The sequence below is a fragment of the Leucoraja erinacea genome, unplaced genomic scaffold, assembly GCF_028641065.1.
Source record: "Leucoraja erinacea ecotype New England unplaced genomic scaffold, Leri_hhj_1 Leri_216S, whole genome shotgun sequence".
NCBI classification, from domain to species: Eukaryota; Metazoa; Chordata; class Chondrichthyes; order Rajiformes; family Rajidae; genus Leucoraja; species Leucoraja erinaceus.
Genome location: NW_026576117.1, coordinates 69239 through 141327, shown reverse-complemented (window position 1 = coordinate 141327; position 72089 = coordinate 69239). Strand labels below are relative to the sequence as shown.

Genomic DNA, 72089 nt, shown 5'->3' with positions numbered 1-72089 from the left:
ATAGTCACAACATGCTTGAGTAACTCAGCGAGTCAGGCAGCATCTGCGCAGAAGATCAATAGGTGACGTTTCACAGAGTGCTGGAGTAGCTCAGCGGGTCACGCAGCATCTGTGGAGAACATGGATAGGTGACGTTACATATTGCTGGAGTAACTCAGTGAGTCAGGCAGCATATCTGGAGAAAAGGTATAGATTATATTTCGGGTCAAGACCGTTCTTCAGTAATATTCATGATGTGACATGCATAGACATTCCTGAATGTTACCCATACCATCGTGAGCTACTTTCTTACGGTGCTTCCCCTTTCCTATAACGTCTATGCTGCCTTGGGTGATGCAGGACAGGACATAAGGTTTGGGACACGGTCTGAAGCTGTTGCCGTCTGTCCCAGCCTGGTAAATCATGGATGGGTGGATTTGGAGAGGATGTTTCCACTAGTGGGAGAGCCTAGGACCAGTGACCACAGCCTCATAATTAAAATACATTCCTTTAGGAAGGAGATGAGCAGGAATTTCTTAAGTCAGACGGTGGTGAACTGTGGAATTCATTGTCACAGACAGCTGTGGAGGTCAAGTCAATGGACATTTTCAGGAGGAGATTGATTGATTCTTGATTGATACGGGTGTCAGAGGTAATTGGGAGAAGGCAGGAGAATGTAGTTTGAGAGGGAAAGACAGAGTCATAGAGTGACACAGTGTGGAAACAGGCCCTTCGGCCCAGCATGTCCCATCTGCACCAGTCCTAACCTGCCCACATATCCCTCCGAACCTGTCCTATCCATGTACCTGTCCACCTGTTTCTTAAATGTTGCGATAGTCCCTGCATCAATTACCTTCTCTGGCAGCTTGTTCCATACACCTACCACCCATTGTGTGAAAAACATACACCACAGATTCCTGTTAAATCTTTTGCCCTTCACCTTAACCTTCTGTCCTCTGCTCATCGATTCACTTACTCTGGGCAAAAGACTCAACCATAGCTAATCAAATCATGATTTTATAATAATAATAATCGTTATTGTCATTGTACAAAACAACGAAATTGTGTTGGAGCAGTCCTCCAGCTGGACAGGAATATGAGTATAAAATACGTTTAAAAAAGAACTATAAAAAATTAGACTATAAACATATAGGAGTAGGGCGGGTGTATGAGAGAGAGGGGGGGATCAGTGTGGGAGGGGGATATAGTTCAGTAGTGTCACAGCTCTATGGTAGAAGCCGTTTTTTAGTATTGTCGTGCGGGCGCTCAGTGTCCTGTATCGTCTTCCTGAGGGCAGGGGGGGCGAAGAGGCAGTGTCCAGGGTGTGTGCTGTCTCTAATGATGCCCTTGACCCTCCGGATGCAGCGGGTCCGGTAGATGTCCTCCAGTCTGGGGAGCTGGGTGCCAGTGGTCCTCTCAGCTGTCTTAGTGACGCGTTGGAGAGCTTTCCTGTTCTCTGCGGTGCAGCCAGTGTACCATACTGTGATGCAATATGTGAGAACTGACTCGATGGCTGACCTGTAGAAGCTCACCAGCAGCTGTTGTGGGAGACGTGCCCTCTTCAAGCACCTCAGGAAGTGAAGCATTTGAAGTCCTTTCTTGACGGTCCAGGTCAGGTCGTACGGCCGATGTTGACCCCGAGGTACCTGATGTTCTGCACAGCCTCCACTGTCTCGCCGTTAATGGTGATCGGCTGATGGACGAAGGTCTTCGGTCTCCTCCTGAAGTCCAGGATCATCTCCTTTGTTTTTGCTGCGTTGAGGATCAGGTTGTTCTCACGGCTCCAGATCACCAGGTTCTCTACCTCTGTCCTGTAGGCGGCCTCGTTGTTACTCGTGATCGTGCCTACCACGATGGTGTCATCTGCAAACTTTAATATGGTGTTGTCCTCGTGAGTGGGTTTGCAGTCGAGAGTGTAGAGGGAGAAGAGGAAGGGGCTCAACACACAGCCCTGTGGTGCACCGATGTTCAGGGTGATGCTGGAGGAGACCTGCCTCCCCATGCGCAGTCTGTGGTTGGCCGGTGAGAAAGTCCAGGATCCAGCTGCTCAGGTGTGTATTGAGGCTCAGGTGGTCCAGCTTGGTGACTAGTTTATGGGGGGGATGGTGTTAAAGGCGGAGCTATAATCTATGAATAGCATCCGCACATAACTGCCCCGCTGGTCAAGGTGTGTCAAGGTGAATGTAGGGGGCCAGTGACATTGCGTCCTCCGTCGACCTGTTTGCCCTATAGGCAAATTGGTGGTGGTCTAAGGAGGGGGGGGGGGTGGGATGCTGTTCTTCAAGTGTCCCAGTACCAGAGGTTCGAAGCACTTCATCACCACCGCCACTGGCCATAGTCGTTGAGGGATTTGATGGCTGATTGTTTTGGCACAGGGATGATTGTGGCTGTCTTGAGGCATATTGGGACGGAGGCCTGCAGTAGGGAGGTATTAAACAGGTCCGTGAGCACCGCAGTCAGCTCCCCTGCGCAGTGCTTCAGAACCCGCCCTGGTACTCCGTCAGGTCCGGTGGCCTTGTTGGGGTTGATGTGCTGCAGGGTCTGTCTGACGTCGTGGGGGCTCAGAGTCAGCACCGGTGGTCGGGGTCCCTGCTGTGCCCGTATGTTGTCACTGCAGTCGGCGCAATCAAACCTGGCAAAAAAAACAGTTCAGGTCGTCAGGGAGGGATGAGCTTTTTACACATCTTTTTACACTTTTGTAACCTCTATTAGATCATCCTTCATCCTCCTGTGCTCCATGAAATAGAGTCCCAGCCTACTCAACCTCTCCCTATAGCTCTGGCCCTCTAGCCCTGGCAACATCCTCGCAAATCTTCACTGTACCCTTTCCAGTTTAATAATAATAATAATAATAATAATAATAATAATAATAATAATAATAATAATAATAATAATAATAATAATAATAATTTTATGTATAGAACACTTTAAAAACAAACATAGCTGCAACAAAGTGCTGTACATCACTAATCATTGACAAAAAAGTTAATACACACCAAAAATAACAATCAAAAGAAATAGTAGGAAAAGACATGTAAAATAAAGAAACATCAAAAACACCGCAAACAGAAGCAAAGTCTCAGGCATGGTCAAAAGCCAAGGAGTACAAATGTGTTTTAACACTGGATTTGAAGATGGACAGAGAGGGGGCCTGTCTGATGTGCAACGGCAGGGTGTTCCAGAGTGCCGGAGCAGCAACAGAGAAGGCTCTATCCCCTCTGAGCCTCCGACTAGACCTCGGTACCTCCAGGAGCAGCTGACCAGCTGACCTGAGGGACCGGGCAGGAGCGTATGGGTGGAGCAGCTCAGAGAGGTAAGGCGGGGCGAGCCCATTCAGAGATTTAAAAACAAATAACAGTATCTTAAAATGAACTCGAAAGTGCACCGGGAGCCAGTGGAGGGAGGCCAGAATTGGCGATATGTGCTCCCTCTTTCGAGTCCCTGTTAAAAGGCGAGCAGCAGCATTCTGAACCAACTGGAGACGAGCCAGTGAAGAACGAGCAACACCAAAATAGAGCGCGTTACAGTAATCCAGCCTAATGACATATTTCCTATAACATGGTACCCAGAATTAAACACAATACTCTGAATGCGGCCTCATCAACTTCTTATGCAACTGCAACATGACCTCCCAACTTCTATGCTCAGCCTCACACTGACTTTCTCCAGCACTGTGTGAAACGTCACAGAACAGGGCAAGATTAGCAAGTTTGCTGATGATACAGAAGTGAGTGGTTTTGCAGATAGTGAAGGTGGTTGTGAAAGATTGCAGCAGGATCTGAATCAATTTGCCAAGTGGGCAGAGAAATGGTGGATGGTTGCATGGTTCCTTGAGGTTGTGTCACAGGTATATCAGGTGGTCAAAAACTATTTTGGCACTTTGGCCTTAATCACTCAGAGTATTGAGTGTCGAAGTTGGGAAGTCATGTTTCAGTTGTATAAGACGTTGGTGGGACCGCATTTAGAATATTGTGTTCAGTTCTGGGCACCATGTTATAGGAAAGATGTCAAACTGAAAAGGGTACAGAGATCCCCATCCTGGATCAGTCCGATCAGGGTTGTGTCATCCGCAAACTTGAGAAGCTTGACAGAGGTGTCTGTGGAGGTGCAGTCATTGGTGTGGCGAGAGTAGTGGAGAGGGGAGAGTACGCATCTCGCGGTGTTACTATGCTGAGCGTTTGCAGGTCCGAGATATGCTTTCCCGCCTCACATGCTACTTCCTGTCTGTCAGAAAGCTGGTGATCCACCGACAGAGGGGTTCAGGCACAGTCAACAAAGAAAGTTTGGAGCGTAGTAGCTCTGGCACACTGGTGTTGAATGCAGAGCTAAAATCAATAAATCAAATTCCTCGCCTAGGTCCCCTGCGGTCTGGGTGCTGGAGGATGAAGTGCAGACCCAGATTGACAGTGTCATCCGCAGATCTATGCAAAATGCAGAGGGTCCAGCAGAGGGATTGTGATATTTTTCAGCGTGGCCAGCACAAGCCTTTCAACGGTTTTCAGTGTTTCAAGCCTGTAGTCATTAAGACCAGTAAGCCTTACCTTTTCGGGTACAGGGACAATAGTGGTGACTTTAAATCAGACAGGGACAGTACACCTTTGCAGGGACTGTTTAAAAATGAGTAATTGAGTGTGAAGTGGTGATTGGAGTGGGGTGGGTTTAGAAGGGCCCAGTCTTTCCAGACGGAGGGCAGGCTGTGAGTGGGTGTGAAGTGTTGGTTGGGGTAGGAAAGGGTCCACTCTTTCAATGCTGGAGTCTTGCCTTATGTAGGTGTGAAGTGGTGAATGGGAAGGAGAGGGTGCAGGGTTCATTCATTGCAGACTGTGGTCTGGCTGTGTTTGTTGGAGAAGCGGTACCGGGGTTACGTTTCTGATTTTCAAACCTGCAGTAAAACTAATTCATGTCGTTCGTCATCTGACGATTGTCCAAAGAGCGGGGGGCTTTCCTCTTATAGCTGGTGGTTTCTTGCATGCCCTTCCAAACTGAAGAAGAGTCACTAGCTGAGAAGTTGCTCCTCACCTTCTCATAGTACATAATTATGGAGAGGGACAAAACTGGACCTAGGGTTGAGATTTTTGATTGGAGAAAGGCTAACTTTGAGGAGATGCGAAAGGATTTAAAAGGAGTAGATTGGGACAGTTTGTTTTATGGGAAAGATGTGGAAGAGAAATGGAGTACATTTAAAGGTGAAATTTTAAGAGTACATAATCTTTATGTCCCTGTTCGGTTGAAAGGAAATCGTAAAAATTGTAAAGAGCCATGGTTTTCAAGGGAAATTGGACACTTCGTTCGGAAAAAGAGGGAGATCTACAATAATTATAGGCAGCATGGAGTAAATGAGGTGCTTGAGGAGTATAAAGAATGTAAAAAGAATCTTAAGAAATAAATTAGAAAAGCTAAAAGAAGATATGAGGTTGCTTTGGCAAGTAAGGTAAAAGTAAATCCGAAGGGTTTCTACCGCTATATTAATAGCAAAAGGATAACGAGGGATAAAATTGGTCCATCAGAGAGTCAGAGTGGACAACTATCTGCAGAGCCAAAAGAGATGGGGGAGATATTGAACAGTTTCTTTTCTTCGGTATTCACCAAGGAGAAAGATATTGAATTATGTGAGGTAAGGGAAACAAGTAGAGTAGCTATGGAAACTACGAGGATCAAAGAAGAGGAAGTACTGACACTTTTGGGAAATATAAAAGTGGATAAGTCTCCAGGTCCGGACAGGTTATTCCCTAGGACATTGAGGGAAGTTAGTGTAGAAATAGCAGCGGCTATGGCAGAAATAGTTCAAATGTCATTAGAAACGGGAATAGTGCCGGAGGATTGGCGTACTGCGCATGTTGTTCCATTGTTTAAAAAAGGGTCTAAGAGTAAACCTAGCAATTATAGACCTGTTAGTTTGACGTGGTGGGAAAGTTAATGGAAAGAATACTTAGAGATAATATATATAAGCATCTGGATAAACAGGGTCTGATTAGGAACAGTCAACATGGATTTGTGCCTGGAAGGTCATGTTTAACTAATCTTCTTGAATTTTTTGAAGATGTTACTCGGGAAATTGATGAGGGTAAAACAGTGGATGTTGTGTATATGGACTTCAGTAAGGCCTTTGACAAGGTTCCTCATGGAAGGCTGGTTAAGAAGGTTCAATGGTTGGGTATTAATGGTGGAGTAGCAAGATGGATTCAACAGTGGCTGAATGGGAGATGCCAGAGAGTAATGGTGGATGGTTGTTTGTCAGGTTGGAGGCCAGTGACGAGTGGGGTGCCACAGGGATCTGTGTTGGGTCCACTGTTGTTTGTCATGTACATCAATGATCTGGATGATAGTGTGGTAAATTGGATTAGTAAGTATGCAGATGATACTAAGATAGGTGGGGTTGCGGGTAATGAAGTAGAGTCAAAGTCTCAAAGATTTATGCCAGTTGGAAGACTGGGCTGAAAGATGGCAGATGGAGTTTAATGCTGATAAGTGTGAGGCGCTACATCTTGGCAGGACAAATCAAAATAGGACGTACATGGTAAATGGTAGGGAATTGAAGAATGTAGGTGAACAGAGGGATCTGGGAATAACTGTGCACAGTTCCCTGAAAGTGGAATCTCATATAGATAGGGTGGTAAATAAAGTTTTTGGTGTGCTGGCCTTTATAAATCAGAGCATTGAGTTTAGAAGTTGGGATGTAATGTTAAAATTGTACAAGGCATTGGTGGGGCCAATTCTGGAGTATGGTGTACAATTTTGGTCGCCTAATTATAGGAAGGATGTCAACAAAATAGAGAGAGTACAGAGGAGATTTACTAGAATGTTGCCTGGGTTTCAGCAACTAAGTTACAGAGAAAGGTTGAACAAGTTAGGGCTTGATTCTTTGGAGCGCAGAAGGATAAGGGGGGACTTGATAGAGGTTTTTAAAATGATGAGAGGTATAGACAGAGTTGACGTGGAAAAGCTTTTCCCACTGAGAGTAGGGAAGATTCAAACAAGGGGACATGACATGAGAATTAAGGGACTGAAGTTTAGGGGTAACATGAGGGGGAACTTCTTTACTCAGAGAGTGGTGGCGGAGTGGAATGAGCTTCCAGTGGAAGTGGTGGAGGCAGGTTCGTTGGTATCATTTAACAATAAATTGGATAGTTATATGGACGGGAAGGGAATAGAGGGTTATGGTCTGAGCGCAGGTATATGGGACTAGGGGAGATTATGTGTTCGGCACGGACTAGAAGGGTCGAGATGGCTTGTTTTCGTGCTGTAATTGTTATATGGTTATATGGTTATATGGTTATAGTACCTTTCCTTGGCAGCTCTGATTCCTATTCTCAGCTCTTTAACGATTAGGCTATCGGCTTGATGCATATTTGCTCCCAACTCTCCCCCCCCCCCATCTCAAAATGGAAATGTTACATCTGTATATAATGATCCCATTAAAATGTGTATTTATGTCACAAATGATGGTATTCACATTTTTTTAGTATCGTTATCAAGGAAAAGAAAGCCGTTACAATTGTTTGATATTATTTGATATTGTTTAGATGATAAGGGAATGGAGGGTTATGGTACGAGTGCAGGCAGGTGGAACTAAGGGGAAAAAAATTTGTTCGGCATGGACTTGTAGGGCCGAGATGGCCTGTTTCCGTGCTGTAATTGTTATATGGTTATATGGTTATATGGTTTTAATATTATTCATATGGAGGAGAAAATATAATAGCTCTAAAACATAACTTAATTTTGCAATCTAACTAAAGATAATCCCCCTTTCCCTCTCCCCTCCCCATCTCCCTCTCCTCTCTCTTCCCCTCTCTCTCCCCCCCCCCCCCCCCCCCCAACCCCGGGGGTTGCGGGGCCCCAGCAGGGGTCAGTGGGGGCGGCGTGGACCCAGCGGTGGTGGCGTGGGCCCAGCGGGGGTCAGCGGCGGTGGGATGGACCCAGCGGGGGTCAGCAGGGGTGGCGGGGGTGGCCTGGGCCCAGCGGGCGTGACGTGGGCCCAACGGGCGTGCCGTGGGTTCAGCGGGGGTGGCGTGGGCCCAGCGGGGGTCAGCGGGGGTGGCGTGGCCCCAGCGGAGGTGGAGTGTGCCTAGCAGGGGTTGCGTGGGCCCAGCAAGGGTGGCATGGACCCAGCGGGGGTGGCGTGGGCCCAGCGGGGGTGGCGTGGGCCCAGCGGGAGTCGCATGGGCCCACCGGTGGTGGCGTGGGCCCAGCGGGGGAGGCGTGCGCTCAGCGGGGGTGGCGTGAGCCCTGCGGGGGTGGCGTGGACCCAGCGGGGGTCAGCGGGAGTGGCCTGGACCCAGCGGGGGTGTCGTGGGCACCCGGGATGGCGTGGGAATGGAGAACTGGCTGTTTCCAAAGTGGAAACGCTGATTTTTAATGTTTCCGATTTTTTTTCTTCCGTTTTTTGTTTTTTTTTGTGATTTTTTTCTTAAGGGGGAAAGAAAGGGGGGGGGGTTGCGGCGGCAACTCACGCACCCCCCCCCCCCCCCCCCCCCCCCCCCTCCTTCGGACGGCCATGGCTTTATCGGATTTGGGGACTACCCCCGAGGAAGCTAAACATTCTGTACGAATGATGATATTACAGCGTGAGCAGGAGAGACTGTTACCATTCCCCAACGACAGCGAAGACGATGAAGTGAGTGAGGAAGGAGAATTGGAGGAAAAGGGCCGGACAGTCCAAGAGGCCGTGGCCAGGGAACTAGAAGGTTACGAGATTCGGCGAATGGGACTTTTAAATGGACTATGAGTGTTTCCATAAGAATGGCAAACGGGGGGAATGTGAATGTAAATCTTGAATAAACGCTGTAAGATTGTTATGTGAAGGTAAATTGGTGGCCAGGTGGACAGGATTAAAACATAAATTGTCTGCTGACCAAAGTTGCTGAAAATGTAGCTGCATGTTTCAGGAAGTTGTGGTCAGGGAAATACACATTGTCCTGTCGTTACTGCATATTCGCGACTAGGATTTTACCCGCACCCGTCTGACAAGGTTGAGGAATGTAGAAGCCGCCGCGGGAATATACAAGCCGTCGCGCCCGGAAGACTGAGTAATATACCTGTCTGAGCTCGTATTATTCCATTAAATAACATCTCCTTATATGTTATGTTGTTATCCTGGCCATTGCGTACGTGTCTGTTGCTTGATTGGGTAATATGGGAGGTGATAAACCGTAGCTTTAAAGTATATAAGGCATTACGAATAAATGTCTAGAGCTTGACTCTTTGCTCGGTTGCTAACCTGTGTAAACACTCCTGCTGAATAGACGTACGTTTAAACCAACCCAGGTGTCCGGTCGATTATTGTCGAAACAACCGATGTAAGAGAAAAGCTAAACACACATCCATCCTTTTGAAACCACACAGTGGGCCATATTCAGAGAGGCAGCAACAGATGACAGTGGCATCAACCTCCAAGAATACACAGAATCCGTCATCGGATACATCAATAAATGTATTGAGGATGTAACGGCGGTAAAAACCATCAGGAGACGTGCCAATCAGAAACCTTGGCTAACTGGGGAAGTGTGTTCCCTACTGAGAATCCGGAATGCTGCATTCAAATCTGGGGACAACGCAGCGTACAAACTGCCAAGGGGTAACCTATCCCGGGGGATCAGGGAAGCGAAGAGGCTGTATGGACAAAAACGTAATAGCCACTTCGCAAATGACAAAGACACACGCCGATGGAGCTGATGTGGAAAGGGTCAGCAGCGTGACGTTCCTAGGACTACACCTGTCGGATGACCTGACGTCCACGGCCAACACCACAGCACTGGTCAAGAGAGCCCAGCAGCGACTACACCCTCTCCGAAGACTACGTAAAGTAGGTCTCCCCACTACACACCTACGGACTTGTTATAGGGGGACAATCGAGAACACATTGACCTACGGCATCATTTCCTGGTTCGGGAGCTGCAAGGCACCTACGGCACCAACTAGACGGGATTGTGAAGACCACCAGCAGGATTATTGGTGCTCCACTCCCTTTCCTGCTGGACTTATACAGGAAGATATGTATCAGCAGAGCCATCTCCATCATCAAAGACCCCTACCACCCATTGCATCACATATTCTCCATCCTGCCATCTGGGAAGAGGTACAGGAGCATTAGCTGCAAAACCAGCAGGATGCTCCTCAGCTTCTTCCCGCAGGCTATAAGACTGCTAAACGGACTTTGCCCCCTGCCAAAGTATCGCGCACCAACCACCAACCTGGCCACACTGCAGCAGAGCCACTGTTGTGCCGCAGCCGATCGGAACGCCTGTTGAATGTTTAGTAGAGTGTTAACTTTTTTCATGATATATGTATTTTTATTTCTATTTATTTTTAATGCACACTGAATGGACACTGGTTGAGCAAGGTTTTTTTTGTTTCCTCTGGGTATGTGAATACTCAGGAAATGACAATAAAGATATACAATACAATACAATACAACAATCCTAGTATGTTCCGTGTAACTCTCAAGGCATTCAATTGTTACCAGCTGCCGATACCCAACACGTATCCCCTTCTTCTCCTGACCAGAGTTTTAATGTCCCTCGTCAGCCAGAGTTCTCTCGTCCTGCCGACCTCAGCTGAACTGGAGAACAGTAATAGCAATTTCCTCACCCTGAACCCTTCCTATCTCACTTTGAAATGCCCCTGCCAGTCAACATTTGTAAGTTGAATCATAATTACCATATCCACAATGTTCGCTTTTTAATTGTTGATGAGTTCATCTTTTCATTTTAAAACAGTGTAGTGGTCACTGGTACCAAACTCCATCCCATTGAGCCTTATGTGTGTGTCTGTGTGTGTGTGTGTGTGTGTGTGTGTGTGTGTGTGTGTGTGTGTGTGTGTGTGTGTGTGTGTGTGTGTGTGTGTGTGTGTGGTGTGTGTGTGTGTGTGTGTGTGTGTGTGTGTGTGTGTGTGTGTGTGTGTGTGTGTGTGTGTGTGTGTGTGTGTGTGTGTGTGTGTGTGTGTGTGTGTGTGTGTGTGTGTGTGTGTGTGTGTGTGTGTGTGTGTGTGTGTGTGTGTGTGTGTGTGTGTGTGTGTGTGTGTGTGTGTGTGTGTGTGTGTGTGTGTGTGTGTGTGTGTGTGTGTGTGTGTGTGTGTGTGTGTGTGTGTGTGTGTGTGTGTGTGTGTGTGCGCGCGCGCGCATTCATCTGGCACTGGGCGGCAATGGACGGCATAAAACGCAATGAGATGACTTGATGTTACACAGGTGCAAATATAGTAGAAATGATAATCAGGATCATAAACAATCAGAATTACTGCAAGGGGTTGGTACAGGGACATATAGAGTAGGTTGGAGCTCTATTGCTTGGAGTGCAGGAGGATGAGGAGTGATCTTATTAAGGTTTACAAAATCATGAGAGCAAAGAGTAGGAGTAAACGGATCCTTTTCAGAATGGCAGGCAGTGACTAGTGGGGTACCGCAAGGCTCAGTGCTGGAACCCCAGCTATTTGCAATATATATTAATGATTTGGATGAGGGAATTGAATGCAACATCTCCAGGTTTGCGGATGACACGAAGCTGGGGGCAGTGTTACCTGTGAGGAGGATGCTCTGAGGCTGCAAGGTGACTTGGATAGGCTGGGTGAGTGGGCAAATGCATGGCAGATGCAGTATAATGTGGATATATGTGAGGTTATCCACTAGTGGCAAAAACAGGAAAGTAGACTAATATCTGAATGGTGGCCGATTAGGAAAAGGAGAGATACAACGTGACCTGGGTATCATGGTACACCAGTCATTGAAAGTCGGCATGCAGGTGCAGCTGGCAGTGAAGAAAGGGAATGGTATGTTAGCATTCATAGCAAAAGGATTTGAGTATTGAAGCATGGAGGTTCTACTGCAGTTTTACAGGGTCTTGGTGAGACCACACCTGGAGTATTGTGTACAGTGTTCGTCTACTAATCTGAGGAAATACATTCTTGCAATAGAGGGAGTACAGAGAAGGTTCACCAGACTCATTCCTGGGATGTCAGGACTTCATGTGAAGAAAGACTGGATAGACTCGGCTTGTACTCGTTAGAATTTAGAAGATTGAGGGGGGATCTTATTGAAACTTACAAAATTCTTAAGGGTTTGGACAGGCTAGATACAGGGAGATTGTTCCCGATTTTGGGGAAGAACAGAACAAGGAGTCACAGTTTTAGGATAAGGAGGAAATATTATAGGATCGAGATGAGAAAAACATTTTTCACACAGAGAGTGGTGAAACTCTGGAATTCTCTGCCACAGAAGGTAGTTGAGGCCAGTTCATTGTCTATATTTAAGAGGGAGTTAGATGTGCCCTTTTGGCTAAATGAATCAGGCGGTATGGAGAGAAGGCAGGTACGGGATACAGAGTTGGATGATCAGCCATGATCATATTGAATGGCGGTGCAGGCGCGAAGCACTTAATTTCTATGTTTCTATGATGGATCAGGTAGATGCACAAAGTTTATTCCCCTGAGTAGGTGAATCGAGGACAACAGAACATGGGTTTAAGGTGACGGGGAAAATATTTTATAGGTAACTAGGGGACAAGGTTTGCACACCAAGGGTGGTGGATATGAAACGAGCTGCCATAGGACATAGTTGAGTCGGGGACTATCTCCACATTTAAGAAACAGGTAGACGGGTACATGGATAGGACGGGTTTGGAGGGATATGGACCAAACGCGAACAAGTGGTACGAGTGTAGCTGGGACAAGGTAGACGCTGGGCGCAAGGTAGGCCGAGGGCCTGTTTCCGAATTGTATCACTATGACATACTCTATAGACCAATGTGCTAGTGAGCCATCTACCTTCATTCCCTCTACACCTATGTGCCTATCTCATTAACTGCACTGTTCTATGTTGCATGCTCCCTGACGGCTGGAACGCGCAACCGAGGGCGGCGGAAGCAGATACGATGGTGACAATCATTACAAATAGCACAAACAGTAGAGGCCCCGGCTTCGTTCGCTGCGGTAGCACACTTGTTACAGAGCTCCAGCCAGAATAGCTACATTCCAACGATCACTATCTCTCCTCCGAATAACATAGTTGCGAATCCATACGACCAAGTCATTGTGAATCCTGTAGAACTTAATCGACTGGATCACCCTTACACGAGGGGCCTTATTAAAAGCCTGACGAAAGTCCATGTATACAACATCCACCGCCCTATCGTCATACATTTCCCTTGTCATCTCCCCAAAAATCGAAAGGCAGATTATTATCCAAATGGTGTCAAGTTAGGAAAAGGGGGAGTACAACGAGACGTGGGGGTACTTGTTTATCAGTGTAAGTAAGCATGCAGGTACAGCAGGCAGTGAAGAAAGCGAATGGCCTTCATAACAAGAAGAATTGAGTATAGGAGCATAGAGGCACTTCTGCAGTTGTACGGGGCCCTAGTGAGACGACACCTGGAGTATTGTGTGCAGAATTGGTCTCCAATATTGAGGAAGGACATTCTTGCTATTGAGTGAGCGCAGCGTTATTTCCCGGGGTAGTGGGACTGCCATATGCTGAGAGAATGGAGCTGCTAGGCTTATACTCTGGAATTGCAGCGATACCTGGGTGTCATGGTACACCAGTCATTGAAAGTAGGCATGCAGGTGCAGCAGGCAGTGAAGAAAGCGAATGGTATGTTAGCTTTCATAGCGAAATGATTTGAGTATAGGAGCAGGGAGGTTCTACTGCAGTTGTACAGGGTCTTGGTGAGACCACACCTGGAGTATTGCGTACAGTTTTGGTCTCCAAATCTGAGGAAGGACATTATTCGCATAGAGGGAGTGCGGAGGAGGTTCACCAGACTGATTCCTTGGATGTCAGGACTGTCGTATGAAGAAAGACTGGATAGACTTGGTTTATACTCTCTAGAATTTAGCAGATTGAGAGGGGATCTTATAGAAACTTACAAAATTCTTAAGGGGTTGGACAGATGCAGGAAGATTGCTCCCGATGTTGGGGAATTCCAGGACAAGGGGTCACAGCTTAAGGATAAGGGGGGAAATCCTTTAAAACCTAGATGAGAAGAACTTTTTTCACACAGTGAGTGGCGAATCTCTGGAACTCTCTGCCGCAGAGGGTAGTCGAGGCCAGTTCATTGGCTATATTTAAGAGGTAGTTAGATGTGGCCCTTGTGGCTAAGGAGATCAGACGGTATGGAGAGAAGGTAGGTACGGGATACTGAGTTGGATGATCAGCCATGATCATATTGAATGGCGGTGCAGGCTCGAAGGGCCGAATGGCCTAATCCTGCACCTAATTTCTATGTTTCTTTGTTTCTATGAATTTAGAATGACGAGGAGAACATATTGAAACATATAAGATTATTCAGTGTTTCAACACGATTGAGGCTAGAAACATGTTCCCGGTGTTGGGGGAGTCCCGAACCAGGGGGCTCTGTTTAAGAATAAGGAGTGAGCCATTTCGAACGGAGATGAGGAAACACTTTTTCACACTTAAAATTTTGACTGTGTAATTCTCTGCCTTTGGTGGAGGCCGGCTCTCTTGATGCTTTCAAGAGAGCGCTAGATAGGGCTCTTCAATATTACGGATCAAGGAGGATGTGGGGAGAAGGCAGGAACGGGATACTGATTGTGGATGATCAGCCGTGATCACATTGAATGTAGATGCTCCCTTGAAGGGGAGAATGTCCTACACATGCACCTATTGACCACAGTATATTGTCTATTGTCCAACCTATTCGTCATCCACTGACCCTTTAGATTCCCATCCTTATGTCCTCTTCACTGGAAGGTGCTGATTACGCACTTTGATCAGAAGGCCTTTGAACCATATAACCATATAACCATATAACAATTAGAGCACGGAAACAGGCCATCTCGGCACTTCTAGTCCGTGCCGAACACTTATTCTCACCTAGTCCCATCTACCTGCACTCAGACCATAACCCTCCATTCCTTTCCCGTCCATATACCTCTCCAATTAATGTTTAAATGATAAAAATGAACCTGCCTTAACCACATCCACTGGAAGATCATTCCACACAGCAACCACTCTCTGAGTAAAGAAGTCCCCCCTCATGTTGCCCCTAAACTTGTGTCCCTTAATTCTCAAATCATGTCCTCTTGTTTGAATCTTCCATGCTCTCAACGGAAAAAAGCTTATCCACGTCAACTCTCTCTATTCCTCTCATAATTTTAAAGACCTCTATCAAGTCCCCCCTAAACCTTCTGCGATCCAAACAATTCGGACATGTCATCTAGCGACCTGTTCCCCAGGAAAGTACATTTCCCCCAACATCCAGACCTATTCCTGTTCAATACAATGCAGATTTTCTCTCAAAATATGGATGTCATTGCAAATAGTGATCATAGTTAATCCGTCTGTTTCACTAGGGTGTACATGTTAAACTGAAAAATATAATACATAGGATCGAGGGTAAATGATGCAGACACCGGTTGTAGTGACGCGACGGCCGTATTTTCTGTTCAGCCAGAGTAAATGCAGAAACAAGGGATTTTGGATCGGTGCAATACATAGAAATATAGAAAATAGGTGCAGGAATAGGCCATTCGACCCTTCGAGCCTGCACCGCCATTCAATAAGATCATGGCTGATAATCCAATCATCAGAATGAGGAGGTCGGAGATCGCCATCGTCATCATGTACCGGGTGATTCCTTTGGAGAGCCCGCACTTTCCCCGGGACAGGACCGCTGCCGTCATTATGTTTGCTGGAGAAATAATAAAGTACAGCGAAATTAATATTTAAATGGACTTCCGATGTAACGGAGTCATGGTTACTGTTGGATCTTACCAGTCTTGCGATCAACCGGACTAATCAGAAAACATTCAGAGGAATAACTTTGCAAATATTCATGGCGTTCACGAGCAATGCCATTTATATTCCAACAAATCATTCTTAAAAATAGTTGTTGTATTTCACAAACTCCAAACGCGTTCGAGGATATCTGATTAAAGGTCATCAATTTGAACTTTCGACTCTGTTCTTTTTTTATTCTAGTGCAAATGAAAAAATATGCAAAACATCCTGGAAACACGCAGAAGGTAAGTTGGAAGCTGCTTAAAGTTCAGAGGTTCGGTCCAAGAATCGTCAGCTGGATTGGCGGTGCGCGTCAGAGAAAAATGGGAAGGGTAGACACAAAAAGCTAAATATCCAGTGTATAGTTTTAGTTAGATGCGTTCTGTAAAAAATAATTATTTTAATTATCTTGTGAGTGGATGTTTCTGGATTAATTTATGGGAATAAACATTAAATCCCTTCCATTTCGCATATAAATACATGACAAAGTGAGATTTAAAAATCATGTTATATTGTGAAATCTTGTCTGAATGGGATCATTTTGGTATTTGTTATTTGGATACAGGCTATTTAAAAATGTTAGCCTTTTCTTAAGAAATGGGTACATGTTTAGATCTAGTAATTGAATTTAGATGAATTGATGAAACTGATGAATATGATTTGTTATTGGGTATTTACTATTTGTTTTAGCGTTTTACTTTATCATTTCCACCTTTTTTTCTAAAACTGCAAATAATAACTTATTTCTGTTAATGCTGTTCAGTGCTTTTTTCCTTTACATTTTAAACAGATGTCTCCGAAGAAGGAATGCAAAATTGTCAATCCAAATGCCCAGCAAAAGAGACTGATTTAGACAGCATTCGCAAACATTATCCGAATTTGGACTGCTCCAACTGTGATAGAAACATAGAAATATAGAAATTAGGTGCAGGAGTAGGCCATTCGGCCCTTCGAACCTGCACCGCCATTCAATATGATCATGGCTGATCATCCAACTCAGTATTCCGTACGTGCCTTCTCTCCATACCCTCTGATCCCCTTAGCCACAGGGCAACATCTAACTCCCTCTTAAATATAGCCAATGAACTGGCCTCAACTACCCTCTGTGGCAGAGAGTTCCAGAGATTCACCACTCTCTGTGTGAAAAAAGTTTTTCTCATCTCGGTTTTAAAGGATGTCCCCCTTATCCTTATGCTGTGATCTCGTGTCCTGGACTTCCCCAACATCGGGAACAATCTTCCTGCATCTAGCCTGCCCAAGCCCTTAAGAACTCTACACGTGTCTATAACATCCCCTCTCAATCTCCTAAATTCTAGATAGTATAAAACAAGTCTATCCAGTCTTTCTTCATAAGACATAAGATGATCTACAGGGTATTCCTATTGGGAAATTAGTGGGCAGAACGGCATGTCATGTGTGATTTGAAGACCATAGACTTGTAGTCTGCATTGCCAAAATTGAAAAGTTCAGGGGAAAAAAGGTATATGCTTATTTGCTTATTGGTTACAATCTGAGGAGTGTGGGGATGCTACTGATATGCCAATGTACCAGCTAGCAACTGATCTTCTCCATCTTTTGCTAGAAATTGTAATGTATTTACCTGTCTGATGTAATGGACGTACATCATATAATATAATAATAGTAAAGCTCTGATCTTGAGAATATCACATTTTTGAATTTTCAAGGCAGTCTGGGTGTGTATTACTATTTACGTCACAACGGTCAATGTTGTAATTAGTTGCAATTTGGTAACTAAGTTCAGGTCATCTAAGTAAAATGTTTCATATTTGTTTCTGAATGCTTCAACCTATAATAACTGAACATTTCATTCAGTTCTCTTAAATTTTATGAAAGTTATGGGCTTTCCTCGATCACCGATTTTGTGTTAAGTCAATGGAAAAGCACCGATGCTAATTTCTAAGAATGAAAATTGCCATAAATGTTAAAATACTGAAGATGCGGAAGTGAATTAGGTATCAAATGAAAGTCCTTTTTATGCTTTATCTGATGGGGCGAAGTACAGGCTTGATTTTTAAAATCTAAAAATGTTGTAACATTCCTACATATAATTGGTGATGTCTGACGTGAAACATTGACTTCGTTAGTCTAAGCAAAGACGCTGATTCTGTTTACCAATATATTCTGATTTGATTTCTGATCTGGAGCATTTGCGCGTTGGTTTTACTTCGGAGTCACGTGAGTGACCACGTGAAGAACCCTGCCCAGTGCGCAGGTGCGCAATTATCGTCCAGCTGTGCACACGCGGCCCAGCGGGAGTCGGGCGCTCCCGCAAACCAGCCTGAAATAAGGAACGTTAGGTAAGTACCTACCTTAATCGGGCCTTGTGTTTTTTTGCTCCAGGGGGAGCAAAGCAGCAGAGGAAGCGCCCCCCGTTCGACTCCAGCGAAGGAGCCGACAGTGGAGGGGGATAGGCGCAAACGGGACCGCACACGCTGCGGACCACTGACAGGGAGCTGCGCTGATGCCGGTCCGCTGAACAGCTGTTCGATTAAACAGCTGCGGACCGGAGGGAAATTTAAAACCCGACCGGCACCCCTGCAGACTCCTGACAAGGAGAATCGCCGCCCGGGAACTGCTAGAATGCCGCCCAAAAACGGCAGCCAGCCTCTAACAACAGGTAAGACAACCTTACCAAAAAATACAGGTTCTACAGGAATCAACTTTCCTCCAACTCTGGAACAGGCTGAAGACTGCAAAAACAAGTATGTCTGTCTCCCCAAGCCTGAGGAGGTCATGGAGCTAAAAACCTCCAGGAAAACGAGGGGTCACTGGCTGAATGCCAAGAGAGCTAACACTCCTATCCCAGTGCTATTGCACTAGCCATCTCCCTTGTCGAGGGATTGATGGGACAACGGAGGTAGGGCATATGCCTCCTCCACAGAATTTACAGCACCCCCTTTTGCTCCCTCTTTATTCGAGGCTAGCAAAGGAGGCCAGAGCTGGGCTGGCTCAAACGCTGGGCAGGCGGACGAGAACAGGAGTATGCCAGGGGATCAGGATCAGGAAGAGCTGCTGGGTGTCGTGGGCCACTATTTGGCACCTCCACGCGCAGGAAGACTACTGGAACCCAGATGGCAGCCAGTATCAACCATCTTTCCAACAAAGTCCTGCAGGAGAAGGCCTTTCTAGAGATCAAATCTGCAGGCAGCTGGGTCAGCAAACTCGCAGTCAAGAGCTAAAAAATCAGCGAATTCTGAAGCTCCTAACATCGAAAATCACCGCCTTTACTCGTTCCACGGATCATACTCACCTGGCAGGCGAGACGCCATGATCACCAGGGTGGTTCTCCCAGGACGAAGCTATCCCATTGCACTTCGAGTGTGCTGACGCCTACGATGTTCCCAAATGCGGGATACTCGACTGCCATTTGTGGCATATAAGACCTGCCCTCAACCCCAAATATGCGGGGCTATGCAAAACCGCTGCAGCGGGAAGAGAGGCAGCTAAACCTGTGCGCCTCATGAGGGCAGGCCCGGGAACGAGCAGGACATCTCATCCAACACCCAGCTGGCAGCACCCCTCGGCATCCACCAGTCAACACCCACATCCAAGGACTGGTGAAAGCTCGGGGCCGCTGCTTATTACCACCATAGGTCTTTTTAGACAGGGGCCCAGAGCGGAACCGTTGGAAGATGCGCCGCCCCACCGACAGCACCAGCATATCAGCAAAACTGAGCCTTCATGAAAAAACAATGAACATGGAGGTAGGTAGTCTGGTTCCTCCCAGTTTACACAACATAAGCGTGCTTTACTAACTGCGGGGGGGGGGGGGGCATTTACACTTGTTGCAAGAAGCATGGGGTGCTGTCACAAATAACAAATATATACTCAACAGTATTAGTGGATAAAAACTTGAATTCAAATTGGGCATATTACCGCCAGTTCAGCAATGCGCCCATAGGGCATTTTTCCCTCTAAGAAAGAGAAGCGAGAAGGTCAAGCTGAACTAGAAAGGCTCATTACAAAAGGGATCACGGGAAAAAACCAAACATTAACCATTGGAATTTGTATCGAATATATTCATCAAAACTGCAAAAGATGGTGGATGTCGCATCATCATTGACCTACATCACTAAATAAATCTGTTGAGTATATACACTTTAAGATGGAGACGTTTTGTCACTGCCAGACATCTGATCTCCAAAGGATACTTTATGGCAAGCATTGATATGGTAGATGCTTACTATCTAATATACATAAACAAGGATCATTGTAGATACCTAAAATGTATCTGGATGGGGCAACAATGGGAGTATAGAGCATTCCCAATGGTCTAACCTCAGCCCTAAACTAATTACAAAAATACTAAAAATAGCCATGAAAATATTAAGAAAACAGCATAATCATGGCATATATTGGATGATATCCTCATATTAGGAAAAACAAAGGAATTAGCTGTTCTAGCTACGAAACAGCTCCTTAAAACACTGGGGTTCATCCTACACCCAGATAAACCAAAATTGAAGCTGATAACTACCATGGATTATCTGGGCTTTAATATTTATTCTATCCATATGACTGTTACTATGCCAAGGTGCTCGGGTCACTATAATCAAATCATGAATGTACCCACTGGAGCTATATCAGAATTACAGTGGTGGGCAGACAATGTTTGGCACCTTAATAACTTCGCGTTCGACTCCTCCCACTTCCTCCAAATACAAGGCGTAGCTATGGGCACACGCATGGGCCCCAGCTATGCCTGCCTATTTGTAGGTTACGTCGAGCAATCCTTGTTCAATACATACCAGGGCCCCATCCCCAACCTCTACCTCCGCTACATCGACGACTGCTTTGGTGCCACCTCCTGCACCCGCACACAACTGACTGACTTCATCCACTTCACCACTAATTTCCATCCGGCACTCAAATACACCTGGACCATTTCCGACACTTCCCTACCATTCCTTGACCTCACTATCTCCATTGCAGGTGATAGACTTCTAACCGACATACACTATAAACCCACTGACTCCCATGGCTATCTGGACTACACTTCTTCCCACCCTGCTTCCTGTAAGGACTCCATCCCCTACTCCCAATTCCTCCGTCTACGCCGCATCTGCTCCACGGATGAGGCGTTCCACACCAGGACATCTGAAATGTCCTCACTATTCAGGGAACGGGGGTTCCCCTCCTCCACCATAAATGAGGCTCGCACCAGGGTCTCTTCCATACCCCGCAACACTGCTCTCTCTCCCCATCCCCGCACTCACAACAAGGGCCGAGTCCCCCTAGTCCTCACCTTTCACCCCACCAGCCGTCACATACAAAAAATAATCCTCCGTCAGTTTCGCCACCTCCAACGTGACCCCACTACTCGCCACATCTTCCCATCTCCCCCCATATCTGCCTTCCGCAAAGACCGCTCCCTCCATAACTCCCTTGTCAATTCTTCCCTTCCCTCTCGGTCCACCCCCTCCCCGGGCACTTTCCCTTGCAACCGCAAGAGATGCAACACTTGTCCCTTTACCTCCCCCCTCAACTCCGTTCAAGGACCCAAGCAATCGTTCCAGGTGCGACAGAGGTTTACCTGCATCTCTTCCAACCTCATCTATTGCGTCCGCTGCTCTAGATGTCAGCAGATCTATATCGGTGAGACCAAGCGGAGGTTGGGCGATCGTTTCGCCGAACACCTCCGCTCGGTCCGCAATAACCAAGCTGATCTCCCGGTGGCTCAGCACTTCAACTCCCCCTCCCACTCCGCCTCCGACCTCTCTGTCCTGGGTCTCCTCCATGGCCACAGCGAGCAGCACCGGAAATTGGAGGAACAGCACCTCATATTCCGTTTGGGGAGTCTGCACCCCGGGGGCATGAACATCGAATTCTCCCAATTCTGTTAGTCCTTGCTGTCTCCTCCCCTTCCTCAGCTCCCCTGCTGTCTCCTCCCACCCTCCAGCCTTCTGGCTACTCCTCCTTTTCCCTTTCTTGTCCCCACCCACCCCCACCCCCGATCAGTCTGAAGAAGGGTTTCGGCCCGAAACGTTGCCTATTTCCTTCGCTCCATAGATGCTGCTGCACCCGCTGAGTTTCTCCAGCTTTTCTGTGTAACCTTCGATTCTCCAGCATCTGCAGTTCCCTCTTAAACAATGTTTGGCACAGTTTCAGCCATATTATTATCACCAATCCTAACTTGGTTATCCAAAACCGATGCCAGTGCTTTAGGCTGGGGAGCAACTAACTCCATATCCAGCACAGGTAACAGATGGGCCAATTCAGAATCATCGTTACTACATACACTGGGCATCAACTATTTGGGATTGGTGGTCACCTATTGGGTTAAAAGCATATGCATTTCAAATGCAGCATGTGCATGCACGGTTACGGATTGGTAATACTATCGTGGTGGCTTATATTAACCATGTGGGGAGCATAAAATCATTATCGTGCAACAAATTGGTCAAACAGATCTGGCAATGGTGTGTCAAAAGACATTTTTAACTATCGGCTGCCTATCTCTTAGGTAAGCTAGAACACAGTGGGAGACCCCACGTCACGGGGGAAAATTTATGATAACATTGAATGGATGTCAAACCAAAAATACCTGCTAACGTTATTAGCAATTTGAACGCCAGATATCAATTTGGTTGCAACAAGACGGAATCACCAGTAACCTATGCATGTGACTTAGGAACCAGATCAGAGGCAGCAGCGGTAGATGCCTACACGCTGGATAGGGGGAATTTCTGCTTTTGCTTCCCTCCCTTCTGCCTCATCATCGGGCACTTCACAATACAGATGGAATCTGCCTCTGGGATATTGAAGGTGCCCGACCGGCCTACATAGCCATGGTTCCCAGTTCATCACGACATGGTGGACGAGTCGCCTATGGATTCCCTAGTGGACCACGGTTGTTGACTCACCTAGTATCAGGCATAAGCCACCCATGCCATAAAAATGAACCATTACCACCATGTCGGCATCCCTGCGAACAGTCACCAAGAGCAAACATGGGAAAAATACTGCCACGACGAAGGGACAACATACGAAACTACTCAACCACTGACGTATTGGAGTTCCTGGACCATCTACACCATGATGAAAAGGTAAGGTACAGTGCCGTAAATACAGCATGAAGCGCCCTGTCTGCTTATTTAAAAACAGCAGGATAGCAGAACATGGGGTCCCATCCACTGAAGATAAAACTTATGAAGGGCATTTACAATAACATGCCCCAAAACCCAGGTATACCCATGTATGGGATATCAGTGTGATATTGACATATCTCAGAGAATGGCCACCAGCCAGATCCCTCAGTCTTGCACAATCTATGTTAAAAACGCTCATGTTTGTGGCTCTCGTATCCGCTCACAGAGTCCAGTCACTCCATAAAACTAAGACTGGATAACATGGTGATCACCCCAGACCGCATTATGTTCATCATTCTAGGTCTGGTAAAAACCAAAGCGACCAGGAACGCCCAATTCACTGGTGGTATTCCGGGCCTACCCACCAGAGTCCAGGTTGAGTGTGGTGACCCATCTACAACAATATATAGACACAACCCACAATCTTAGAGGGAGAGGAAAAGCCTATGGGTCAACCACAAGAAACCCCAAGACGGGGTAACGAGCCAAACCACTTCGGTGCCTTAAACAGGTACTGAAAGCTGCCGGAATAGATAATAATACATTTAAATCCCATTCCACTAGGGCAGCATTGATATCAGCGGCTGAACGAATGGACGTCCCGGTTGACCACATTCTCAATATGGCAGGATGGTCAAGGGAAACGACGTTCAGAATATTTTTATTGTAAACCGTTGATAAGCCTGATTTAATTGCAGACAGAATATTACAAACTGCAAATATTTAAATTAAGCTCAGGGGAGCTATTTATGTTGTTATTGTTAACAAATACCTTTCTGTTTCTTGAGAAAGCAGATCCATTGGGTGATTACGATAACACTTCCTCCCTCAAGAACTTCGGCAGTGAGTGAAATTAAAAGTGTTACACGGTTTGAAATCACAGACCTTTGGAATCTTCACGTAGTCACTCACGTGACTCCGAAGTAAAATAGTAAGATTAAACGAGTACTTACCAGTACGAAGTTTGATCTGTATTTTATGAGGGATTACGTGCCCTCCGCTCCCACCCTCATTATATAGATCAAACTAATAAACTGATGTCTCACTGATCTTTACTATGTTTACTTCAATATTGTGTCTATCTGTGATTCCACACCGCTGCTTGGAAGTATACGCACCTGCGCACTCGGCAGGGTTCTTCACGTAATCCCTCATCGTAACTCCTCATAAAATACAGATCAAACTTCGTACTGGTTTAACTCGTTTAATCTTACTATTCTCCCTATGGTTTGTAAACGTATCTAAATGTAAAGCAAAGTGAAAACTACGGGATCTGGATATTTGATTTTGGATCAATTGGTACTGCGGATACATAGCTATTCGGGATTCATCGACGCGGGGAGACGAGATCCAATGCTTCAATATAACTCGTTTCATCATGTAGGGTCGGGGACAACATCAGAGAGAACAACTGCTGGGACAAGCGGCAAGGGAGGTCGAAAAGACGAGGGTGGATGTGATGGTGAGGAAAGGATGAAGAATTATAGTTGGCGGGTTAGCAGTCTGGGAGGAAAGTACTCAGAAGCAGGGAATTCCAATCATCATTCATCTCCCTCTATTACGCCGCTTATGATATTTTCATCCCCAATCCCCCAGTATCAATATCAACTGCGCCCTTCGCACTTCCTTCCATCCCCCGTCCACATGTTCAACCAGATTCTAATATAATACCGGAGACGAAAAGAACCGCAGATATTGGAGGCCTCCATGGAACGCGAAATGCTATTTTAATACAACGGGTCACGCAGCTTCCGTGGGAGTCAGCGGTATGATTTTTTTAAGTTCGTCGAACACAGTAGTGGAGTAACCCAGCGTCCAAAAAGGTCAGATGAAATGTTCAGACCCAAAACGACGCCTATGGCAGAAAGTGTTAGAGCCCACCCAGAAATATACGGGTATAATACTAAAAATAAGGTTAATAGAAACTCCGTATAACCATATAACCATATAACCATATAACAATTACAGCACGGAAACAGGCCATCTCGACCCTTCTAGTCCGTGCCGAACACATATTCTCCCCTAGTCCCATATACCTGCGCTCAGACCATAAGCTTCCATTCCCTTCCCGTCCATATAACTATCCAATTTATTTTTAAATGATAAAAACGAATCTGCCTCCACCACCTTCATATATGCAGATGATGTATTACTATATATTACAAATACAGAAAATAGCATCCCAAACTTGTTAAATCTTATAACTCAATTTGGCTTATTTTCCGGATATAGAATTAACTGGAATAAAAGTGAAATTATCCCAATAACGGAACTTAACATATATTTTGCAACAATCTCCCTTTAAAATAGTCAATGAAAATTTTAAATCAATGATCTGGATAATGGTGTGGTAAATTGGATTAGTAAGTATGCAGATGATACTAAGATAGGTGGGGTTGCGGGTAATGAAGTAGAGTTTCAAAGTCTACTTTCAAAGATGGATTCAACAGTGGCTGAATGGGAGATGCCAGAGAGTAATGGTGGATGGTTGTTTGTCAGGTTGGAGGCCAGTGACGAGTGGGGTGCCACAGGGATCTGTGTTGGGTCCACTGTTGTTTGTCATGTACATCAATGATCTGGATGATGGTGTGGTAAATTGGATTAGTAAGTATGCAGATGATACTAAGATAGGTGGGGTTGCGGGTAATGAAGTAGAGTTTCAAAGTCTACAGAGAGATGTATGCCAGTTGGAAGAGTGGGCTGAAAGATGGCAGATGGAGTTTAATGCTGATAAGTGTGAGGTGCTACATCTTGGCAGGACAAATCAAAATAGGACGTACATGGTAAATGGTAGGGAATTGAAGAATGTAGGTGAACAGAGGGATCTGGGAATAACTGTGCACAGTTCCCTGAAAGTGGAATCTCATGTAGATAGGGTGGTAAAGAAAGCTTTTGGTGTGCTGGCCTTTATAAATCAGAGCATTGAGTATAGAAGTTGGGATGTAATGTTAAAATTGTACAAGGCATTGGTGAGGCCAATTCTGGAGTATGGTGTACAGTTTTGGTCGCCAAATATAGGAAGGATGTCAACAAAATAGAGAGAGTACAGAGGAGATTTACTAGAATGTTGCCTGGGTTTCAGCAACTAAGTTACAGAGAAAGGTTGAACAAGTTAGGGCTTTATTATTTGGAGCGCAGAAGGTTAAGGGGGGACTTGATAGAGGTTTTTAAAATGATGAGAGGGATAGACATAGTTGACGTGGAAAAGCTTTTCCCACTGAGAGTAGGGAAGATTCAAACAAGGGGACATGACATGAGAATTAAGGGACTGATGTTTAGGGGTAACATGAGGGGGAACTTCTTTACTCAGAGAGTGGTAGCTGTGTGGAATGAGCTTCCAGTGAAGGTGGTGGAGGCAGGTTCGTTTTTATCATTTAAAAATAAATTGGATAGTTATATGGATGGGAAGGGAATGGAAGGTTATGGTCTGAGCGCAGGTATATGGGACTAGGGGAGATTATGTGTTCGGCACGGACTAGAAGGGTCGAGATGGCCTGTTTCCGTGCTGTCATTGTTATATGGTTATATGGTTTATATGGAAGATTCAAACAAGGGGACATGACTTGAGAATTAAGGGACTGACGTTTAGGGGTAACATGAGGGGGAACTTCTTTACTCAGAGAGTGGTAGCTGTGTGGAATGAGCTTCCAGTGAAGGTGGTGGAGGCAGGTTCGTTTTTATCATTTAAACATAAATTGGATAGTTATATGGATGGGAAGGGAATGGAAGGTTATGGTCTGAGCGCAGGTATATGGGACTAGGGGAGATTATGTGTTCGGCACGGACTAGAAGGGTCGAGATGGCCTGTTTCCGTGCTGTAATTGTTATATGGTTATATGGTTATATTGTTAAATATCTAGGAATTTATGTGACCAAGAAATATACTTCTTTATTTAAATTACATTTTCCGTCTTTACTTAATAAACTGCATACTGGATCAATCCAAGCATTCAATATTGTAAAACACTTCCCATCTCAATGCTCGGTAGAATCAATGCCATAAAAATGATTTTTCTCCCGCAATTACTATACCTTTTTCAATCAATCCCGATAAATCTCCCAAATTTATTTTTTAAGTTGTTTGTATTGTCACAGGTATTATTTGGGATTATAAGATTCATAGAATAAGTAAAACACATTTATACACATCCAAGATGAAAGGAGGAATAGTTTTACCAATTTTTAATTTTACTTTTGGGCAGTCAATATTAAAAATATGACCTTTTGGTTGGAAGATATGGATCAGCAACCAGACTGGTTAAAGATGGAAAGGGAAGATTGTCTGCCTTTTGAAATAGCCGCGGACATATTATTGACCCTTTTGCTGAATCTATTGTACAACCGGGCAAGGCACTGGTTGGTGTTTTGTTGGAGAGTATTAGCAGAACGAACTCTGAAATATTTACCGTTATTGATCACAATTATAGGAACAGGAAAGGGAAAGTGACATGCCGCAACGATTTACTTAAGTTGCAGTTCGAATTCAAAGGTGAATTATTTAGGGAAATAACGTATAAAACTCGCGTGGTGGACTTGAAGCCTATCAAATCCATCGCCCTCTTCGGACACAGGACTTTGTCACCAATATATTCCTCTGGGCAAGTTCGCCGATGTAATGTCGTTAAACGTAGTTTACATCTGTTTTACGTGCAGATGCTTCATGTTAGTTCAAAAGCAAAAGTAAAAACACACGGCGCATGTTGACAGTTTTGATTATAAGTTTGACATAAACATCAGAGAATGTCCAGAATTTTTCATCATATCGGGCGACATGCATAAAGAGAAATAAGATTTCGTCTTGAAATATGTCGCTCTGTAGTAGGTGTCTGTGGAAGGTTCCCGACCTGAAACGTCACCTCACTATGCCCTACACATTTTTAGTGCCCCGAGATGTTGATTTCGAGGAGGATTTGTAGTGGAGCTGACAGAGAAACGCAATTCTGGATTTGCGTTATGAACTGGTTACGACCATCACATGATAATATTCAACCGGCAATTTGAGAGGGGGAAGATTAAATCGGAGGGATTGGTATTACAGCTGGACATGAGGTAATAGATGGCCACATTTGAATGGAAAGGGATCCGAGCAGGAACCCATTTGGAATATAAATGTAGTAATTTCTGGGAATATAACGGAATGATCTTTACAGTCCAAAGAGGTAGAAAGATTCTAGAGGCAGAATGAAGCGATCGTGGCTGACAAGATAAGTTAAATATAGCACTAAACTAAAAGAGAAGGCAAAAGCTTTGCAAAGATGAGCGGGGAAGTAGAGAATTGGATTTTTTTAAATAAACAACAAAGTAACTAAAAAAGGTAATATGGAGAGAAAATATGAAATACGAAGATAAGGCGCCAATTATATAAAAGAGGATAGCAAGAGTTTTTCAAATATATAAATAATGAGAAAGAGGCCAGAGTGGACATCGGGCTGCTGGAAAATGATACTGGAGAAGTGATATTTGTGAACTCAGCAAGGGCAGAGGAATTGATTTTTTTTTTTGCATCTCAGTAGAAAACACCAGCAACGTCCCTGAAATTGAAGGGAGTCAGGGGATGGAAGTTAGTAGAATGGCTAATACTAAGGAGATGGTGTTTGGGGAACTGAAAGATGGACAAGTCACCTGGACCTGATGGGCAGCACTCTATGGTTCTGAAAGAGATGGCTGCATGGATTGCGAAGTTATGCGCAGTAATCTTTCAAGAATCGCAAGATCACTGCGCAATCTGGTTGCAGAAGATTGGACATTTGCACATATTACCCCGCTGCTCAAGAAGGGAGCAAAGAGGAAGAGTGAAAAATGCAGCCTGACTTCAATGGTTGATATGATTTTAGATCAATCTAAAGGATGATGTGGCTGAGTACCCAGAACCATGATAAGATAGGCCAAAGGCAGCATGATCTGACGAATCTGTTGGAATTCTTTGGAGATGTACATTCCAGAACAGACAAAGGAGAGTCTGCGGATGTTGTTTACCGAGATTTTCATAAAGCCCTTGATAAGATGCCACACGTGAGGCTGCTAAAGAAGATGAAATCTTAATGTATAAAAGGGAAGATATTAGCATGGGTCAGCAGGTTGCCACGATGGCAGAAGACATAGTAGCAATAAAGGGTTTTTTTTCTGGTCGGCTTCCCGTGACTCGCGGAGTACTGCAAGGGTCGGTGCTGGGGCCGTTACTCCACGTTGTACATCAATGATTTGGATGAGTGAATTGAAGGCGTTGTGGCCAAGTTTGCACATGATACAAAGATAGGTGGAGGGGCATGTTGTGTAGAGTAAGCAGTTACTTTATTGAAGCACGTGGCAGGTTGGGAGAGTGGACAGAGGCGTGCAAGATGAAATACAACGTAGCAGTGGAGGCATGCACTTGGGAAGTAGAAATAAAGACATAGACCATTTTTTAAATGGGAAGATAATTCAAAAAGTGGAGGTGTAATGGGACTTGAAAATGCCAGTGCAGGATTCCCAAAAAGTTAATTTGCAAGTCGAATTGGTAGTAAGGAGGAAGGCAAACACAACGAGAGCATTTATTTCGAGAGGATTCGAATATAAAACATAGATGACTTGGTCAGGCTTTATAAGGCGCTGGGGAAACCGCATTTGGAGTATTGTGAGGAATTTTGGGCCATATATCAGAGCTGGCGCTGGAGATGGTCCGGACAAGCTTTACGAGAATGATCTCAGGAATTAATGGATTAACATACGATGAGTGTTTGACGGCGCTGGACGTCTACTCGTGTAGATTAGTATGGGGAGGTGGGGGAGGGGGGGGGCGTTCGGAGGACCTGATTGAAACTTACCGAAGAGCGAACCATCGGGATAGAGTGGGTGTGGTTATGAAGGTTAATTCCCGGAATGACGGGACTGTCGTTTGCTGATTCGGTTCTCTGGAAACTTTCAAGAGAGAGCTAGGGAGGGCTCTTGAAGATAGCGGAGTCAGGGGATATGGAGATAAGGCAGGAACGGTGTACTGCTTGCGGATGATCTGCCATGATCACATCGAATGGCGGAGCAGGCTCGAAGGGTCTACTTCTGCGCCTATTGTCTATTGCCTATTGTCTATTTTTTTCCACTAATGCGAGAGTCCAGAAACAGAGGTCATAGCCTCAGAATAAAATGACGTTTCCTTTAGGAAGAAGCTGAGGTGGAATTTGTTTTCAGCGGAGGGTGGCGAATCTGTGCAATTCATTGCCACAGAAGGCCACGGAGGACAATTCAATCGATAATTTTAAGACAGGGCTAGATCGATTATTGGTTTCCATGGGGTTATGTGGAGAAAGTAGGAGAATGACGTACAGGGTCCGTGGAACGTGGGGCGACTGAGCGATCACTGCTCACAGGCTTCGGGGATACCCGGTGAGGGAGCAGAACGACCGAGCGGTGTGTGGGTTGGCCAATTAGTATTTTTTGTTGTTACTCGACCTCCAAAAAACTGGGGGGATAATACAGGTCATCCCCAACTTTCCAAAAATTGGGGGAATATATCCCCATAGCCCCCCCCCCCCCCCCCCCCCTCCTCCTCTCCCCCCCCCCCCCCCCCCCTCCCTCTCTACCTCCCCCTCTCTCGGACTCTTTCCCTCTCTCGGGGTCGAGTCTCCATCTGGGGCAGCGCTTCGTTCACTGCCCCATATCTCGACTGTGAACCGCGCTGTGATTGGACTTTGAGCGGAGAGGAGGGAGGGTTTTGGGGGGGGGGGGAGTCGGTTTCCGCCACGACTGGTCGAGGTTTTGCCCAAAGATCTTTCATTTTGCCGCGCTCACTGTGCGCTAGTTCTGAGATTCTGGATGCCGGAGGTCTTCAGGAAAATATAAAAATACGCCTGCGGGCCGGAGAATTTCGGGCTCTGAAGCATGATTCACCAAAAAAACAGGAGGGGCTGCAGGCATCCCCCCCCCACCCCCCTCCCCTCAGCCTCTTGGAAGTTATACTATGTTCTTGGAAGTTATACTATGTTAACCTGTTAATAATAACATTAATATTAACGTGTTAACATAGAAAACGTCATTGTATTCACGGTACAACTAGAGAAAATAGCATTACATTTTAGCAAAACGGCAAAACAAAACTGATTTAGGCACTCGATTATGAAAAAGGCATTATCCTGGTGAAATCATTAAAAAAAAGTCATGAAAAGGCACTCATGGCATTTATGGCAAAATCCCGGCTCTGTTGATTAGTAATGGTGTCAGAGGCTATGGAGGTATGGCACTAGAATGGAGTTGTGAGGGAAAGGTAGATCAGCCATGATTGAATGGCGGAGTAGGCGATGGACCGAATTGCCAAATTCTGTTCCTACAACTTTTGAACATAAACCGCCGACACAGCAATCTTGACCTGAGCATGGATGTAGTGGAGGATATGAGTAGGCGCAGTTTCGGGACAAAACTCCCGGGTCTGAAGAGGGGTCCCGGACCGAATCCTCGCCTATAATGTTCCTGCACAGATACTGCATGACCCGTCTATTTATCCAGCATTTAGTGTGGTGGACAAAGACAGACGCGAGTATGGTGACCTGAGTGGAGGAAATGGTTAATTACTTATTTCAGGGTGGGGGATGGAGTCTCGAGTGGACGATATGTGGATGATGGGCAGACGAACTGAATTTGTCTGTTTGTGTGTGTGTGTGTGTGGGGGGGGGGGGGGGGGGGGGGGGGGGGGGGGGGGGTAGCGATAGATTGTGGAACACATTTTGCCTTCCGGACGTCTGCACAATACCTAGTTTTTCATTCTGAATCGTAAATGCGATCACCTGCTGAATATTAACCGATATTTATCGTGTTTTCTATCCTTTCCGATTTCCAACAAACTTGTGTCTTTTCAGGTCAATGTATTGCTGTTTGTATGAAATAGGCATCGGCACAAAATTAAAAACATCTAAGGAAAAAATCTAACTACGTTATATGCTACCAGGTTACAGCTTGAACTGTGCGGTGAGATGAAAGAGCGACATGGAATTATTCAGTAACGCCAACGCCAGGCCTGCATGGTCCGCGGCGCTATGTTCAATGTTGCACACCTATTGTAGAACAAGAAAATGAAGTAAGTAAAGAACTGGGATGCGCATCAATTCCACTTCCGCAGATTTAAAAACATGATAAGGTAGAGATTATATTTAGGATTCACCAGTGTTAACATTCATAAAATTAAAGACGTCTGTCGCCCTGTTAATGAAGCGACTCCCGGCTCAGGAAAATACTATGAAAATGCGTCTTGGATCAAGTGACTGGTCGGTAATACCAGTGGCCGGCCTTCTGTACGATTTAGCATTGTGTATTCCCACACCAAGAAGTGGGGAATGGCTTCATTTGTCTGGAAATGTTTGTTAAAGGGTCCGTGACTAATGTAATTGTGGCGTCACTCCCAGTGGCCACTGGAGGATTAGCGAGGGTATGAATGAGGAGAGGAGCAGCGCTCTACTCTGTTCTCGAGTTTGATCCATTGTGTTCTCGGATTTGCTGTCGACACTACGACTCTTCCAGAATGCGGCGGGCTCCGATTCTGTACGTGAAGGAGATCGCCTATCCGATTATGGCGGCGTTTGGAATCCCCGGTAAGACCCATCATTTGAGATTTAGGGTTATTATCTTCACGTGAACCGACGTAAAGCGAGGGCTATATTTTGCATGTTATCCAATCTGATCACAGAAACATTTACATAAATACAATCAAGTCAAACGTGTACAATCGGTAGCGAGATTAGATTTGAGGACGTAAAGGCGATTTTATCTGACAATCCTAGATACTTCGCAGGGAAGTGCACAACCGGCGCCATGTCCCAGTCATGTTGTTCCATGTGTAGGAAGGAACTGCAGATGCTACTTTCGACCGAATATGATCACAAAATGCTGCAGTAACACAGCGCGACAGGCAGCATCACTGGATGAAAGGAATGGGAGGCGTTTCGGGTCGAGACCCTTCTTCAGATTCTGAGTCATCTTCTGAAGAAGGGTCTCCACTCGAATCGTCACCCATTCCTTCTCTCCAGAGATGCTGCCTGTCCCGTTCAGTTACTCCAGCATTTTGTGTCTATTTTCAGTGCGTACATATGAGTGAGATTACATTGAAGTCTCCACAGGCTTAAGAACTATTTCGTTCACAAGTTGGCAGACAGACCACGCAGAGCATGAAGAAGTAAACTGAAGAAAGAAAACTTAATTCAACCCCTGATTTCCATTTGGAGCTATCATTTCCACGGCAGTTAATAACACAACGAAATGATAATTTAATCGGCGAGAAGCAGACAACTGAAGATGGCGACAAGATATATATTTGTAATGCTGGAAAAAACACCTAACTGGTCACGCATCATCAGTGTGTAATGGAACAATATCGTTGGTTCAGTTCAGTGGCCATGTTAATACAGGAACAGACTCGCGTCATCGGTAGGTTACAGGTCGTTGTAAATTGTGCTTAGTACATTGGCCAGTGGCATGCTCTGGCAAGGTAGAGCAAAGAGGTTGGAGACAATGTGAAGTGATCATGTGGAGGAACTGGTATTGGATCTGTTTGACTGGGAGTTTGAGGGTCGATGAGGAAGGCCTAGACCGTGCAATATGTCTCTATTTTCATGATGTGTTTCTCACTGTGCAGCCCGTATTATTTCCTTCATGGATCGATGACGCTGTTATTGAAAGCCTCCCGTCAATAAATATTTTGGTATAATTCACTAAGATGTCCTTCAGTTTCGAAAGCCCAGAACATAGAATAGTACAGCACAAGCACAGACCCTTCAGCCCAGAATGTGCGTCGAACATAATGCAAATCCCATCTCTTATCTACCTGCACATTACCAATATGCCGCCATACACAGCATATCCATATGCTTATCCTTTAAAATCCCACTACCGTATGTGTGGCCTTCACGATCCACGCATTGATTTAATTAAACATTGCGTTACAGCATTGAAACTGGCCCTTCAACCCACCCAGTTCATGCAAACCCGTGCGCGCTATTTTAATATAATCCTACTTTGACATCCCCTCTCTAGAAGATGAGGACGATTTTCATGGAGACCAGTTCACCCACAAACGTTCAAGTTTTTGAGAAGTGGGAGGATGTCTGAGCATCAAGAGGAAACCCATGTGTCACGGGGAGTACGTGCAAACTCCACTTAGCGAGCCCCCGAGACCAGGATCGATTTCTGACGCTGATGCTGTAAGGCAGCGGGTTCACCAGCTGCGTCTCTAAGCTGGTCTCTCCAATGAGGTTTAATCGCAGCCTTTGTCGTCTCTATTTAGTGTAACAGAGACGACAATAGAGTCGGTGAAGTACCTGGTCATTCTCTGCTTCATTCTGTCTTCTGCAGCCAACGTGCTGACGGCTTCGATCTTGTACCGGGGACAGTGCGGACTCTCCAGAGGAATCACACGTTACATGGTAGCGATGGCAATGTCCGACCTGTTCCTCATCTTCTTTCAAGTATTGCTCCAAGGAATCTACGTTCACTACACCCCCGACTCATACCTGCGCCACACCACGGTGTGCCCTTCGTACGTATACCTGCGCATCCTCACGCTGGACTATTCCGTCTGGTTAACCTTGTCCTTCACCTTTGACCGTTTCGTCAGCATTTGCTGCCCGAAGCTGAGACTCACATATTGCACGGATAAGACGGCCGCCGTTGTCATTGTGTTCTTGTTGCCGCTGAGTTGTTTAAAGTACATCCCATTTTACTTCATGTACGAGCCACGATTCAACGTGGACAATGTGAACTGGGGTTGCCGGCACAAACCCGCCTACTTCACTTCCATCTGGTGGGTGGCTTTTTCTTGGATGTGTACCATCTCTCTCTACTTACTCCCTTTCGTCTTAACGCTGCTTCTGAACGGGCTGACGGTCAGGGACATCATAGCGGCCAGCAGGGTCCGCCGGCGGTTGAAAGGACTGGAAGGCAAAGACGCCGAGGTGGAGAATCGGCGCAAATCCATCGTCTTACTCTTCACCGTATCCGGCACCACAATATTACTCTGGACGACGGGAGGGGTGACTTACATCTGTACCCGAATTACATTTAATTTTGTCGGCTCTGATCTCACAAGCCCCTCAAACATCGCAAATGAGGTGGGGGTCTTGCTCATTCGGCTCAGCTCCTGCGCCAACACGTGTATCTACGCAATGACGCAGAGCAGATTCAGGCAGGAGTCGAAGAACGGGATTGAAAGTTTCATTCGTTTTATTATTAAACTCACCAAACGGTCGCGGCATTGAGCCGAGTGCTGGGGTTGGAATACAACGCAGCTATTCTCTCTATTCCCATCAGTAAAACAAACACCATCCCATGCCCCCACTTGCGGTTAGAGCGGATTATTTGAACGGGAGACCATCCGACTCGAAAGGTCGTCTGTCTATTTCCCTCCGGAGATGCTGCCTGGCCCGCTGAGTCTACCCAGCACTTTGTATTGTGCTCAGGATTTCAACATGCACACTCTATCGTTTGATACCTTATTTCTATCAAGTTCGCCATATTCTCTTGAATCCACCCAGCACCAATTAAATAATGACCTCGCGGGTCGGTAAAGAGAAATATGTTGTGGTCCTTCTTCTCCCAGACCTACTAGTCCTGAATTTCAAGCATCCGTGGACAGGAACACCAAATCCCCTCTCAGTGTCCACCATTTGTCCACTACATCTTGCTTCGCTGTTGATGGAGTCTTGACCTCCCAACCCACCTGTTGCGGTGTTTACGCTTTCTTCAATCTTCACTGTCTCCGCAGCTGTAATAGTGTAACAATTTAACAGTACATTCTGCAAACTGGTTATCTTTTGTCTTGTCACACCTGTTGTATTTGTGTAAGGTTTTCTTGTAGAATTGAATGGTAAGACCTGACAGGACAGCACGTAAACAAAGTATCCCGTTACAATAATGAACCAATCCCAATGTCTGGGCTCTCACGTTGGGCTGCACTCGAAACATAACCATTGGCATCAAGAACTCTCTGCATCCACATTCAATGCATGTTGCAATAGGATAGACAGTCAGAACAATTACTCCGTGGTGGAATTGTCAAAGTGTATATGGCATAACGTTAATACAAGGTGAAAGGCACGATTGAATTGGGATGTGCGGGGCCTGTTAAACAGTGGGCGGTGGTTCCCTTAGTGCGAAGTGCGGTGGATTCAACTACGATAGTGGTATTTAAACGGCTGCTGGAGAAACACGCGGGTATGCAGGAAATGATGTAGGTATATTGATCGATATGAATGAGATTGGTTTTCCTTGACATCATGTTCGGCATAAATACTGTGGGCCACGTGGTCTGTTCCTGTGTCATACTTCTCTGCGTTCCATGTTACTAGTTTAGAAACACTGAATCCGATACCACAACATCCCTGTTGGAATTGCAATTCATTTTAAATTGTACACTCGTCGTCAACAATTTGAGCACCGAGGAGCAGGAGTGGCCACTCGGCCGCTTACGGCTATCTTGCCATCGAATTTTATCACGGCTGATCTACACTGGGCTCATTTGCTCTTCCGTGCCCGTTCCCCATTGCCCTGAATTCCTCGATCTTTACCCAGATTCACATTAAATACCTCTTATGACAATAGACAATAGATAGACAATAGACAATAGTTGCAGGAGTAGGCCATTCGGCCCTTCGACCGCCATTCAATGTGATCAGAACCTCATGCCTGCCTTCTGCCCATATCCCCTGACACAGCTATATTTAAGAGGGATATCTTGCTCTCTCTTGAAAGTATCCAGAGAATCGGCCTCCAACACTCTCTGAGGCAGAGAATTCCACAGACAAACAACTCTCTGTGTGAAAACGTGTTTCCTCATCCGTTCTAAAGGATTTACCCTTTATTCTTAAAATGTGGCCTTGGTTTTGGACTCTCCCAACATCGGGAACATTGTTCCTGCCTCTAGCGTGTCCAAACTATTCATAATCTTATATGTTTCAATGTGTTTCCCTATCAACATATGACAGTCCCGCCATCCCATTAATTAACCTCGTGAAACTACGCTGCTCTCCCTCAATGGCACGAATGACCGTCCTCATATTTGTAGACTAAAACTGAACACAATACTCCAGGTTTGGTCTCACTAGCGCCTTGTACAACTGCAGAAGTACTTATTTGCTCCTATACTCACCTCCTCTTGTTTTGAAGGCCAACATGCCATTTGCCTTCTTCACTGCCTGCATGCTTACTTTCATGTTTACTCGATCTGTACCTGCATGTTTACTGGATCTAACAAATCGCAACCCGTTTACCTGTATTGTGGATGTTTCTGAAATGGCCGATCTGCTCGTGGTCATCTTACAGGCGTTGCTCAAAGAAGTCTACATTCCCTACACCTGTAATTCCTTCATCTCCCGCAGCACGATGTGCCCTTCATATGTTTACCTGCGCATCCTCGCTCTGGACTCTTCCGTCTGGTTAACCGTGTCCTTCACCTTTGATCGGTTTGTCAGCATTTGCTGCCCAAAGCTGAGACTTGTCTATTGCACGAATAGGACGGCATCCGTGGTTATTCTGTCTTTGTATGCGCTGAGCTGCTTAAAGTACATCCCCTTTCACCTCATGATTGAGCCATATTTCACAATGGAGAGTGTGAATTGGGGATGCCGGCACAAAGCCGTCTATTTCACCTCCATCTGGTGGATGCTGTTTTCTTGGATGTGTAACCTGTCATTATCCTTCCTCCCTATCATTCTAATCCTGCTTCTGAATAGGCTGACAGTAGCAGCGAGCAGGATCCGCCAGCGACTTAAATCACTGGATGGTAAGGACTTTGAGGCGGAGAATCGACACAATGCAATCGTGTTACTCTTCACCGTGTCCGGCACCTACATATTACTCTGGACGACAGGGGCAGTGACTTTCATATTTACGCGAATTACAATCAAATTTTGTGGGCTCTGATGTCACAAGCCCATCGACCATCGACCATCGCAAATGAGGTGGGGATATTACTCATTCCTCCTGCAGTCCGTCCTTTCACCCTTTTTTATTTTTATTTTTATTCCTGTCCGTACAAAATGTTTCTTGGAGGTCTTCTTTTATGTGGTGGGTGGGGGGAGGGGAAGGGGGAAACTATTTTAACCCCAGTCCTACCTGGTCGGAGATGCGGTTTTTCTCCGAACCGCATCTTCGTCCTCTCTGTGCGGCCTACCATCGAGCTGGAGCAGCGCTGGAGCGGCGTTTCCTGCCGGGAATACAGCTTCGCCGGCGGTGTAGATGCTGGGACACCAACATGGAGCGGGCGATGCCTTACCGGGTCGCCTTGCGGTAAGCTCCGGGGCACTGTGACCGCCGACTGCGACATCGTTGAGCTGCGGCTACAGAGCGTCCAGCCGCGGGCGGGCGGCACTGGGTTTACAACACCGCGGAGCCTGGGATCCGAGATCGCCAGAGTCGGAGGTCCGGCCGGTGCGGCCTGTGAACTTTGGTCGTTGCAGTCTTCGGGGAGGAAGCGGCCGCATCAGTCCAAGCCGCTGAAGGATGTTCACCAGACGCCGATGATCCAGCTTCGCGGCAAGAGGGCCTGAAAACATCGGGTTGGCTGAGGAGGCCAGATATAGGCCCCGACCTCGGGTGGACTATGAGGGGGAGAACTGGATATTTCACAGTGATTTCTGCTGTGGGGGGACGTTTCATGTTGATTTCTATAGTGTACTGTTCTGTGTCTTTTTTTCTTTTTCTCTTTTTTGTTTTGTATGGATTTATTGACATTTGATCTGGTCAATTAGTTTAATCCATCTCTGTAAAGCACTTTGGTTCAAATACTGGTTTTGTTGAGAAGTGCTATATAAATAAACATTATTATTATTATTATTATTATTATTCGTCTTAGTTGTTGCTCCAACACCTGTATTTACGCAATGACCCAAAGCAAGTTCAGAGAGTAGGTGAGGAACGGGATTAAGGTTCATCGTTTCATCGTTAAACCTGTGAAACTGGTGAGGCAGTGACCCTACATTTGGAATTCGATTATCTCCTCGTTCGATGCATTCCCATGATCGAATCACCCCGTTCTGTGGAAGAGTCACAACCCGAAACGTCGCCTGACTATTCCCTCCACATATGCTGCCTGACCCATTGAGTTCCTCTTACAATGTGTGGTTTTGCTAATGATTCCAGTATTTGCAGTTCCTTGTATCTAATTCCTTTCACCCCGCTTTCGGCCGGAAGGATCTCATTGAATAGTCATCATAGTGTTTAGCCCGGGATATCTCCTAGCGTGTTCAATCTGCCCCCACCCTTCGCTATTTACCGTCGCTCCGTTATACTCCATTGTTTAAATGTGTGCAGCTGTGATCTCCCCTTTGCAGGGAGAATGCGAAGGCGTTCCAGTGACACAGGTTGAAGGGAAACCAGACATAAGTATATAAAATTATGATAGGGTTGATCGTCAGAACATTATTCCCAGTGGGGGAATGACAAGGAGTAGAGGATATGCCTTTACGGCGCATAATGTATAACAGATGTGCGGCGCAAGGGCAGGCCTCTGCATATGCGGCCTCCGTGGGAGGGCGTGTCCACCTATCCTAAACTTAAAAACATAGATACATAGACAATAGGTGCAGGAGTAGGTCATTCGATCCTTCGAGCCTGCACCACCATTCAGTATGATCATGGCTGATCATGCAACTCAGTATCCCGTACCTGGCTTTTCTCCATACCCCCTGATCCCTTTAGCCACAAGGGCCACATCTAACTCCCTCTTAAATATAGCCAATGAACTGGCCTCAACTACCTTCTGCGGCAGAGAATTCCAGAGATTCACCACTCTGTGTGAAAAAAGTTTTCCTCGTCTCGATCCTAAAAGTTTTCCCCCTTATCCTTAAACTGTGACCCCTTGTTCTGGACTTCCCCAACATCGGGAACAATCTTCCTGCATCTAGCCTGTCCAACTCCTTAAGAATTTTGTAAGTTTCTATAAGATCCCCCCTCAATCTTCTAAATTCTAGCGAGTACAAACCGAGTCTATCCAGTCTTTCTTCATATGAAAGTCTTGACATCCCAGGAATCATTCTGGTGAACCTTCTCTGCACTCCCTCCATGGCAAGAATGTCTTTCCTCAGATTAGGAGACTAAAACTGTACGCAATACTCCAGGTGTGGTCTCACCAAGACCCTGTACAACTCCAGTAGAACCTCCCTGCTCCTATACTCAAATCCTCTTGCTATGAATGCTAACATACCATTCGCCTTCTTCACTACCTGCTGCACCTGCATGCCTATTTTAATGACTGGTGTACCATGACACCCAGGTCTCGTTGCATCTCTCCCTTTCCTAATCGACCACCATTCAGATAATAATCTACTGTCCTGTTATTGGCACCAAAGTGGATAACCTCACATGTATCCAGATTATACTGCATCTGCCATGCATTTGCCCACTCACCCAGCCTATCCAAGTCACCTTGCAGCCTCCTAGCATCCTCCTCACAGCTAACACTGCCCCCAGCTTCGTGTCATCCGCAAACGTGGAGATGTTGCATTCAATTCCCTCGTCCAAATCATTAATATATTTCGTAAATAGCTGGGGTCCCAGAACTGAGCCTTGCGGTACCCCACTAGTCACTGCCTGCCATTGTGAAAAGGACCCATTTACTCCTACTCTTTGCTTCCTGTCTGCCAACCAGTTCTCTATCCACATCAATACTGACTCCCCAATACCGTGTGCTTTAAGTTTGTATACTAATCTCTTATGAGGGATCTTGTCGAAAGCCTTCTGAAAGTCCAGATATAAAAGATCCACTGGTTCTGCCTTATCCACTCTACTAGCTACATCCTCGAAAAATTCTATAAGATTCGTCAGACATGATTTACCCTTCATAAATCCATGCTGACTTTGTCCAATAATTTCACCACTTTCGAAATGTGCTGCTATCCCATCTTTAATAACTGATTTTACTTCGGAGTCACGTGAGTGATTCCGTGAAGACCCCAGCTCCAGTGCGCATGCGACATAATCGCACAGCGTGCAGAACGCGGCCAGCGGGAGTCGGCGCTCCCGCATCCAAGGACGTGAGGTAAGTACTTACCTTAATCGGGCCTTGTGATTTTTGCTCCAGGGGGAGCAAAGTGAGGCATGGTGAGCGGGCCCCGTTTCGACTCCAGCGTGGGGCCGACAGTGACGGGGAAAAGGTGCCACCCGGACCGCTAACGCTGCGGACCGCTGCAGGGAGCTGCGCTAAAGCCGGTCCGGTGAACAGCTGTTCCGTACAGCCGCGGACCGGCGGGAAATTTTAAAAAACCCGACCGGCAGCCCTGCAGACTCCTGACCAGGAGAATCACCGCCCGGGAACCGCCACAACGCCGCCTGGGAAACGGCAGGCAGCCTCTACTTACAGGTAAGGGGAAATCTTACCAATTTACAGGTTCTACAGGAGCCATCTTCCTCCAAAGCTGGAACAGGTTGGAGAAGGCAAAAATAAGTATGTCTGTCTCCCCAAGCCAGAGGAGGTCATGAAGTTCACCTCCAGGAGAAGGACTGCCTGCCCAACTCCACACGAGGGTCCTTATCTGGGAGGCAGCCACCGGTAGCGGTGGAGCTATTTCAATGCTCCCGCTCACTCGACACCGAGCCGCTCCCTGTGCCGCCGGATTAAAAGGGGCACTGGCTGAATGCCAAGGGAGCTGACTCCTACCCCAGTGCTATTGCACTAGCCATCTCCCTTGTCGAGGGATTGATGCAACAGCGGAGTGGAGTGCTTTGCCTCCTCCCATTTAGCGCATCCTTTATGCTCCTTTTGTAAGGGCTAAGGAGGCCAGGGCTGGGCTGGCTTAAGCGCTGGGCAGGCGGACGAGAACAGCAGTATGCCAGGGGAGCAGGATCAGGAAGATCCACTGGGTGTCGTGGGCCACTACATGGCTCCTCCACGCGACCATCTTCCCAACAAAAGCCCTGCAGGAGCAGGCCTTTCCAGAGGCAAATCCGCAGGCAGCTGGGTCTCGTAGACTCACAGACAAGCAGCGAATTCTACAGAAGGTCAAGATGTTACCACCTTTGCTCGCCTTTGGTGCTGACGCCTAAGATGTTCCCATATTTGGGATACTCGACTGAACGATGGTGCATATAGACCTGCCCGCAACCCCGAATATATGGGGCTATGCAAACCGCTGCTGCGGGGAAGAGGGAGCAGGCTGTGGGACGAGCAGGATATCACATCCAACACCCAGCTGGCAGCACCCCTCGGCATCCACCAGCGATATCAAACAAGGACTGGTGAAAGCCTGGTGACCGCTGCAGATCCCCCATAGTTCTTTTTAGACGGGGCCCAGAGCGGAGCCGTGGGAAGATGCGCCGCCCCACCGACAGCACCAGCATACCAGCAAACTACGCCTTCATGAAAAACAACAAGCATGGAGGTAGGTAGTCTGGTTCCTCCCAGTTTACACTAAAACAAGGGTGTTCTACTAAACTGCATGGGGGGGGGGGGGGGCATTCACCTTGTGGGCTAAGCATGGGATGCTGTCACAAATAACCAAAATATACTCAACAGCATTAGAGGATAAAAACGAATTCAATTGGGCATTTTACTGCCAGTTCAGCAATGCGCCCAAAGGGCTTTTTCTCCCTCTAAGAAAAGAGAAGTGAGAAGGCAAGCTGAACTAAACAGGCACATTACTAAACAGATTGGAATTTGTATCGAATATATTCACCAAAACTATAAAAGATGATGAATGTAGCATCATCATTGATCTAATATCACTAAATAAATCTGTTGAGTATATCCACTTTAAGATGGAGGTGGAGGTTTGTCACTGCCAGACATCTGATCTCCCTAGGATACCTATGGGGAGCATTGATATGGGAGATGCTAACTATCTTATACCATACACTAGGATCATTATAGATACCTAATAATTATTTACCTGGTTCATGGATATCCCAGTTAGGGCAACCATGGGAACATATAGCATTTCATATGATCTATACCTCAGCCCTAAACTATAACTATGGCCATGAAAATCTTAAGGGAACAAGCATAATCATGGCATACATTGGATGATACCCTCATATTAGGGGAACTAGGAATTAGCTGTGGCAGCAGTTCTAGCTACGAAACAGCTCCCTAGCTGAGGTTCATCCCACGCCCAGATAAACCAGAATTGGAGCGTTACTACCTAGGATTATCTGGGCTTCAATAATCATTCCGTCCATATGACTGTTACTTTGCCTAGATACTTGGGGCACTATAATCAAATCATGAATGTACCCACTGAAGCTATATCACAATTAAGGTGGTGGGCAGACATATATTTGGCATAGTTTTTCAGCCCTATTATAAAGACATATCTATTCTCCATGGCCTTTGTAGACCAGTGAGGTGTCGAATTGTTTATTAACTTTATTTGCTTGGTTTTGCTGCGTTGTTTGTACTTGTGTTTTATGTTTTTTAATTTATTGTTTGGATTTTTGTATGTAATTTATGCGCCTCGTGTTAGTTGTATGTTCTGTTGTTCTGCCTGTTTTATGATGTCTTGCTTGTTTTCTTTTTTCTGTACAGCACTTTGGTCAGCTTTGGTTGTTTTTAAGGTGCTTAACAAATAAAGTTATTATTATTATTATTATTATCATCACCAATCCCAACTTGGTTATTTTAAAAACCAATGCCAGTACTTTGGGCTGGGGAGCAACTAAACTCCATATCCAGCACAGGCAACAGATGGACCAAGTCACAACATCGTTACTACACATACCGGGCATCAACTACTTGGGATTGGTGATTGCCTATTGGGCTAAAAAAGCATATCCATTTCAAATGCAGCACGTACATATGTGATTACGGATTGATAATACTATGGTGGTGGCTAATATCAACCATATGGGGAGCATAATAATCATTATTGTGCAACAAATTGGTCAAACGAATGGTGTGTCAAGACATTTCAACTATCAGCTGCCTATGTCCTAGGAAGCTAGAACACAGTGGGAGACACCATGTCACGGGGTAAAATTTATGATTACATTGGATAGATGTCAAACCCAAAATATCTGCTAAAGTTATTTAGCAGTTTGAAAGCCAGATATCAATTGGTTGCACAAGACTGAATCACCAGTAACCTATGTATGTGACTAAGGAACCAGATTAGAGGCAGCAGCGATAGATGCCTACACGCTGGAAGGGGGAATTTGCTTTGCCTTCCTCCCTTCTGCCTCATCAGTCGGGCTCTTTACAATACAGATGGGATCTGTCTCCGAGAGATTGAACGTGCCCGACCGGCCTACACAGCCATGGTTCCCAGTTCATTACGACACGGTGGGGAGTCACCTATGGATTTCCCTAGTGGACCATGGTTGCTGACTCAACCCAGTATCAGGCACAAGCCACCCTTGCCAGGGCAACATCAAACTCCTGGGTGCAGGTTTTGAATAGACCTTACCAGGGACTGGGATTATCCAAGGGAACCATTACCACCATGTCGGCATCCCTGCGAACAGCCACTAAAAGTTAACATGGGTGAAATACTGCCACGACGCAGGGACAACATCCCGAACCATTCAACCACTGACGTATTGAAATTCCTGGAACATCTACACCAAGACTAAAAAGTAAGTACAGTGCCGTAAATTCAGCATGGAGCGCCTTATCTGCTTATCTAAAACAGCATGTCAACAGAACATGGGATCCCATGTATGGGATATAGGTGTGATATTGACATATCTCAGAGAATGGCACCAGCCAGATCCCTCAGCTTGCTTAATCTATGTTTTTAAAAGAGAAAACGCTCATGCTTATGGCTCTCGTACACGCTCTAGATTCCAGTCACTCCATAAACTAGACTGGATAACATGGTGATTACCCCAGACGCATCACGTTCATATTTAGGTCTGGTAAAATCCAACTCGCAGGTATGTGGGACTACGCGAGATTTTGAGTTCGGCACGAGCTAGTAGGGTCGAGATCGCCTGTGTTTTCCGTGCTGTAGTGTTATGGCATGGACCAGGAACGCCCTATTCACTGGTGGGATTCCGGGCCTACCCACCAGAGTCCAGGTCGAGTGTGGTGACCCATCTACTACTATATATAGACACAACCCACTATCTTAGAGGGAGATGAAAGCCTAATGGGTCAACCACAGTAACCCAAGACGGGGTACGAGCCAAACCACTTCAAGGTGGCTCAAACAGGTTCTGTAAGCTGCCGGGGATATAATAATACATTTAATCCCATTTCACTAGGGCAGCATTGGCATCAGCGGCTGAACGGATGGTCGTTCCAGTTGACCACATTTTTAATATAACAGTATGGTCAAGGAAACGGCGTTCAGAACATTTTTTATTTTTAAACCGTTGATAAACCTGATTTAATTGCAGGAGAATATTACAAACTGCAATATCAATTTAAGCTCAGAGGAGCTCTTTTATGTTGTTATTGTTAACAATACCTTTCTGTTTCTTTTGAAACCAGATCTACTGGTGATAACGATAACACTTCCTCCCTCATAAACTTCGGCAGTGAGTGAAATAAAAACTGTTACACGGTTTGAAATCACAGACCTTTGAAGTCTTCACGGAATCACTCACGTGACTCCGAAGTAAAATAGTAAGATTAAACGAGTACTTACCAGTATGAAGTTTGATCTGTATTTTATGAGGAGTTACGGTGAGGGATTAAGTGCCCACCGCTCCCACCCTCATTATACAGATCAAGCTAATAAACTGATGTCTCGTGATCTTTACTATCTTACTTCAAATATTGTGTCTATTCTGTGATTTCACACCGCTGCTTCGAAGTATGCCGCATGCGCACTGGAGCTGGGGTCTTCACTTAATCCCTCACCGTAACTCCTCATAAAATACAGATCAAACTTCATACTGGTAAGTACTCGTTTAATCTTACTATTCTAGCAGTTTCCCCACTACCGACGTTAGACTAACTGGTCTGTAATTCCCCGTTTTCTCTCTCCCTCCCTTTTTTAAAAAGTGGTGTTACATTAGCTACCCTCCAATCCTCAGGAACTACTCCAGAATTTTAAGAGTTTTGAAAAATTATCACTAATGCATCCGCTATTTCTGGGGCTACTTCATTAAGTACTCTGGGATGCAGCCTATCTGGCCCTGGGGATTTATCGGCCTTTAATCCATTCAATTTACCTAACACCGCTTCCCGGCTAACCAGGATTTCACTCAGATCCTCCATCTCATTTGACCCCCAGTCCCCTGCTATTTCCGGCAGATTATTTATGTATTCCTTAGTGAAGACAGAACCAAAGTAGTTATTCAATTGGTCTGCCATGTCCTTGTTCCCCATGATCAATTCACCCTTTCTGACTGCAACGGACCTACATTTGTTGTAACTAATATTTTTCTCTTCACATATCTATAAAAGCTTTTACAGTCAGTTTTTATGTTCCCTGCCAGTTTTCTTTCATAATCTATTTTCCCTTTCCTAATTAAGCCCTTTGTCCTTCTCTGCTGGTCTCTGAATTTCTCCCAGCCCTCTGGTAGGCTGCTTTTTCTGGCTAATTTGTACGCTTCATCTTTTGCTTTGATAATATCCCTGATTACCCTTGTTATCCACCGATGCACTACCTTCCCCGATTTATTTTTTTGCCAAACTGGGATGAACATTTTTTGTAGTTCATCCATGCAGTCGTAAAATGCTTTGCATATCCACCGTCAACCCATTAACAATCAATCGCCAGTCTATCTTCGCCAATTCACGTCCCATACCCTCAAAGTTACCTTTCTTTAAGTTCAGGACCCTTGTTTCTGAATTAACGATGTCACTCTCCATCCTAATGAAGAACTCAACCATATTATGGTCACTCTTGCCCAAGGGGCCACGCACAACAAGACTGCTAACTAACCCTTCCTCATTACTCAATACCCAGTCTAGAATAGCCTGCTCTCTCGTTGGTTCCTCTACATGTTGGTTTAGAAAACTATCTCGCATACATTCCAAGAAATCCTCTTCCTCAGCACCCTTGCCAATTTGATTCACCCAATCTATATGTAGATTGAAGTCACCCATTATAATTGTTTTACATTTGTTGCACGCATTTCTAATTTCCTGTTTGATGCCATCCCCAACTCCACTACTACTGTTAGGTGGCCTGTACACAACTCTCACTAGCGTTTTCTGCCCCTTAGTGTTTCGCAGCTCTACCCATATCGATTCCACATCCTCAAAGCTAATGTCCTTCCTTTCCATTGCATTAATCTCCTCTCTAATCAGTAACGCTACCCCACCTCTTTTTCCTTTCTCTCTATCCCCCCTGAACATTGAATATCCCTGAATGTTCAGCTCCCAGCCGTGGTCACCTGGAGCCATGTCTCCGTGATCCCAACTGTATCATAGTCATTAATAGCTATCTGCACATTCAACTCATCCATCTTATTACGAATGCTCCTTGCATTGGGACACAAAGCCTTCAGGCTTGTTTTTACAACACTCTTACCCCTTATACTATTATGCTGAAAAGTGGCCCTTTTTGATTTTTGCCCTGGATTTGCCGTTGCCACTTTTACATTTCACCTTGCTACCTATTGCTTCTACCTTCATTTTACACCCCTCTGTCTCTACGCTCACACATTTAAGAAACCCTTTCCCTTTAACTCCATCCTCCACTATCCCATTCGACACCCTATTCAGTTTAAAACCAACCGTGTAGCAGTGGAAAACTTGCTTGCCAGAATGCTGGTCCCACACCTGTTAAGATGCAATCCGTCCCTTTTGTACAGTTCCGCCTTACCCCAAAACAGATCCCAGTGATCTCAGAATCTAAATCCGTGCCCCGTGCATCAGTTCCTCAGCCACACGTTCAGGTCCCGTATCTCCCTGTTCCTGCTCTCGCCAGCACGAGGAACTGGAAGCAAACCGGAGATAACAACCCTGGAGGTCCTGTTTTCAGCATTTTTCCGAGCTCTCTAATGCCACGCTGCGGAATATTCATCCCCTTCTTTCCGAGATCGTTTGTGCCGACATGCACTACCACTTCCGGATGTTCACCTTCGCCCTTGAGGATTTTCTGCACTCTGTCCATGACATCCTGGATCCTGGCACCGGGAAGGCAGCACACCATCCTCACATCCCGTCTGTTGCCGCAGAAACCCCTGTCCGTACCTCTCACAATGGAGTCTCCCACTACATGGGCGTTGCCTGCCTTATGCCTTTTTAGTTTTGGCTCAACAGCCCTATTCGCATCGCAAGCCAGTCCGCCGCTTAGTGCAAACACGTCTTCTGTCCCGGCAGCTTCTAAGTGGGTGAACCTGTTCACAAGAGGTACAACACCCGGGGACGTTGGCATTCCATGCTTCCCTCCCTTTCACACCGTCTCCCACCTTCTCTCTTCCCGTACCTTAGGTGTAACAATCTTACTGTAGGACTTGTCGAGGAACGACTCCGTTTCTCGGACGAACCGGAGGTCATCCACTTGCTTCTCCAGTTCCCCAACACGGTCCTTCAGGAGCTCTACCTGGATGCACGTCTCGCATTTGTAGCAGCCAGAGGCACCAGCGGTGTCCTTGACCGCCCACAAACTGCAAGCATCACACTGCATCAGTTTGCCTGACATCTTCTTTCGGCTCTACCTCTCAAGCGTATTGCGTGGTCTCCTCTCCTCAGCCGCCTCGCCGAAGACTCTCGAGCCAAAGTATCGCACTTTTCTCACAGGGCACTTTCCTCACAAGGTTGCTCACTCACTGCCGCTCCCTAAGAGCAGTCTTGCTTAAATTGACTGATAAATTGCCTGATTTACCAATTTCTCAGTTTTCAACTTTTCCGGGCACTGACTCACTCCTCTCCTCCCACTCGGGCTAGAGCCAATCAGTCTGATCTCTTGCTAATCTCCTCCTGCTGTTGCTCCCAAATCTACAGCAGTTCTGAGTAAAGTCTGCCTGTGCTTGGCTTCTACTTACTTTTCAACTGTTTTCACCCCTCTGACTTACTTCTCTCCTCCCACTCGGGCTAGAGCCAATCAGTCTGATCTCTTGCTAATCTCCTCCTGCTGTTGCTCCCAAATCTACAGCAGTTCTGACAACTGTATGTGGCTCTTGGCCGAGGAAAGATGAAGGGAAATGTCAACGTTTTCCTGAAGGAAGGAACACCAAGAATGTTTCATTAAAATTGTGCTTCGTTGAATGATGACTTTGAGATAACTTCTCAGGTTTTCCTTCTTAAAATTTGACCGCTGACTTTCTCTATATTAAAATTGTCTTTTTTTTATCAACAGGAAATAGTCATCAAGAGGCAGTGAGCAGCAGAACCCAACAATAAAGGACTTTAATAATTCTCATCTTTAACATTTAAATTGTTCTTGTATTTTAAGAGTCATTCACATTTTAAACTTTAATAAAACCTTTTTTCACTTTTAATGCCTGTGTGTTCTTTCATCACAATATAATCTAATAGGCAGGAATGGCTGCTCAGTGGGAGAGCCACTAAGAGTGCATGGGGGGGGGGAGGTTGTGGGGAGATGCACTGAATATGTGGGTGGGAGGGGAATGGCAAGGAGCAGAGTGGGGGGGGGGTGAAGGTAGGCGGGGTGACTGAGTGAACTGCCAGCGTACCAGGCGTCAGTGACTGCACTGGCAGCCCACGAGCCGTGAGTTAGTGAACTGCCAGCCCAATAATCCATTAAGTCCACCCTCTCCCCCTTCTCTCCCTTACTGTCTGGGCACAATTTCTGGCAGTTTCTTAGCCGCCAGCCTGCCAGGTCCGAGTGACTGAGCTGCCAGCCCAAAAATCCAGTCGGCCCGCAAACTCCATACTAGCGCTCTGGAAACCAGTACGTTCGCCCCACAACACCCATACCAGCGCAACAGAAAGAGCCCCCCCCCCACCCCACTGGCCAGCAATATTGGAATTGGTGGAGAGGTGGAATATTGTGTTGGTGTCCAGCCCTCCCGTGTGATGCTGGGACCTAGTCTAGTAGGTATTTTATTTTTGCTGCAGTAAAATTATTATTATTATTTTTATTTTTAATTTTTTTAGAAGTAAAGTACATTACATTAATACAAGCCAAATATAACTTATTACATTTCTTGTACCACTTCATTTTTTAAGCTTTCAAAAGAGAAAAAAGTAAAGAAAGTGAGAAAGAGTCGTGATTGTGTGAAAAAGTGATCAAGAAAAAAGACCCATTACGCGAAGAGTTAGAGAAAAAAGTTAAGAAAAAGGCCGTAGAAAAGACAAAAGAGAAAATGTAACAAAAACTCTATTAAGAAGACAGGGGAGTAAGGGATATACCAACTTCGTATTTTTCATCCCCCCTTACCAGATCCTGAAACCATTTATTTTCAGAGTACTGTTGCACCTTATACCTGTAGTAAGTCGATAAATGCAGACCACGTCTTTTGGAAGTGGTCTGATTTGCCGGCAAGAAGGAGTCTCATATTTTCCAGGTGTAATGTTTCGAGTATATTTGAACGCCACATATTTCTTGTTGGTTTAGTGGCGTCCAGAATTTAAGTATGTTTCTTTCCCGTTGTTAACCAGTAATTAAATAGATTATTTTGAAACTCGGTTAGTTCAGGGCTGCCTTCCATTGTATACAAAAAACAAATGCGCGCTTACAGTTTTGGTCTCCCAATCTGAGGAAAGACATTCTTGCCATAGAAGGAGTACTGAGAAGGTTCACCAGTGATTCCTGGCATGGCAGGACTTTCATATGAAGAAAGACTGAATAGACTCGGCTTGTACACGCTAGAATTTAGAAGATTGAGGGGATGTGATAGAAACTTATAAAATTCTTAAGGGGTTGGACAGGCTAGATGCAGGAAGATTATTCCCGATGTTGGGGGATTCCAGAACTAGGGGTCACAGTTTAAGGATAAGAGGGAAGTCTTTTAGGGCCGAGATGAGAAAATCATTTTTTACACAGAGAGTGGTGAATCTGTGGATTTCTCTGCCACAGAAGGTAGTTGAGGCCAGTTCATTGCCTATATTTAAGAGGGAGTTAGATATGGCCCTTGTGGCTAAAGGGATCAGGGGGTATGGAGAGAAGGCAGGGATGGGATACTGAGTTGGATGATCAGCCATAATCATATTGAATGGCGGTGCAGGCTTGAAGGGCCGAATGGCCTACTCCTGCACCTATTTTTCTATGTTTTCTATAGTAGCTCCAGCAAAATTATGGGGTGAAATGATTCTCGGAATAGTTTGCATGATCCGGTGTTGTGCAATGTGTTGGAGAATTGAGTAACGGACGAGGTGACGCCAGGTGGCAGCCTGTTTGAACTTCCTCATTCGGGAGGAAGTGGATGTACTTGTGGATACAAAGTGCTGGAGTAACTCAACGCTTTGGGTATCATTCTTGGGGGAAACCAGCTGAGTTACTCACTTTGCACTTTGCGAAATTGCTCGCAATTTGTTTAATTTGATGACACAGAGTGGAAACGAGCCCCTCGGTCCACCAAGTCTACACCGACCAACAATCTCCGCACACTAACATCATCCTACAGGCACTTCGCGTAACTCAATTCAATCTCCCGCATATATACCAATTTCTAACACACCTCTATCCATCTATCCGCTATAAATATTATGTCGGATCTTATTTGTAAATACATTTTAGTTTATATCTATATCAAAAGTAAAATCTTGACCACTTCCGATGTTATTCCGCCCTTCTATCTCCACCTATCCCCAAACTCGCCTTTACGCCGCTGTTAAATCCCGCACCACACCGCTTGTGTCGCGTTGTTACTGGGGGGGGGGGGGGGGGGACTTTAGGACCCGTGGGACCCCGGAGCTTAGGACCCGCCGCCCGCGGCTGCTGCTGAACCCGCGGGAAGGGAGATTGTTTCAATCTTTATATTTTCACAAAGGTAATTTCTGTTCTGTTGCCGGACGCGGTTAATGCGTTAAAATGAACGGCTCGACAGACAGACAGACAGACAGATCTGATTTCAGTGGCTGTTTATTTCAACTCCCACATTTACATTTTATTTTACACACCCGGAGCGGAACCGGAGCAGATTCTCAGCCAGTTGTTTCTATCCCAAGTCCAGAAGAAAGGATAAAGTTTCTCCGTGAATTTATTCCCAGTGAAGGTGTAGAGATGGGACTTGGTGTCCGCGTCGTAAAATGAAACTGTCCCGGACTCGTAATTGAGATAAACTCCCAGCGTCCGGGGGATGGGACGGGCGGGGAGACGGGATGGAGGGGAGGTGAATGCATCAAACCTGTCACCCAGCCACCATCCGATGCTCCAGACTCCAGTCTCCGGGGTCAGTGTGACCCCTCTCTTCCTCTCCACAGACTCTGCGGCGACTCCCAGACTCCAGAACCGACTCTCCGCCACCTCCACCTCCCAGTAATGTCTCCCCGATGTGAATCCCTCCGATCCCAGCACACATTCCCAGTATGTAAACCTCTTCCCGGTGTCAGGGAGACTCCTCTGGGTCCTGGTCCATCTCACCCTCTTCCGATCCTCAGACACTTCGAGCCACGGATGCGCTGTTTCCACATCCAGGGTGACTGAGACTGGGGGGAGAAGCAGAGAATCAGAGAGTCCCCGGGGGTCGTGGGGAGACTCGGGCAGCGCAGCCCCGGGACCGGGGGAGAAGCCGCTCGGCCTCAGGCACAGGCGGGCGACAACTGACACCTTGCCTGGGGTTTCACCCCAACCACATCCGGTGGACAACAGACATCTTTCCCAGAGGTTTTATCCAGGGAAGGAGAGGGGAATTGTGTGACGTGGGGGTGGGTGGACGGGGAGGACGAGTGCGGAGAGTGAGGAGGATTGCGAGATTGTGTTGGGGATGGAGAAATGAACCGGGCTATTCATATATGGAGGCAGATCGGAGCATGAGGATATTGAGGTGAGTGGTAGTTTGAGGTTGTTAAAGAGGAGGTAGAGGTGTGGGATGGTCGCCATAATCATAGGGTGATTTCACGAAAGGTCACTGGATCATAGTTATTTACAGCTCAAAAATGGGCCGTTTTCGCGGTTTTTAACAGGTTTGAAAGTTCGCGTTTTCAGCATCAATAACATGTACTGGAAGTGACGTTTGTACCCCAGTTGGATTTTGCGGTTACGTGGGTGAGGATCTATGATGCTGTGACCTTTCGTGAAATCACCCTATAGTGAATGGGGGGAGACATGAGGGGCCAGATGACCTGCCCCTGTTTCTTTGAGTGGTGGGTGAGAGAGAGCGAGGTGTGGCTTGGACCATGGAAGGAAGGTTGAATGATCGGGTGTTGGACAGAATGGGTGGGAACTTGTGGTTGTAGGGTCGCTGAAAGAGAGGGGATTCACGGGTGGATTTGATGGGTGTGTACAACCAAGAACACACTGATCTCATTGTGAACCAATACATGTACTTCACTGACGGACTTGACAATGGTCCACATGTAAGGCTGGTCCAGAAAGTGAAGGCAGGTGGGATCCAAGGCGAGCTGGTGAAATTGAACCACAATTGGCTTGGTGGTTGGAGGTAGAAGGTAGCGGTAGAAGGATGAGTTTTCTGCTTGGAGGTCTGTGACTGGTGGAGTGCAGCAGAGATCGGTGCTGCAGCATGGATATCAAATCAAGAGTGCAGGTTTATCTTGAGAGCAAGGCATTTTAAAGTGGATCTGATTAGTAAGTTTTCTTTACACTGAGAGTGGGTGATATCTGCATCATGCTAGAGGAGGCGGTGGTGAGATCTAATCATTATATTTGAGGCACAAGGTGAGGTGCAGAAGAATCCCAATGTAATGTGGGCAAATCGATTAGTAAAGCTGGGAAATAGGTGAACATGGATGTGATGGGCCGAAGGGCCTGATGCTGTAATGTACAACCATGGCCCTCAGCTCCAAGAGCACTGAATGACTGAATCACCACAGCCACATGTGCAGGGAATTCCAAAGGTTCCCCAGTCTCTACGTGCAGTACCGTCTCTTTATCTCTGTCCTACATGTTGCAGCCCACATTCGGAGAGGGTGCCCGTTCTCCAGATCCCACAGACAGGGGAAACATCCTCCCCGCATCCAGCCCACTGAGCCCTGTAAGAACTTTGTGGTTTACTGATATCAGCCATGGGAGTCAGTGGGTTTATAGTGTATGTCGGTCAGAAATCATCATCTGCAATGGAGATAGTGAGGTCAAGGAATGGTAGGGAAGTGTCGGAAATGGTCCAGGTGTATTTGAGTGCCGGATGGAAGTTAGTGGTGAAGTGGATGAAGTCAGTCAATTGTGTGCGGGTGCAGGAGGTGGGCACACGCATGGGCCCCAGCTATGCCTGCCTATTTGTCGGTACGTCGAGCAATCCTTGTTCAATACCTACCAGGGCCCCATCCCCGACCTCTACCTCCGCTACATCGACGACTGCTTTGGTGCCACCTCCTGCACCCACACACAACTGACTGACTTCATCCACTTCACCACTAACTTCCATCCGGCACTCAAATACACCTGGACCATTTCCGACACTTCCCTTCTATTCCTTGACCTCACTATCTCCATTGGAGGTGATAGACTTCTGACCGACATACACTATAAACCCACTGACTCCCATGGCTATCTGGACTACACTTCTTCCCACCCTGCTTCCTGTAAGGACTCCATCCCCTACTCCCAATTCCTCCGTCTACGCCGCATCTGCTCCACGGATGAGGCGTTCCACACCAGGACATCTGGAATGTCCTCATTATTCAGGGAACGGGGGTTCCCCTCCTCCACCATAAATGAGGCTCGCACCAGAGTCTCTTCCATACCCCGCAACACTGCTCTCTCTCCCCATCCCCCCACTCGCAACAAGGGCCGAGTCCCCCTAGTCCTCACCTTTCACCCCACCAGCCGTCACATACAAAAAGTAATCCTCCGTCAGTTTCGCCACCTCCAACGTGACCCCACCACTCGCCACATCTTCCCATCTCCCCCCATATCTGCCTTCCGCAAAGACCGCTCCCTCCATAACTCCCTTGTCAATTCTTCCCTTCCCTCTCGTACCACCCCCTCCCCGGGCACTTTCCCTTGCAACCGCAAGATATGCAACACTTGTCCCTTTACCTCCCCCCTCGACTCCGTTCAAGGACCCAAGCAATCGTTCCAGGTGCGACAGAGGTTCACCTGCATCTCTTCCAACCTCATCTATTGCGTCCGCTGCTCTAGATGTCAGCAGATCTATATCGGTGAGACCAAGCGGAGGTTGGGTGATCGTTTCGCCGAACACCTTCGCTCGGTCCGCAATAACCAAGCTGACCTCCCGGTGGCTCAGCACTTCAACTCCCCCTGCACTCCGTCTCCGACCTCTCTGTCCTGGGTCCCCTCTTTGGCCACAGCGAGCAGCACCGGAAATTGGAGGAACAGCACCTCATATTCCGTTTGGGGAGTCTGCATCCTGGGGGCATGAACATCGAATTCTCCCAATTTTGTTAGTCCTTGCTGTCTCCTCCCCTTCCTCAGTCCCCCTGCTGTCTCCTCCCATCCCCCAGCCTTCGGGCTCCTCCTCCTTTTTCCTTTCTTGTCCCCGCCCACCGCCGCCCCCGATCAGTCTGAAGAAGGGTTTCGGCCCGAAACGTTGCCTATTTCCTTCGCTCCATAGATGCTGCTGCACCCGCTGAGTTTCTCCAGCTTTTTTTGTGTACCTTGGATGTGTATGTAGGTTGCACGGTTTGTCAGTTTGCAGATGTAACTAAAATTGGTGACATTGTGGAGAGTGAAGAAGGTTATCTGAGAGTAAATGGGAACCCTGTGAACTGGGCCAATGGGCTGAGGAACGGCAGGTGGGATTTATTCATGTAAAAGTGAGGTGATGCACTTTGCTGAGACAAACCAGGGCAGGACATACACAGTAAACGGGGAACTTTATAGAACTGAGAGATCTCGGGCTGCAAGTACACAGTGCCATGGAAGATGAAACGGTGACAGGCAGTGTGGTGAAGATTGTGTTTGTCACTCATGCTTCCATAGGTTAGGATATGAAATACATATTAAATCGCGACACTTCCCTAACATTCCTTGACCTCACTATCTCCGTTGCAGGTGATAGACTTCTGACCGACATCCACTATAAACCAACTGACTCCCATGGCTATCTGGACTACACTTCTTCCCACCCTGTTTTCTGTAAGGACTCCATCCCCTACTCCCAATTCCTCCATCTACGCCGCATCTGCTCCAAGGATGAGGCGTTCCACACCAGGACATCTGAAATATCCTCATTATTCAGGGAACGGGGGTTCCCCTCCTCTACCATAGAGGAGGCTCGCACCAGGTTCTCTTCCATACCCCGCAACACTGCTCTATCTCCCCATCCCCCGCACTCGCAACAAGGGCAGAGTCCCCCTAGTCCTCACCTTTCACCCCACCAGCCGTCACATACAAAAAGTAATCCTCCGTCAGTCAGTTTCGCCACCTCCAACGTGACCCCACCACTCGCCACATCTTCCGATCTCCCCCCATATCTGCCTTCCGCAAAGACCGCTCCCTCCTGAACTCCCTTGTCAATTCTTCCCTTCCCTCTCGGTCCACCCCCTCCCCGGGCACTTTCCCTTGCAACCGCAATAGATGCAACACTTGTCCCTTTACCTCCCCCCTCAACTCCGTTCAAGGACCCAAGCAGTCGTTCCAGGTGCGACAGAGGTTTACCTGCATCTCCTCCAACCTCATCTATTGCATCCGCTGCTCTAGATGTCAGCAGATCTATATCGGTGAGACAAAGCGGAGGTTGGGTGATCGTTTCGCCGAACACCTCCGCTCGGTCCGCAATAACCAAGCTGACCTCCCGATGGCTCAGCACTTCAACTCCCCCTCCCACTCCGTCTCCGACCTTTCTGCGCTGGGTCTCCTCCATGGCCACAGCGAGCAGTACCGGAAATTGGAGGAACAGCACCTCATATTCCGCTTGGGGAGTCTGCATCCTGGGGGCATGAACATCGAATTCTCCCAACTTTGTTAGTCCTTGCTATCTCCTCCGCTTCCTCAGTCCCACTGCTGCCTCCTCCCAACCCCCAGCCTTCGGGCTCCTCCTCCTTTTTCCTTTCTTGATAATTTCATCAGGTCTGAATGGCTGGGTTATAAGGGGACGTTGGACAGGCAGGGCCATTTGTCTTTGGAGCCCATCGGGGTGTTTTATAGATGTGTATAAGATCTATATAAGGTGCACAGATAGGGTTAACAGCCACAGTATTTCATCCAAAGCAGGAGTATGAACGTCTGACGCTGTGATGCTTCCTAGATGATGGGTTTAGTGGTATCTCCAATTTCCCATCAGCCCACAATACTATTAATGTTTGCATCTAGGTATTGCTTAAAGATATCAGAAACAAGAATAATAGTGAAGGTACAAGATTTACCTTGCTTGAAGTAATCAGATGTTTCTTTGAATGCCGTGTTGAACGAAACAGGGCAATTAAACTTTTCAATCGACAAGGCTTCATCTACCACCGACAGTGGTTTGGCTACATCACGAACCCTGCAAATATTGAACAGCTGGTTATAAACTGAGCATTAGAAATGTTTTAAGGTGTTCCACAATATTACACTGTTTCCGTCAAGACAGTGTCCTACCTTCGCTTGCGACCAGCTTCCTCCTGAAAGAAATAAAACAAATCTCAATTGATTTGATGAACTGTCCTCATCCTGACAGATGGAATTTCACCAAATTTCTACAACCCTCTGATAATTCCCGTTTCGCAACTCTTATCACCACTGTCATGTAGAGGGAAAGTGAATATTGCCGCAGAGATGTAGAACGATGGGGGAAAGCACAGGGAATGTTCATGATAATGATGCCATAACTGAGAGGATGGAACTTAATGAAAAGACTGGGCAGGTCATGGGATTTCATCTGTAAAAGATTACAGGAATGATGAGAGGGAAAATAATATTATCGGTGGATTTAAATGTGTGGGGATGAAATCATATCTTAAATCGAAGGGGAGACCAATAATCAAAGCTGAAATGTAACGTGGTCTTCAATAAATACCTAAAGGAATGCAGTCATGAGAACATGGACCTCACTTGCATTGGAGGGACTGAAGCCAACAGCAGAGATAAATTTAAATGCAAGCGGTGATAATTGCTCGGTTCTAAGCTTCACCCCAGTCTAGTTTCAGTAAAAGCACTGAATCAAGCACTTGAATCAATTAATTGTATTCTACCAAAAGCACGTCACAGATCACACACTGTACATATCTCACCGTGGTTTCGATCCCTGCGTCTATCTGTTCAAGCCCTCTAGGCCTCGCACAGACAGAGGTACTCCAGAACGGTACCTGGTCCTGAGCCTCGTGACCAGGGACTTGTATCTGTCCCCCGAACTCGAAGGACGAACAACATGGGGGTTGTCTCTTAATCACCGAATTACAAATATCGATTAACCCCATACATAACAGGCATTTCCCTAACCCAATGATACAACAATTCAATACATTGTATTCACAACCGACTTCAAGATGAATCAACTTGGAAACATTTACCCTGATGAACAGAACTCTCAGACAAGGCTCCACACCACATCCAATCAACACTTAGCAGAGTCAAACTCTGCAACATTGTTTACAAGCTATTTACAAGGTATATTTCTGGTTTGCAGCCATCCAATCCATTCTATGCATTTAGGACCAGATTGACAGGATTTGCAAGGCTTCCCATTCTTTGCTTGCAAATTGTATCTAAGTTCCAGACTTCCTGGCATCTCTCGCAGCCTGACCCAGAGAGCAATTCCAATTTGACCAAATCTCCCAGCAAACCCTGAAACTTAACCCCATTTTGAAGTCCTGGCTGGTCCAATTTAGCCAGGGGTAACAGTGGGGTAAACACATTAGGGCTCATGGAATTTGGGGTATTGTTACCGGGTGTGGGGAGTAGATGGGAGGGATGATGAGTGGAGCAGAAATCTTGATTGGATAGGATGGGCCAAATGGCCTGTCTATGATGCAGAATGGGATGTCATTCTATGGTGAAACAAGGTGGACAAAACAAACAGAGCAAATTCCCTCAAGGTGACAACCCACTGCTGATGGGAACCAGATATAGATGATCAATCTGATGTGTGCACCACGTTCTAGATTTCAATGTTAATCCCCACAATGTGGCCATGGCTGATCTTGCCCAGGACTGAACTCCTCCTCTTTGCCCCATTCCCGTCGATTACAATTACCCGATTTTTTTAATGTATCCTCTTCTGGTTTAAAATATGTCTAACATGTAAAACCTCTCTGAGTCTCTAGGTTGGAGACTCCCAGATATTCACTGCCCTCTGTCCATTCGTGGTCCTTGGGATCAGATATAGGATCACCCGTCGTTGTTCTAAACTCCGCATAATATAAACACCTCTCTACATTCCTGCCAGACATTCCTGAGATCCCATAGATTCAGCGGGAGGCCAATTAGTTTCTGAACAACAACAGCTGGAACAGAGGGAACATTTACTCAGTTCCGAGTTACTGATAAATGCAGCATTTATTTCTGAAATGTCACCCACCATTTTATGACTGCACTTTCACTTCACCAAACTATAGTGTAACCCCTCACCTTCAGAAACACAACACAGTCTTTTCGATCCATCTGTTGCTGCAACTTTACGAGTTCCTCCTGAATGGAACTTAAATTCTCTTGAATCTTTTGAAGATTTTTCTCCATTGTATTCAAAATCTTCTTCTCTTCCTCCCGTATATCTGCCAGTGTGCGTTGCTCTTTCTCAGTGAGAATCTGGTGCAGTTCAGCATACTGGGATGTGATCTTGGACTGAAGGTTGTGTGACTGTTCCTGTGAAATAAAAGGTGAAGATCAATATATAATGTCACTGGTTGTGTTTCCTCACGACTTTAACGGTGACGTTTGGCCTGTGCATGTTTTTATTTGCTTTGGCAATTCAATAGTTTGTCTAATGTAGACAAAAATGCTGGAGGAAGGAACTCAGCGGGTGATGCTTGACCAGGGAGAAGGCGTGAACCACACGGGCAGCACCCGAGGTCAGGATCGAACCCGCTCACCAGAACTAGGAGACAGCAGCACTACTTGTGTCACTGCGCTGCCCTATTATTACACGCATCACAGGGATCAAATCTACACAAGATCAGGAAATCGAAACTTAAAAGCCTCACCAGAACTCCAGAAATCTTCTGTTTCTGTTGCTGCTCCATTCGCTGGATCCCTGATTGCTTTTTTGTAAGAGACTGGATGGAAGATTTCACCTGATCCTGGGATTGTGATTGAAAATCAGTGTAAAATAAGTGTTTGATTATAAACATGGAATTAAACAATTATGCGATCAAAATCGGTTTGCTGTTACCTTGTAGGTTTCAACAGCTTCTTTAACCGGCATGAAGCGGTGATCTCTGTGTTCCCGCCCAGCTGCACAAATCACACAGATCAGCTTCTTGTCTGTTTCACAAAACAGCTTCAGTTCTTCCTGATGTTCCTCGCACTGAAGTTTACTTTCCTTCTCTATCCGATTTAGGCTCAGTGTTCGAGCGTTCTCAGACAGTCTCGCCAAGGCCCAACTCACCCTGAGGGTGCAGTCTGTAAACTCCTCTCTACACTCCGGGCAGGGGTTTCTCTCCTCCCTGTCCCAACTCTGTGTGATACAGGAGCGGCAGAAGTTGTGCCCACACTCCAGTGCCACGGGATCGGTGAAGAAATCCAGGCAGATGGGACAAACTGCCTCCTCGGTTAAACTCTTGAACCTGTCTTTCGAAGCCATTTTTAACATTTGATTTTAACCATCCACTTCCTGGTTCAAAACGCATTCCCATTCGCTGAAACTGCTGACGCCCTGCAGTAATTGATTGGAGCGCCGGAGGCTGAAGTGCATGGGATCAAGAGGTGAATGGATTGGGTAGTTTTCCACTGCGCACGCTGCCGTCTCGTGGAATGAATGTTATTTGGCTGCAAGTGTTGAGTGTTCAGTGTCCTGGCCGCTCCCAACTAATCTCACATGAGGGAGGGGTCAGTTAAACATTAAACTGCATCTGCCCACTCACCCAACCTGTCCTAGTCACCCTTCATCCTCGTAGCATCCTCCTCACAGTTCGCACTGCCACCCAGCTTTGTGTCATCTCCTCCCTTTTTTCACCTCCTACCTCTCCCTCTCCCCTTTCCCCACTGACACATCGCCTCCACCCCTGATTCATCCGCCCCGCCCCTCGCCCCGCCCCCCTCGCCACCTCTCTCCGTCCCCCTCCCCGCCTCCCTCGCCACCTCTCCCCGTCACTCTCTCCGCCTCCCTCGCCACCTCTCCCCGTCACTCTTCCCGCTTCTCCCTCCCATCTTCCCGCTTCTCCCGCCCCTCTCCCCACTTCTCTCCCGCTAGGGACAATTGATACATCCAATAGCAGTTTATTCAGCCATCTTGAAATTGTTTGTGTTGTCACATTTGTGTGCGGCTTTTTATGGCTGATGAATAATGCAGATTCTACACCTCCCTGATGTTTGGTTGTTTCAATGTAGTATTTTAACTATGTAACTACACAAAGTCTTTGATCTGAAGGATATGCTGAAAAAAACAATTTTCATCCCGAAACTCCTGGTCTGCTCTGTTTTAGCAGGTCATAGACATAGAATGTAATTTCCTCTGATTTCATTCCCATTCTGTCTATCCTTAACGTGTAATGTTTGTACTCTTTGAGCTGAGACCAAAGCTATTAACATGACTACTTCCATCGTGATTTTGTCTAGCGACAAATTTGAGATGTGATCCCAGTCCCCAAGTAGTGATAGTGCATCCCTCACATTCCAGATTTCCGTATATCTCGGTCTGGGAAGTTTAGCATTAAAGATGCCCTTCATGTATCTGCAAATCAAAGGGTGTGATCCTAGAACTTCACGTTCGGATGGTTTCGATAAGTATGCCGACAAAGCACTCCTTGCTGTATTGATCGCACTATAGCTTAAGTTATCATCAAAATGTAATTTTGACACAAATTCTACAACATCTGAAGTGTCTGCAGTTTCGTAAGAAATATTTTGTGTTGAACAAAACTGTTCTCATTTCTTAATATAAGAAATGTACTGCTTCTGGGTACCATACCTCCACGATCCTGTAATTACATCCATAGAGCGATCTGATAGTCCTCTTCCAACATATGGTCTCTTTACAATCTGCAAATCAACAAATCAATACGATCATGTAAAGGATGAAATTCGCCAGTTACAGGGTGCGCAAGTAGGTTTTCTTGTCTAAATAAATGCATAATGGGTTCAGTCACCATTTTTAACACCAATGGATACCATGTTTGTGTGGGCCAGTCTGGAACCACCAACAATCCTGAGGCATAATCTTGTTGGATCTTCTGTAGACACCTACTGATCAGGCAAAAGGGAGGACATGCATACAAAAATATTACACCCCAATTTAGCTTAAACGCATCTACCCCTGTCGCACCTGGATCTGGCTCCCAAGAAAAATATTGAGGTAACTGGTGATTCAATCTGGATGCAAACAAGTCAATTTCAGGTTTCCCAAATTTTGTAACTGTTTTTCAGAAAACGTCACGATTTAACATCCATTCTGTATTGTCATTGAAATTTCTTGATCTGGTATCTGAAATTATGTTGAATTTACCTGGGAGGTAAACTGCAGAAAGCCAAATATCTTTCTCAATGCACCAGTGCCAAATCCTGTTTGCCAATCTGTCACATGCTTCTGACTTGACTCCACCCATATGATTGATATATGCTACTGCCGTAGTGTTGTCAATCTGAACTTGTACATGCAAATGTTGTACCTTCCGGCAAAGAGCTTTCAAGCCATGCAATACACCAAGTAATTCAAGATAATTAATGCCATGTGTCTCGAACAAAGGTTCTTCCTCTGCATTCCATCTACCTCCACAGCTTGAGTTGACATCCCAGTGCACTTGCATCTGTTTGTAAAATGGTAGCTGGTGATTCAATCATTATTTTCCTGTAGGAACAATTCACATTTTTAATCCACCATTCTATATCCTCAATTGTTGTTCTCGGTAATTGCATTGGTCTATCAAAATGTCCAGCATGTCTTTTTAATGCTGCAATTTTTGCTCTCTGCAATTGCTGATAGTGGAGTGGCCCCAGCTGGACAACTGGGAATGAGGCAATTAACTTGCCCAGCAAACTAGCCACTTTCTAATTGATGGTTGTTTACCTGCAATCAGTTCTTTACAACCTTCAATCAATAGCAGCTTATTTTCCTTGGGTAAGGTCACTGTCATGTGATGTGAATTAATAGTGAACCCCAAGTAATCAATTATTTTATTAGGTATCTGTCTGGAATTCTCACAGTGAATGACAAATCCCATTATTTTAAATGTGAGTTTTACTTTTAAAACTGAAGCTGTTGCCATGGCTTCTGTATCTGCCAAAATTAAAATGTCATCCAAATAAGCCATTATCAAATGGCCTTGAGCTCTTAGCAATGCTAAAATTGGCTTCAGCAGTTTTGTAAACAATCTGGGGGCTGATGTCAGCCCATTTGGTAATGCTCGAAACTGTCAAATCTGAGACATCCAGACACATTTCAAATATCTGCGGTGTTGCACATGCACCGCAACAGAATAATATGCATCATGGAGATCTATGCTGGCCATGTAGCATTATGTTGAAATTAATTGCAAAGTTTTAGTAAAAGTCTCCATTTTGAAATGCTTATACTGAACAAAGGAGTTGAGACTCGTGAGGTCCAAAATGATTCTAGTACCACATCCTTTTTTGTTCTAGAGAAAATACTAGATACAAATTGATGGTTTTGATAAGTTGTTTTCTCTATTACCCCTCTATTACTCAAAATCTAAATTTCTATTTGAATTCTTCTCATCTCCTCTTTGGAGAAGGAATATATTATTTTTGGAGTTGTTGTGTAGGGGGATTTTCATTCTGGTGAAATTCAATTCTAAACCCCATAATACTGCACAGTATATATGAATCAGATGTTATTAGTTTCCATTATTTTAAAAAGAATTGTAACCTACCCTAAACTTGTAAATAGGATACATCTGATATGTTTCTTTCAGAACCAGAGCCAGAGTATACTGGTGTCACTTTTTGTACCTTGCCCCTTGTGGGAATACCATGTCCTCCACGTCCTGGGGTTGTATGTCCATATCTTGTATGTGAGTACGAGCGACATGTTCCATCACCAGTTCACCTTCGGTATGGATATTGCCTTCTAGCTGTGGTGCGAAACATCGGTGGTTTCAGATTCCCGAGGGTTTTTGAGTTTTCGCTGAGAACCTTTAGTTCTTTGGCAAGCTCATCTACAAAGAGTAAATTTGGCAATTGTATATTAAATGGTTTACAGAGCCCTGCAAATTTAGGATGTATGGTAGGTCTTATCGCAGTTTTACGAATACAGTTTATTTCAAAATGTGCATTACATATCATTCCAGTTACATCCTGTTATGCCATATTCACATCCCCTTATTCCAGATCTTTGGCAAATGCCGTAATATTTGACCAAATCAATCTTAATAACCGCTGTAATCTAATTTCTTGAGCTCTTACTGCAATGCCCATATACTTCCACGCTTTTTTGTTAACAGATGGCACTCCTAGCAGAACACAGTTTTGCGAGATTTCATATTTATTGATAACTTCATCCATTGTTGTATCCTCTGATTGATGGGAAAACAGGTCATTTATACGTTCTGCTATTTCCTCTGAAAGAGGTTGTCCCTTGTGTCTGGTACTATAGAACTTTTGGCACAGCCCTGGCATTTTTCTTTTTTGCATTGGGTTCTGGTCATCAACTGGTTCATTTTCAGACTATTCTGGATATTCCTCCTCATAGTGGGGTTCACCTGGTTCATCATCAGGTATTTCATGCGATGGCTCTATTATTATGGGCCAACGCTTGTTTGTCCCTCTTTGGGATACATCAAGCTCTTCCATTGAGCTGTATATTGGCAGCCCAATTTTGGATGCTGCTCCATATTCTGGGTCTCCAGTAGAACAACGCATGTATTGTCTTTCAGACATTTCTGGTGCTGCCTCCCTGTCAGGTCAGCCCATATATTCATATTTATCATCAGGCATTTCGGTCGCTGGCTCAAATCTGGGCCAACGTTTCCCAGAACCTCTTCTGGGTGTTCCATGCGGTTGCTCTTTGAGCCCGCGTTTTTTCTCCTTCTGGAGTTTGCCTTTATAAATCATTTTACCCACGAAGAATTCCTGTTGAGAGATTCTGTTCCTCTCTGGTTCTCACACATCCGAGTCTATCAGCCGATTTATTTTCATTTTGGCTTTGCTCCCAGAGGGAGTTTCAACGGGATTTTTTCTCCCGGTATTAAAGTACTCTGTTTCTCTACCGAATTTTCACTGGGACGCCCGCTACTTTCAGCCACCCTTTCATCGCGAGTGCTTACTGCAGTGCGTTTTCCCGTATTCTTCCCACCTTTCTCCTTAATTTTTGAACTTGCCTGTCTCTGCACGCAGTCCCCGGAGAAAAGCAGCCTGAATGTGAAAGTTAAAATACTTACTTTCAGGTTTTCTTTACTCAACATCCGGGTCACTGCTCGTGCGGTCGACCGGTCGGTGCAGAGAGTAGCTTTGAATGTTTGTCTCTTTGTTACATTACGTTACGTGAGTTGCGAGAGTGTTTGTTTTTGTTTTAAGTACGAGAGTACACACTGGGGAAAAGGACGAGTGCGAGAGTGTTTGTTTTTGTTTTAAGTACATCGGGTGTCGATTGGTTAATTGCTGCCGTATAGTTCAGTACTTTCGTGGTGTGTTTGTGCGGGCGCTGCCACTACCTCACACACACACACACCGGACCAACGAGCTAACGTTAATTAGCCAGCTAGCTTATTGCGTTCACTGCTCCAAAGTATGGACTTCACATGGTCACTATGGACTCTTATGCTTCTACTGTTCGTCTTGGATTATCTGCCCACTGCATCATATGGATATACTCTTCCGGATAACCAACGGATTACTTACTGCAGGGACTTTTTACTTCAGCTGCAATTACACTCTCACCAAGCCCCTGCCATAGACAAGTTGCCGGAGGAGCTACAATGTAAACTCCCAACCGACCGGACAGGCACCCTGCACAACAATAGAAAGAAGGTAACGAGACGGGGGAGGAAGAAGAAGGGTGGAATTAAAGCAAGACTTAGGCGAGGAGAAAGTAAGCACCGTGCACTTCCCTCAGTGATCCTTGCTAATGTGCGCTCATTGCGTAACAAGACTGATGAACTGCAAGCTAACGTTTTTCACATGTATGAATACCGGACTGCTTCCATTCTTGCTTTCACTGAAACATGGCTGACTGGGAGTGACAACAGTGACAGCATGCACATAGATGGCTTCGGGTCTCCTGTAAGGTTAGACCGTGACACTGAACTGACTGGCAAGCACCATGGCGGTGGTGTCTGCCTCTACATCAATCCACGCTGGTGCAAAACAGTTGTTGTCAGAGAAGAACTGTGCAACCCTGACATTGAACTCTTGGCTGTCTCCCTGCGTCCCTTCTACCTTCCCAGGGAATTCCCACAACTGTTTTTCATTCTGGTTTATATCCACCCCAGAGCAAATGCATCCACTGCTACGGAACATATAAGAAATATGCTCGACAGACTCGAACTGATATCTCCGGATGCCCCTAAATTCATCATGGGTGACTTCAATCACTGTTCAATTGACAAGTCACTTAAAGGATTTTACCAGTATGTCAACTGCACCACCCGTCTAGGGAAAACACTGGACAAATGCTATGGGTCAGTCCCAGACGCCTACAGAGCCGTCTCCCTCCCTCCCCTAGGTTCTGCTGACCACAGCAGCATACTGCTCGTTCCTGCCTACACACCTGTGGTAAAGAGAACAGAGAAAGTCATCAAGGACATCAAACAGTGGACACCGGACAGTATTGACAGGCTTCAAGGGTGTTTTGAAATCACAGACTGGAATACCCTCACATCCTCCTCCACCAACATCAGTGAGCAAGCGGATATAGTCTCAGCATACATCACTTTCTGTGTAGACAATATTATCCCCTCCAAGAAAGTCACAATCTTCCCTAACAATAAACCCTGGGTGACTAAAGATCTGAAAAACATACTGAATAAGAAAAAGAGAACATTTTTTACCGGTTCTGAAGCTGAGAAGAAGAAGGTAAACAGAGAGGTCAAGCGGGCCATAAAAATTGCCAAGCTGAAATATAAGAACAAAGTGGAGCAGACCTTTGGAAAAGGGAACCTCCGTGCGGCTTGGCAGGGCCTCAAGAACATGGCAGCAGTGAACTCTGTCTCTACCAGCCGCAAGCCCATTCAGGTAGCAGGAAGCAGCTTCACTTCACTCCCGAATGATCTCAACTCCTTCTACACCAGATTTGAAAAGGACAATAGCACCCAGCTAGAATCAATCGTCTCCACACTCATACCTGATGACTCCGGCCTCAACATCAACACATCAGAGGTGTTGAGAGCCCTCAAAAGGACTAAAAAGAACACAGCTCCAGGGTCAGACAACATCTGCGGGCGGACCCTATGGCACTGTGCTGAGCAGCTGGGAGGTGTGTTCCAGCATCTGTTCCAGGGCTCTTTGACCAGCAGCACAGTCCCCGCGATGTGGAAAAACTCAACAGTGATTCCCATCCCAAAGAAGGGCACCACCAAGGTCCTGAATGACCTTAGACCGGTGGCTCTCACCTCCCTGATCATGAAGGCCATGGAGAGGATCATCAAGGAGCACATCACCAAGGCAACTGGCTCGATGATGGATCCATTGCAGTTTGCTTACCAGGCTGGCAGGGGTGTCGATGACGCAAAAATATTCATCTTAAACACCATCCATAAGCATCTGGAAATCCCCAAGGCCACAGCCAGACTTCTGTTTGTAGACTTCTCATCAGCATTCAACACCATGCAGCCACATATTTTGGCTGAGAAGCTCATCACCCGCTTCCACCTCAACCACCAACTCACTCTGTGGATTATAGACTTCCTCACCAACAGATCACAGAGGGTGTTGGTGAACCACACCTTGTCCGACACCCTCTTCACCTTCACTGGCTCTCCACAAGGCTGTGTCCTCTCCCCACTTCTCTTCATTCTCTACACTGATGACTGCAGATCCACCCAGCCAAACTGCCACTTCGTAAAATTTGCTGATGACACAGTTCTCCTGTCTCTTCTTCCCAGCCACACACAACATCACAGCTCAGCCCTGCAGGACTTTATAGTATGGTGTGAAAAGTCTTGTCTTGAGCTAAATATAAGCAAAACCAAGGACATGATTGTGACTTTTTCCCCCCAACAGAGACAGATGGCTGAGGCAGCCACCACTATCATCCAGCAGGAGCCAGTGGAGATAGTGGAGGTATACAAATACCTGGGAACAGCCTTCGACAACCTGCTAAGGTTTTCCTCTAACATAGAGGAAATCCTTAAAAAGTGCCATCAGAGACAGTACCTACTCAGGAAGCTGAAGTCATTTGGGATTAACAAAGACATTCTCACTACATTCTACTACGCATTCATTGAAAATGTAATAACCTTCTCTTTCACTAGCTGGTTCCACTCCATCACCCTGCAAAACAGAAACCGCCTGTTGAATGTGGTCAAGGTCTGCTCAAAAATAATTGAGCAGCCCGTCCGAACTCTCACTGCCCTATGCGACCAACAGTCTTTAAAGTTAACACGCAGGATTCTTCAGGACCCCTCTCACATCCTGTTTCCTGAGTTTGAGTGGCTCCCCTCAGGACCCAGACTCCGCTGTCCGGGTTGCCGGACACAGAGGAGGAAGGCAACCTTCATCCCCAGGGCTGTCCAGCTTTTTAATGCTGATCACTGACTCATGAACATATGAAATGAAATAACCTTCTATATGCACTTTTTTAATTGAAGCACTTAGAAAGCATTTTAAAAACTATTGCTATGTGTTGAATGTTGATGTGTGATTGTGCAGTGTGTCTGTGGAATGCGTGTGCTGGTTGATTAGGCAGTATGCGTGCTGCTTATGTTTGTTGATTGTGTCCCTTTTTAAAAAGCTACTGTAATGCGCCTTTTTAAATTGCCCCTCGGGGACGAATAAAGTGCTTTGAATTGAATTGAATTGAATTGAATGAACGCTTGGAGGAGGTCCCCCCAAGCATACTAACAGCGCAATGCGTCTGACGATATGACGCGCATGCGCCTGGACGGCCTTCTTCACGTAGTCACTCACGTGACTCCGAAGTAAAATCTAATATTATCGGTGGATTTAAATGTGTGGGGATGAAATAATATCTCAAATTGAAGGGAAGACCAATAATCAAAGTTGAAATGTAACGTGGTATTCAATAAATACATAAAGGAATGCAGTCACGAGAACATGGACCTCACTTTGCATTGGAGGGACTGAAGCCAACAGCAGAGATAAATTTAAATGCAAGCGGTGATAATTGCTCGGTTCTAATCTTCCCCCCAGTCTAGTTCCGGTAAAAACACTGAATCAAGCACTTGAATCAATTAATTGTATTCTACCCAAAGCACGGCACAGATCACACACTGTACCTATCCCACCGTGGGTTCGATCCCTGCATCTATCTGTTCAAGCCCTCTAGGCCTCTCACAGACAGAAGCACTCCAGAAGGGTACACGGTCCTGAGTGCTCTTCCAGAAGATGGGCACTGAGCCTCGTGACCAGGGATTTTTATATGCCCCGCAAACTCGGGGGGGCCGAACCACACGGGGGTTGTCTCTTAATCACCGAATTACAAATATCGGTTAACTCCATACATAACAGACATTTCCCTAACCCAATGATACAACAATTCAATACATTGTATTCACAACCGACTTCAAGATGAATCAACTTGGAAACATTTACCCTGATGAACAGAACTCTCAGACAAGGCTCAACACCCCATCCAATCAACACTTAGCAGAGTCAGACTCAGCAACATTATTTACAAGCTATTTACAAGGTATATGTCTGGCTTGCAGCCATCCAATCCATTCTATGCATTTAGGACCAGATTGACAGGATTTGCAAGGCTTCCCATTCTTTGCTTGCAAATTGTATCTAAGTTCCAGACTTCCTGGCATCTCTCGCAGCCAGTCCCAGAGAGCAATTCCAATTTGAACACATCACTCAGCAAACCCTGAAACTTAACCCCATTTTGAAGTCCTGGCTGGTCCAATTTAGCCAGGATTAACAGTGGGGTAAACACATTAGTGCTCAGGGAATTTGGGATATAGTTACCGGGTGTGGGGAGTAGATGGGAGGGATGATGAGTGGAGCAGAAATCTTGACTGGAGAGGATAGGCCAAATGGCCTGTCTATGATGTAGAATGGGATGTCATTCTATGGTGAAACAAGGTGGACAAAACAAACAGAGCAAATTCCCTCAAGGTGACCACCCACTGCTGATGGGAACCGGATATAGATGATCAATCTGATGTGTGCATCAAAGATCTTATAGCAGAGCAAGATAGACTACTCCTCCCAAATGCAATGGACTGACGTGTAGTACGCTATGGAGGGGATCATGGGCATTTTTCCACGCCCATTTTAGCAACCTGAGCCTAACTAACCCGACCCGACTCGCACTATAATCAATGTTGCGGGGCAACAGTTTGTGTGGGTCAGATTCATAAATCTGTCAGTTCAAACTTCTTGTCAAGAATAAAATTTGATTCTGGTAATTGTCTTTTTTAATGTTTTTTAAATCATTTATTTTTAAATGGCTCACAAGCAGTGTTTGAGTTGATTTTGTAGTAACCGGAACCGACCCGACTCGCAGGGTGATTGACAGGGGGGGCTTTTTGTGCGTGATATAGGGTTAGATTCATAATTCTGTTAGTTCATAATTCTGTTGATTCTTGTTAAAGAATAAAATGTTTATAAACACACATACATGAAAATTGTATAAATGTATATGACACACACAATTATATTTCTTCTAATCCAATAATGAACTTTATTTCAGACTAGACAAGGGACATTAAATAAGAAACATTGTAAATAAAAAACATTGTCTTGGGGCACCCTCTCTCCCCGCTGCCCCGGGCCGCCCACCCTCTCTCCCCGCTGCGGATCCAATCTTTGGCCGGAAGCAAGAAGGCGAGAGCAAGAAAGCGGAACAAGATGGCGGAGTCGGGTTGCTAAAATGTGTCCTATAATCACCCAGGAATCCGCCCATGAGCGTACATCACGTTTGCGTGAGAGTAATCCATCTTGCTTTGCTATAAGATCTTTGGTGTGCATCACGTTCTAGATGTCAATGTTAATCCCCACAATGTGGCCATGGCTGATCTTGCCCAGGACTGAACTCCTCCTCTTTGCCCCATTCCCGTCGATTACAATTAGCCGATTTGTTTTAATGTATCCTCCTCTGGTTTAAAATATGTCTAACATGTAAAACCTCTCAGAGTCTCTAGGTTGGAGACTCCCAGATATTCACTGCCCTCTGTCCATTCGTGGTCCTTGGGATCAGATATAGGATCACTCGTCGTTGTTCTAAACTCCGCATAATATAAACACCTCTCTACATTCCGGCCAGACATTCCTGAGATCCCATAGATTCAGCAGGAGGCCAATTAGTTTGGGAACAACAACAGCTGGAACAGAGGGAACATTTACTCAGTTCCGAATTACTGTTAAATGCAGCATTTATTTCTGAAATGTCACCCACCATTTTGTGACTGCACTTTCACTTCACCAAACTATAGTGTAACCCCTCACCTTCAGAAACACAACACTGTCTTTTTGATCCATCTGTTGCTGCAACTTTAAGAGATCCACCTGAATGGATTTTAATTGTTTTCCAATCTTTCGAAGATTGTTCTCCATTATATTTAGAATCTTCTTCTCTTCCTCCCATATATCTGCCAGTGCGCGATGTTCTTCCTCAGTGAGAACCTGGTGTAGTTTAACAAACTGGGATGTGATCTTGGATTGAAGGTTGTGTGACTGTTCCTGTGAAATAAAAGATGAAGATCAATATATAATGTCACTAATTGTGTTTGCTCACGAAGTAACGGTGACATTTGGCCTGAAATGTTTTATTTGCTTTGGCAATTCAATAGTTTGTCTAAGGTAGACAGAAATGCTGGAGGTATGTACAACAAGGAGAAGGCGTGAACCACACGGGCAGCACCCGTGGTCAGGATCGAACCCGCTCACCAGAACTAGGAGACAGCAGCACTACTTGTATTATTACAGGCATCACAGGGATCAAAGCTACACAAGATCGGGAAATCGAAACTTAAAAGCCTCACCACAACTCCAGAAATCTTCTGTTTCTGTTGCTGCTCCGTTCGCTGGATCCCTGATTTCTTTTTTGTAAGAGACTGGATGGAAGATTTCACCTGATCCTGGGATTGTGATTGATAATCAGAGAATAAAAGTGTTAGATTAGAAAGATGGAATTAAACAATGATGCGATCAAAATCGGTTTGTTTTTACCTTGTAGGTTTCAACAGCTTCTTTAACCGGCATGAAGCGGTGATCTCTGTGTTCCCGCCCAGCTGCACAAAT

General features: G+C 45.9%; 2 protein-coding genes and 1 pseudogene across 4 annotated transcripts in view; 2 read left to right on the top strand and 1 right to left on the bottom strand.

Moving 5' to 3' along the window:
- The first annotated feature begins 18966 nt into the window (after nt 1-18966).
- On the top strand, nt 18967-19117 carry LOC129716354 (U1 spliceosomal RNA; annotated as a pseudogene).
- Nucleotides 19118-32209: 13092 nt separating this feature from the next.
- Nucleotides 32210-35024, top strand: LOC129716351 (probable G-protein coupled receptor 139). The gene is made up of 2 exons (XM_055666227.1): nt 32210-32366; nt 34123-35024. The coding sequence occupies exons 1-2, from the start codon at nt 32210-32212 to the stop codon at nt 35022-35024; spliced, it is 1059 nt and encodes a 352-aa protein (XP_055522202.1).
- Nucleotides 35025-51623: 16599 nt separating this feature from the next.
- Nucleotides 51624-72089, bottom strand: part of LOC129716353 (zinc-binding protein A33-like) — a 21143-nt gene continuing 677 nt past the window's right edge. Inside the window, exons 1-7 of one of the 3 annotated variants that reach the window (XM_055666231.1) lie at nt 72018-72089; nt 71831-71926; nt 59759-59854; nt 59187-59420; nt 57219-57241; nt 57005-57123; nt 51624-52207 (exon numbers count right to left, since the gene is read on the bottom strand). The exon at nt 72018-72089 is cut by the window's right edge and continues 676 nt beyond it. In XM_055666231.1, the coding sequence (XP_055522206.1) occupies nt 51672-52207; nt 57005-57123; nt 57219-57241; nt 59187-59420; nt 59759-59854; nt 71831-71926; nt 72018-72089 (1176 nt within the window). In that variant the 3' untranslated portion in view covers nt 51624-51671. Of the gene's footprint in view, nt 52208-57004; nt 57124-57218; nt 57242-59186; nt 59421-59758; nt 59855-59946; nt 60735-71294; nt 71529-71830; nt 71927-72017 lie in introns of those variants that run through there. The other 2 variants (XM_055666230.1, XM_055666229.1) reach the window with 2 other exon arrangements.

What these genes read in the sequence shown, in the direction of transcription:
- LOC129716351 (XM_055666227.1), top strand. Translation starts at nt 32,210, where the DNA reads ATGAGGAGAGGAGCAGCGCTCTACTCTGTTCTCGAGTTTGATCCATTG. An exon ending in GGCGGCGTTTGGAATCCCCG is followed by an intron (nt 32,367 to 34,122) that starts GTAAGACCCATC and finishes TGTCTTCTGCAG; the next exon opens with CCAACGTGCTGACGGCTTCG.